Source organism: Scyliorhinus canicula, chromosome 3 (genome assembly GCF_902713615.1).
Source record: "Scyliorhinus canicula chromosome 3, sScyCan1.1, whole genome shotgun sequence".
Lineage (NCBI taxonomy): Eukaryota > Metazoa > Chordata > Chondrichthyes > Carcharhiniformes > Scyliorhinidae > Scyliorhinus > Scyliorhinus canicula.
In genome coordinates this window covers 212,798,762-212,870,850 of record NC_052148.1, presented here as the reverse complement: position 1 = coordinate 212,870,850, position 72,089 = coordinate 212,798,762, and positions in this window count along the sequence as shown.

Sequence of the window (72,089 nt, the reverse complement as noted above, 5' to 3'; positions counted from 1 at the left end):
GAACAGCCCCGTTATTGGGGAAATTCAAATCAATCGATTGGGAAGAGACCCAATCGATTGCAAGTTTATAGAGGATCCGCCCAGAAGGACGCGAAGCCCCTGGGACCTATAAAAGTCAGGTCCCAGGACTGATTAATTCTTCTTGACCAGCCGGCCCTCCCAGCAGAACACCTTTGCAGCAGAAGACCTTGAGAAGGAGAGGCCTAGTCAGCAGCCGCCATCAAGTAAGTGTCATACAACGCACGCTACGAGAGTAGACACTCCTGACCCCTTTAGTCCACACCAACTGAAAGCCTGCGGATCCAGGACAAAGCAAGAGGCCATTGTTCCCTGATCCGGCAGTTCCCTTATTTCAGATACGTATTGGCCTAAGTAGTGGTAGGAACAGTTTAGTCTTAGTTTATATGCATGAGTAGCAAATAACTATAATAATAAACGTGTCTTGTTTGAACTTACTAACTGGTGTATTGAGTCATTGATCTGAACTTGAACTTGAATCTTGTGGCGGTATCATAAGGATACCTGGCGACTCTAGAGCTAAGGAATAAAACAGCCAATTGAGTGTAAAACACACTCACCCAGAACGAGCAACACACTAAGTTTATAGTCACCGCACAAGCGAACTGTGGCATCTGGCTTCATTACAGGTACAATTGGTGCTGCCCAGTCAGCAAAACGGACGAGCCTGATGATACCCAAAGTCTCCAAACGAGTGAGCTCCCCTTCTACCTTCTCGAGCAAGGCGTAAGGCACCGGCCGCTCCCGGAAATAGCGCGGCGTGGCTCATGGTTTGACTTGGATACGGGCTACAGCCCCTTTTATTTTCCCCAAACCGGGCTGGAATACATGTAGGTATCATCCTAGCACCTCAGTCAACCCTCCAGAAACTGCTTGGAGGATGTGCTGCCACTGCAACCTCAAATGGCGCAACCAGTCCCGACCCAACAGGCTGGGCCCGTGGCCGCGCACCACGATAAGTGGGAAACGCCCCTCCTGGCGTCCATAAACAACAGGGGTCATCGTAGTTCCTGCAATGCCCAATGGTTCCCCCGTATAGGTGGCCAACCTGGCCTGTGTATCAGTTAACGTAAGGGTCTGTATACCCTGCTTGATGCGGTCGAATGTCCTCTGGGCGATTACGGACACCGCTGCGCCTGTGTCCAACTCCATCTCAAGTGGGTGACCACTGACCCGTACTGTCACTTTAATGGGGGCCACACGGGGAGCTGCCACACAATGCAGCTGCAGGCAGTCATCCTCCGTCTCCACGTCCTCGGGAGTAGTTGCCGCAGGTTCATCCAAATGAAAGGTACGGCCCCTCAGCTGGACCCAGTTTCGGTCGGAACGACAGCGCCTCTGGCGCCCCCAGGACCGGCGTCCGCGATGGGGTCAGCACCTGCAAGTCTGACACGGACATGGTTCCTCATCCATTGGTTCTGGAGAAGGCTTCCTTCGGGGAGGAATGTCTGACGGCCACTGGCGTCGATCCGGACGTCGTCATGCCCAAGGTACCGCAGGGGTACGGGGGGATGCTTTCGGACGGAAGGGGTTGTGCCCAAGGCATGCACCTCCATTCCCTGTAGCTCCTGCAGTCTCTCGGAACACTATCTGAATGGCCTGTTGAAAAGTCAATGTTGGCTCGGCTAACAACTTTCTCTGGGTGGCCGCATTGTTAATACCGCAAACCAAATGGTCGCGTAACATTTCTGACAACATCTCACCATATTCACAGTACTCCGCAATCCTGTGTATCCTGGATAGAAAGTCGGCAAGGGATTCTCCTGGGGTCCTCTCAGCGGTATTAAACCAGTAACGTTGGACTATCGTGGATGGGGTTGGGTTAAAATGTTGCCCCACTAAGTTCACAAGTTCGTCAAACGTTTTGGTATCTGGCGCAGCTGGGTACGTAAGGCTCCTAATCACCCCAAACGTATGTGGGCCGCAGGTGGTGAGCAATATGACCACCTGGCGCTCGTTTTCGGTGATGTTGTTTGCCCGGAAATAGTAACGCATCCTTTGTGTGTACTGGTTCCAGCTTTCCAGCGCAGCATCAAAAACATCCAAACATCCATACAGAGACATGGTGTAATAGAAAACAACTTCCAACCTGTGTCCAACAAAAATCCAGGGAGGTGGCTTCAGCAGCGTAGACAGCTATTCATTTTAACCCTCGTCGCCAGTTTTGTGAGGGCCTCGAAGAATCCGGCACGAGTTTTCAGGATACAAAGAAATAACATTTATTTACAAATTAACATATGTATATATACAACAGCAGCAACAACTTCTCTTGTTGCCAAACTCCTCTCTTCCCGGTTCCAAACTGGCCAGCTCTATTTATGCAGGGAGTCTGCTAATGATTTCTCCGCCCCCCTCGTTGGGGAAGCTCATACTCCCACAGGATTGTGGGATTGTCATTAGTCCCCAGCCAATGGTAAGCAGGCAGGTTATAACGTACTGATTCCAATGAAAAGTACCAGAGAATTCGGAAAGAGCAGAAGGAAGCCATTAGGCTCATCGGGTGTGCACCGACCCGCAGAAAGAGTGCCCCACCAAGGCCTATTCCCTAGCCCCGTAACCTGACCTAACCTGCACATCTTTGGACACTGAGGGGCAATTTAGCATGGCCAATCAACGTAACTGCACATGTTTGGACTGTGGGTGGAAACCGGAGCACACGGCAGAAACTCACACAAGCAAGGGCAGCATGGTGGCGCAGTGGGTTAGCCCCGCTGCCTCACGGCACCGAGGTCTCAGGTTCGATCCCGGCTCTGGATCACTTGTTGTGGGGTTTGCACATTCTCCCCGTGTTTGCGTGGGTTTCGCCCCCACAACCCAAAGATGTACAGGCTAGGCGGATTGGTCACACTAAATTGTCCATTAAATTTGGAAAAAAATTAATTAGGTACTCTACATTAAAAAAAACCCCCACAGGTATGTGGGGGAAGTGCAAACTCCACACAGTGACTTGTGACACGAGTAATGATTATTATTATAATAATATTATTACTATTATTTCACATGCATTGCTGGCTGTGATGCCTGCTGGGTGTTGCAGATTTGTCGCTGTTGTTTGGTGGCAGAGTCAGTCAGCTCTGGTCTGCTTCCCTCAGGGAAACTATACAAACCCACACCAAACCAAATATGCTCAGATTCGGCTTCCCTACAATAGCATTATCCTTCCATTGCATCTCCCACCCCTGAGCATAACTTAATCTGCCTTCTTGCCAATTCTAAGCATCTCTTGGAAACCCAATGAAAACAAACCATATCTGCTTTCCCCTTGGTCGACAGGCGAGGCTCCATCACAAAACAAATGAAATAACCGCCTCAATAGCTTGCTTTCCACACTTTGCATCAGTGTTCACCAAAGAAAAGGACTTTGTGGAAGATGATTTTTGGGTAGGGTGTGTGGACAGTCTGGGTCATTTTGACATCGAAAAGGAGAAGGTATTGGGTCTTTTAAAGTATATTAAGGTAGATAAGTCTCCTGGGCCGGAAGGGATTTGCTGGGGCTTTGACTGACATCTTTGTATCCTCATTGGCTACAGGTGAGATCCTAGAGGACTGGAGAATAGCTAATGTGGCACTTCTGTTTAAGAAAGGTAGCAGGGATAATCCTGGAAACAAAGGCCGGGAAGCCTCACATCGGTAGTAGGTAAATTATCGGAGTAAATTCTCAGGGACATGATTTATACCCATTTGGAAACAAATGGACTCATTAGCGATAGACAGCCTGGTTTTGTGAAGGGGAGTACGTGCCTCACTAACTTGATTGAGTTTTTTGAGGAGGTGACAAAGATGATTGATGAGGGGAGGCAGTGGATGTTGTTTACATGATGTGGAGATGCCGGCGTTGGACTGGGGTGAGCACAGTAAGAAGTCTTACAACACCAGGTTAAAGTCCAACAGGTTTGTTACAAACACGAGCTTTCGGAGCACGGCTCCTTCTTCAGGTGAATGGAAAGGCTTGTTCCAGAAATGTTTATATAGACACAGTCAGAGATGCCCCGGAATGCGAGCACCTGCAGGCAATCAAATCATCAAAGATGCAGAGAGAGAGGTAACTCCAGGTTAAAGAGGTGTGAATTGTCCCAAGCCAGTTCAGTCGGTAGGCCTCTGCAAGTCCAGGCTTGTTGGTGGGGCCGAATGTAATGCGACATGAATCCCAGATCCCGGTTGAGTCCGCATTCATGCGTGCGGAACTTAGCTATAAGTTTTTGCTCAGCAATTTTGCGTTGTCGCGTCTCCTGAAGGCCTCCTTGTAGAATGCTGACCCGGAGATCAGAGGCTGAATGTCCTTGACTGCTGAAGTGTTCCCCAACTGGAAGGGAACAGTCCTGCCTGTTGATAGTCGCACGATGCCCGTTTATTCGTTGTCGCAGTGTCTGCATGGTCTCGCCAATGTACCACGCTTCGGGACATCCTTTCCTGCAGCGTATGAGGTAGACTACATTGGTCGAGTCGCACGAGTATGCGCCGCGTACCTGGTGGGTGGTGTTTCCACGTGTAATGGTGGTGTCCATGTCGATGATCTGGCATGTCTTGCAGAGATTACCCTGGCAGGGTTTTGTGGTGTTGTGGTTGCTGTTCTGAAGGCTGGGTAATTTTCTGCAAACAATGGTTTGTTTGAGGTTGCGCGGTTGTTTGAAGGACAGTAGTGGGGGTGTGGGGATGACCTTGGCAAGATGTCCATCCTCGCTGATGATGTGTTGGAGGCTGCGAAGAAGATGTCGTAGTTTCTCCGCCCCAGGAAAGTACTGGACGACGAAGGGTACTCTGTCAGTGGTGTCCCGTGTTTGTCTTCTGAGGAGGTCGGTGCGGTTTTTTGCTGTGGCGCGGTGGAACTGTTGATCAATGAGTCGAGCGCCATATCCCGTTCGTACGAGGGCATCTTTCAGCATCTGTAGGTGTCTGTTGCGCTCCTCCTTGTCTGAGCAGATCCTGTGTATACGGAGGGCTTGTCCATAGGGGATGGCTTCTTTAATGTGTTTCGGGTGAAAGCTGGAGAAGTGGAGCATCGTGAGATTATCTGTGGGCTTGCGGTAAAGCGAGGTGCTGAGGTGACCGTCCTTGATGGAGACGAGTGTGTCCAAGAATGGAACTGAATTTGGAGAATAGTCCATGGTGAGTTTGATGGTGGGATGGAACTTATTGATGTCATCGTGTAGTCGTTTCAGTGATGTCTCGCCGTGGGTCTTACGTTGTTTACATGGACTTCAGTAAAGCATTTGGCAAGGTGCCTCATGGCAAACTGGTACACGGGATCAGAGGTGAGTTGGTAAGGTGGATACAGAACTGGCTCGGTCACAGAGGCAAAAGGTAGCAATAGAAGTGTGTGTTTTATGAATGGAAGGAACAACTAATGTTGTTCCGTAAGGATCTGTGCTGGGGCCTCTGTTGTTTGTAGTATACATAAACGATTTGGAGGAAAATGTAGCTGGTCTGATTAGTAATTTTGAGGGTGACACCAAGGCTGGTGGAGTGGCAGATGGCTTTGACGATTGTCAGAGAATACAGCAGGACATAGATAGGTTGGAGACTTGGGTAGAAAAATGGTAAATGAAGTTTAATCCAGACATATGTTAGGTAATGTATTTTGATAGGTCTAACACAGAGGGTATGCAAATGGCAAAACTCGTAGGAATATAGAAAGTCAGGGAGATCTGGGCATGCAAGTCCACAGACCTTTGAAAGTGGTAACACAAGTGGACAAGGTAGTCAAGAGAGCATATGGAATGCTTGCCTTCATTGGATGGGACATGGAGTATGAAAACTGGCAAGTCATGCTGCAGTTGTATAGGTAAGGCCACACTTGGAATATGGTGCCCAATTCTGGCCGCCACACTACCAGAAGGATGTGGAGGCTTTGGAGAGAGTGCTGTGGAGGTTTACCAGGATGTTGTCTGGTCTTCAGTGTGTTAGATATGCGGTGAGGCTGAATAGACTTGGGCTGTTTTCATTTGAACGATGGAGGTTGAGGGGTGACCTGATAGAGGTCGACAAGATTATGAGTGACATAGATAGAGTGAATGGGCAGGCACTCTTTCCCAGGGTGGAGGGGTAAGTCACCACGTGGCATAGGTTTAAGGTCCGTGAGGCAAAGTTTGGAGATGTGTGAGGCAGCTCTTTTACATAGAGGGTGCTGAGTGCCTGGAACGCGTTGCCAGCGGAGGTTGTGGAAGCAGATATATGACCAGCGTTCAAAAGACATCTTGACAAACACATGGATAGGATGGGTATAGAAGAATATGGCACAAGGAATTGCTGAGGGTTTTGGTCAAGGTTAATATCATAACCGTTGCTGGCTTGAAGGGCCGAAAGGCCTGTTCCCGTGCTGTATTGTTCTTTGTTCTTCTTTGTTCTGGTCCACGTGCAACTGTTCATTCCAACGTGATTGAGTCCAGAAGGGACTGGAAATGGAATTGTCAGAGGATTGGTTCGAGGCTGTGTGACGTGCTTGTTAAAAGTCTTGACTGAGGGAAGGAATTTCTCCACTCCTCAGTCAGACTGCTGCCAGTTTTTTCACTGACCAGTTGATAAACCGTTGTTAAAATTGTAAATCTGGATAACTGACGCCAAAAGGACTGAAGTGGACCTTGGTTCATGTACATCATATGTCATACAACAATATATAATCTTATATATATAAAATATAATTTTATATGTATAATTTCAGATGTAACATATATGTTGGGTTTCCTATCATCCAACAAAGGCTGTGGAAGTACGGGGTCCGACCTAAATCGTGGAAAGCTGGGAAATTGTTCTATGCTATCCAACTAATTTTCAGATAGAAACTTGTGTTATTGGGGGTCCATGGAATTTTTACACACGGAAGTGGAGAGAACACCAAGGAAGAATCTGTTTGAGAACCCCTGATTTAGTTGGAATGGAGATTGTGTTGTGAAGATGCCTGAGTGCTACACTTTGCGTCCTGTTAGGGATATATATGAGGGGGACAGACTAATAAGAAGTGGAAGTGACAATGAGCATTGTTGACAATCTAACCTAACTAAGGAGCATTGATTAAAAAATCCAATACTTAAAGGTTGGTACCTTGGCACTCAGATTTGGGCTCAACATTAGAATTTGATTCAAATGGCTGAGATTTCACACTTTCAAGCTTCAAAGCCTCATCTCTAATGAAAACTTAACTAGAGCACTCACCCAAAGTAAAGGCTAATTGTATCAGTTCTGACTTTGAGGCAGAGTACAGAGAGAGCTGATGCCTCAGAATTACCCTCTTTGCCGATTGAGAAAGGTTCTTGACAATTTTTGAATGTCGTAAGGTGATACACTGAAACACCTCCCACAATGTTCCGAGTTTCAAACACAATGTGGATATGCAGTAATTAGTTTGGCATCACTGTCATTGTCACACAATATGCTAGAGGACGGTATGTGTTTGGAACATCTTGCAGCCTTTGTTTTTTTCTCTCTGAAAGGTGAACAGGAGCCCATCATGGTACACAAAGTATAATGAAATGGATTCAATTTGTGCTAATTTGGTACCTGCAACATTAACTTTCTCTCCTTTTTAAGGAAATTCATTTTCATAGCAAACTTATTTTCCTCGTTCACATGTTGAAACACCAGTCATATTTACGTGTGATATATGTTACACAAAGCCAGAAATAATTAATGGTAATTACACACTTCAGCAGAGAAAGGTATTATTCATAGTCGCCTTCTTAATTTTCTCATAGTATGTGAAAGAATTCAATCTGGAAAAGGAAGACTATTAGTATGTAAATGACAATTATTTTGACTTTCATTTGCATGTACTTGCTTATAATTTACCAAAGTACTCTAAATTCAAAAGCTGTGTCTTCGAGTTGGTAAATGGCCAATGTAATTCCATTATTTAAAAATGGAGGGAGGGAGAAGCCAGGCAACGATAGACTTTCCGGTCTCACCTCAATTGACACAACATTATTAAAATCTATCTTGGGAGTCGAAAGTGCTGAGCACTTGGACAAGGGAGTCAATGTGAATTTGGAAAGGTTGGTCATGTCTGAGTAAGCAAATTGAATTTTTTGATGAGGTCGCTCGCATCGTGGATAGGGAAGTGTCCATGATTGCCATCTACATGGACCAGAAGATAATTGATAAGGTTCTGCACAAGCAATTATTAGCAACATTGAGAATGCATAGAACAAGTGGTGCCTTTGTGAAATATTGGCCACAATGTCGGCGACAGAGAATAGGTATAAAGGGTTCATTATTTAATTGGTATGGTGGAATTATGTGACATTAGGCTCTTCCCAGTGATCTTTAATGGTGTCTGAGGTTTTCACAGTATGCACTTAAGATTTAGATAAAGGAATCGGGCAGCATGGTGGCACAGTGGTTAGTACTGCTGCCTCACAGCTCCAGGATCCCAGGTTCAATTCCGGCCTTGGGTGATTGTGTGGAGTTTGCACTTTCTCCCTGTATCTGTGTGGATTTCCTCCGGGTGCTCTGGTTTCCTCCCACAGTCCAAAGATGTGCAGCTTAGGAGGACTGGCCATGCTAAATTGCTCCTTAGTACTCAAAAGGTTAGGTGGTGTTACTGGGTTACAGGGATAGGGTGGAGGGGTGGGCTTAAGTAGGGTGATCTTTCCCAGGGCTGGTGCAGACTCGATGGGCCAAATGACCTCCTTCTGCACTGTAAATCTTATGATTCTATGATAATAGAGAACTCTATATCCATGTTTCCAGATGGCACAAAATTAATAAATGCGGTTAGTTATGTGGATATGTCAGAAAGATAGAAAAGGGCGCAGACTAAGTGATTGAGCAAATTCTGGAGTTCAGTCTGACATCTGCATGTCATTTACTTTGGATTTGTGAAAGGCAAATCATCATCTTTTCTTACAAATTGTGGAGGAACTAAGGAATTTGGGTATTCATATGAATGCATCACTAAAAGCTAGCCTAACAGTAATCCAAAAGGTTAATGAAATGTTGTCCTTTATCTCAAATTGATCTAGAACATAGAACATAGAACAGTACATCACAGAACAGGCCCTTCTGCCCTCGATGTTGTGCTGAGCATTGTCCGAAACCAAGATCAAGCTATCCCACTCCCTGTTACTCTGGTGTGTTCCATGTGCCTATCTAATAACTGCTTGAAAGTTCCTAAAGTGTCCGACTCCACTATCACAGCAGGCTGTCCATTCCACACCCTAACCACTCTCTGAGTAAAGAACCTACCTCAGACATCCCTCCTATGTCTCCCACCCTGAATCTTATAGTTATGTCCCCTTGTAACAGCTACATCCACCCAACAAAATAGTCTCTGAATGTCCACTCTATCTATCCCCCTCATCATCTTATAATCCTCTATTAAGTCGCCTCTCATCCTCCTCAGCTCCAAAGAGAAAAGCCCTAGCTCCCTCAACCTTTCCTCATAAGACCTATCCTGCAAACCAGGCAGCATCCTGGTAAATCTCCTTTGTACCCTTTGCAATGCTTCCACATCCTTTCTATAATGAGGTGACCAGAACTGCACACAATACTCCAAATATGGTCTCACCAGGGTCATGTATAGTTGCAGCATAACCCCACGGCTCTTAAACTTAAGCCCCCTGTTAATAAACGCTAACACATTATAAGCCTTCTTCACGGCTCTGTCCACTTGAGTGGCAACCTTCAGAGATCTGTGGACATGAACCCCATGATCTCTCTGTTCCTCCAAATTCCTCAGAATCCTGCTGTTGACCCTGTAATCCGCATTCAAATTTTTTCTACCAAAATGAATCACCTCGCACTTATCAGGGTTAAACTCCATTTGGCATTTTTCTGCCCAGCTCTGCATCCTATCAATGTCTCTTTGCAGCCTACAACAGCCCTCCACCTCATCCACTACTCCACCAATCTTGGTGTCATCAGCAAATTTACTGACCCACCCTTCGGCCTCCATGTCATTGATAAAAATCACAAATAGCAGAGGACACAGCACTGATCCCTGTGGTCTCCTGGTAACTGGGCTCCAGTCTGAAAATTTTCCATCCGCCACCACCCTCTGTCTTCTATGTGATAGCCAGTTACTTATCCAATTGGCCAAATTTCCCTCTCTCCCACACCTCCTTACTTTCTTCATGATCCAACCATGGGGAACCTTATCAGACGCCTTACTGAAATCTATGTATACAACAACAACTGCTCTACCTTCATCTACACACTTAGTTACAGATCTTCGCTTAGATCTGAAATTAAATTTGAGGAATTGATGCTTCAGTTGTATGAAGTCTTGGTAGGACCATATGTGGAACACTGTGTATGGTTTTGGAAACTGAACAATAGGAAAGATATTAATCGGGATTCTTCCCTCCCCGGCCGGTCAGGGGGTTTCAGCACTGAGGAGTGGTGTGAACCACTCTGTCATCAGGCCACCACAAAGGTGCCGCACCTTCAGGGGTTAGGCCGGCCCCGGAGTGGTTTGCGTCACGCTGGCCGGCGGGGAAGGGGCTCGGCACCATGCCAACCGGCGTCGAAGGGCCTGTTGGTGCATGTGCGGGAGCGCCAACGTGTGCTGGCATCATCTTAGTGCATGCGCAGAGGGGTTCATCTCTGCACCGGCAATGGTGGATCGATACAGACACCGGTGCGGAAGAATAGAGTGCCCCCACGGCACAGGCCCGCCCGCGGATCGGTGGGCCCCAATTGCGGGCCAGGCCACCGTGGGGGCACCTCCCAGGGCCAGATCTCCCGCATCCTCCCGAAGACCCCGAAGGCCGCCCACGCTACCAGGTCCCGCCGGCAAATACCTGGTGTAACATACGCCGGCGGGACTGACCGAAAACGGGGCGGCCACTCGGCCCATTGCGGGCCAGAGAATTGCCGGGGGGGCCACTGCCAGCGTCCGCCAACTGGCGCGATTCCCGTCCCCGCCAAATCTTCGGCGCCGGAGAATTCGGCAGCCGGCGGGGACGCGACTCACGCCCCCCCCACCGCCGATTCTCCGACCCGGCGGGGGGTCGAAGAATCCCACCCATTGCCTTGGAGGGGGACAGCACAAATTATATTAGGTCTTAAAGAATCAAATGACAGATTGCATGATTCTGGATCATATTTTCCTTTAGTTTAGAAGGTTGAGGAGTGATTTTATCAATGTATTTAAAATGATGAGGAAATTTGATCAGGTAGTTTCTGAGAAACCGTTTCATTTGATGGGGAATTCACAACCAAGAGGTGTAATCCCATAAAGGGCAGTGGAAATTTGCTTCCTCAAAAAGCAAAAGATGTTGGAACAATTGAAAAGTTCAATCCTAAAACTAATATATTCTTTTGTGGCCAGGATATTAATGATGCATGGAACAAAGATGAGTAAATTGAGCTAAGGTACAGATCATCTATAAGCTAATTGAATGACAGAACAGGCTCAAGCAGTCAAATGAACTATTCCTGTCCTTGTGCGCTGTAGGTGATGAACTTTACTTCAGTGCAATGCATTTTTGTCTCATTTCTGTCTCCTTATGTAGATACATTTGGAGAAAAATAATGAAACCTCAATAAGAAAGTCAAATCATTTAAAATACACAATGATTGCATGTTTAAAGCTGATTTGGATAAAATGGTTAAATTGACCTGCCCCTGGGAAAAATTGTTTACTGTTTTGATTTATATGATGACATTAGTCATTTAAAATTTAATGTAAACATGTCAACAAACAACTCTCCTCTGTGTGATATCAACAACATTAATAGCTATCCTATAGTTAATATTACATGATTTGACTATTCTGAACAGTGGAGCTACAGATTAATCAGTTCAGTAAAGGCTTATCATCTAAGGGGTGGCATGATGGCACAGTGGTTAGCACTGCTGCCTGACAGCACCAGGGACCCAGGTTTTATTACGACCCTGGATGACTGGTTGTGTGGAGTTTGCGTGTTCTTCATCCTCCAGGTACACCAGTGTCCTCTAACAGTCCAAAGATGTGCAGATTAGGTGGATTGTTCATGCTAAAATTGTTCCTTAGTATCCAAAGGTTAGGTGGGGTTGCAGTGGGAGGGTGGGAGATTGGGTCTAGTAGGGTGCTCTTTTGGAGGGCCGGTGCAGACTCAATGGGCCGAATGGCCTCCTTCTGCACTGTAGGGATTCTATGATTCTATGGTCTGGGTGTAAATGGGGAACTTTCAGACAGTCAGAGGGCATCCACAGGGAAGACAAATACGCTTTGATTCTTTGAACTCTTCCTTTGGAGTCCTGACAAAGAGTTTGCACTCTCGAAACAATGAAGTTGTTTGTTCTCCACAAATTCTACCTGACTCACTGAGTGTTTCCAGCAGTTTCCATTTTTCTATTTCAGATCTGCTTGCTTTTTAGACTTAAATTGGATATCCCTTATCAACAGAGCTCAATAGAACTGCCTATCTGATGGGAAAATGGCTCATTTGAAAGCATATCTGACACAGGCAGAAATTCTTCTCTTTGTGTTGCTTTTGATAAAGTGATAACACCAGCTAAACACAGTGTGAAGCCTGATAACTGCTTCAGTTGTTAGTGTAAGGTGACTGAGTATGCACATGTCTGGTTACTGGCAGAGTAATGGAAAAATAGAACTGCCTGTGATTTTCACTGAAAGTGACATGCACAATTGTTTCCTCAAGGTACTTCTGTGCTGCATGTGTATATCAGGGTTTGTCTGCACCAGATAACACAAAGCCACAGACACATGAAAGAAGAAAACAGAAATTACCAAAGCCCATATTACATCCCTTTGTTATATAGAATGAAACAGAAATATATAAAGGCATTGTCTTATCTCAGTATAGCCATGTGGAATGAAAATTAAATTTGTGGGACAATGTGGATTGTTGCCTTTTTCCAACATTTATTATTGTCCAGAAGAATGTTGTTTCCAGATACTCCAGTCCTTTTAAGACTGATATGTTGATTGTCTGTGTGAAGCTTCACATTGTGTATATATGCACCTCTTATTTTAGTAGCCTTACCCTGGCAATTTCCTTAAGGTCTGCCGCATCTGTTGCTAACCCATGCGTGTTTTATTAATGGTTTGGACATTAGCTGCCATCTCCTCCCAGGCATGCTACCATACTCTCTCCTAATGCCAAGTTTCCACCCTCATTTTGCCATCTGTAAAATAGGTGAGGGGCATTCCATCAGATACACAGAAAGTTATTTTGCTGGATTAATTTCTGTTTCACCCCCCCCCCCCCCCCCCCCCCCCCCATACCCATATATTGCCACTGCAGTCCTTCACATAGGTCAGCAGCCCAGGAAGCCCTACCTTCCAACATGTGAGCTGCCAGAGACAGCCCGAACATTTTAAATTTTCATTGGATAATATTAGCATATGAGAGTTCCATCTTCCTATCCTAACATCGCTGTAAGTCAATGCACATTCCGCATTTCCATCTTCAGCCGTGACCACCTTGTAGTCTGTGTTAGGTAGGATAATCGGCTGGCATTCATTGCAAACCAAAAAGGATTTTGTAGTAATCCAGGAGACACGAAGGTAAAGGTTAAACTAAATTTATTTTAACTCAAAAGTGAAGCTGTACCCGCGACAACACCTGTGTCCCAGCCCGGGACTAACAGGAACTCCCAATCCGGGTCTGGGGCGGTATTTAAAAGACCTAATAACGAGTCCCAGCTGGATGGGCCTCCCCCTGTTACCATGGGAACCCCACAGGGAGGTCAATGTGTGATCCCTCGTGATCCTCGTGAGGGTTATCACCGATTTCATCTGCTGATCTGAAATACATGCATTTCTCCAATTCTGACCTCTTGTGTGTGACAACTCTTCATTGCTCCACCCGTGATTTTGGTGTCCTCAACTGTAAATGTTAATTTCTGGAATTCCCTCCATAAACCACTTTGTCTTTATACTGCTTTTTTCTTCTTCAAAATCGGCCTCGCTACCTGCCCTCATATCTCCTTATGTGACTCGGTGTCAAATTTTACTTGGTAATGTTCCCGTGAGGCACCTTGGGATGCTTTTACTACATTAATAGTGTTTTAGAAATGCAACTTGTTTCTATTGTTAAAGGACTGCAGCGATTTAAAGTGGAAAATGCTAAAATGGCCACAGAACTACCATCCGTAATATCTGCAGCTGAACATGCCTGCCAAAGGCACAGGAAGGAGAATGTTTTCCCATTTTGATATAAATGTTACTATAACTCAAGGAGAAAATGGAGCTTGTGCAAGATAACAGTCAAGTTAACAATGGGCCTGAGAGCTTGACAGCAGGTCACTGACTATCATCTGCACTGTTCAGAGGACATGGGTTCAGTGCTGGAAAGAATCCACTAAGTGGCAAGGTAGGGACTGTGTGACTACTTCATATTCATGTTTCACATCAATTGTTACTCACATGGACTCTACCCTTGCATCCACCAATGGCTGACTATGCCTGGATTTAACTCAAAACACATAATGAGTCAAGTGGGTGAAGGGGAAGGAGGTTGCACTTCCCAGCATAAATCCCTGGGATGTACCTGTGTGGGACTTCCACTAATATGGGTGTGGGAAGATTCTTGTTTCGCTCTTGTGACTCTTCACCAAACACATTTGTTGCAGCTGCCTCTCCCGACAGATCAGAGGGTGCAGTGCGATTTGCCACCTCTTTGGGACATTGGGTACCACTCCCTTCAGCAGATAACTTTGTATGGACAATGCAGTTAAATAAACAGAACAAAAATTCCCAAATTAATCTTCAGGGGTGCAGGCCCCAATCTCAGCCTCGACCCTCATGTAGAGCCCACCTCTGCCATTCAGTGGCTCAGTAAATCGTAACTCACCAGAGGGGCCAGTTACTGGTTCTACCATTGCCTGTTGAACTTGGACGTTCCTGCCTGGCCCTTTCCATGGTCTATGCTGATGGCCTTGTAAACCACTGGGAACCAACATATCTATTTTCGAAAGGGAACTGGGTTGAGAGTGCAAGATGGATTGCTGGTAGAGACTAAAAGTTGTCCAATCCATTGTGGCAACCAAGCGTCAACTGCAGATCAAGGTTTAACATGGGTTTGGTAAGACTTTCCCTCATTTTGTATGCGTTAAAAATACAAAATGACCCAAGTTTATATGTGTGTGACAGACATTACTGAATAGTACTGGCATCAGGAAGACAGAACATGTTTTTTTCCTCATAATGTCTTTTGCACCATGATAAATGGCACAACTATTGTTTCATGTAGTTGAATTAAGTATATCCCTATGGGATGTGGTTCTGTTACAGTATTTTGCTGCAGTGTTATTTAGTGTCTATCTGCCGTGGAGAAGATGGTTATAGTCAAATTAATTAGTCAGAAACTGCTGATGCAACTTTTAATTCTCAGTCAGTACAGCACCAGCATTGGTCTGACAGCTCAGGGAAGGTGTCCCTGTTTCTATCATAGTGAGGGCATTACACCCCCATTTTTCATGTTTATAGAATTTCCAATGGCACAGGAAACCTGAAAAGCAAATTAATCTTTTTTTCATTAATTTACCCAAATTTCAATAACACAAGATATCAGGGTCAAGGCACGAGGTGTAGTCGCTCCATGGGTGATTGTTTCTCTCTGGTGCTCAGTAATGGCTGCAATTCCCATTTGCACAGCCGGATGACATGAATGACTATGAACAATTCCTCAAGATAATTCAATGCCTTTACAGAAGGTCTGTAGTTAAAATGAGAAGGTGATTTCTGAATCTGAAGACGGGAATCTCGAGCCCCCAGGGAAGTTGTAATGGTTGCATTGTAACCTTTGTTTCTCACCTCTGTTTATTTTAAGTAGCAAATATATCATCCAGTGGAGGGTGAAGAATAGGAATATCTTCTGATCCCATCCCTGGATCCTGGTGACATTTTGCACATGCGCCAGTAGGGACGTTGCTGAGCTACCTCAAGGATTCTTGGCTTATACTGGGATTTACAGAACACAACAAAGATGTCAGCTGATCCCACAATAATTGATTATCCTTAGAAAAGGGCCCACAAGCTCTCTTGAAATCTAAAAAAAACCCTGTCAAACACAGTGAGAGCTTCGGCACCCACCTCAGAGGGGGCTAAGAGACCTGCGAGATTATGAGGCACAGCAAGGTATATATGCCCCTTATATACCTACGGGTGTGGATAGCCCACCTTGTCTCTATGACTTTCAGCTTGTGCTAAAGTGCAATGAAACAGCAAGGCCCACAAATCAAAAAGTTACCTTAACTCATAATTTTAAATGTAGAATGATTGACCAATTGGATTTTTGCTTTGGTGCAGGAAGAGCACATTTCTGACCATTCTGTGTCCTGACCCTTTGAGCTTTGCCCAAATCAGCCTCAGTTCCATTATGTGGAGGATTTGTCAGCACAGGTAGAAAGATTGTCCTGAAATCTGGTCCTCCTGCAGGACTTCAAGAGGGAGAGCAGCTTAAAGGAGGAGGCAGGGTGATTGTGTTGCATGGTTTGTTGCTAAATCTCCATTGGTGATAAATTAGAAAAGACTTCAGAGCTTAAAAGCTCTTATTTCACCCTTCTTAACTAACTTTTAACCATCAATCACATTATCACAAAGGTGGAGGCAATGATAGAGGAGCTTCTTGTGCTTCATTATTGATAGAAACATGCACCAATGTCAATCGATCAACTTCTTGAAAAGAAAATAAATGTTTGAATTTGAACACCTCATCAATAACAATGATAAAATCTGTATCACCAATAGGCTGAAACATCCCTTGGCCTCACACCACTCGTGTGGTCTTGGAAGCAATCATCAAATTATGGATCCATGGCCATCAAATTTTATGATATACTTCCTGCTACTTCTGTAGCTTGCCAGTGGGATATGGATTTGGAAAGTTTCCTATATCTGCCTAAGTGTGCGAATGTTGAATAGGGGTGAATGGGATGGGGATTGGGCTGGAGCAGCGGTGGATTGGGGGGGGGGGGGGAGATGTTTTGTAGGTGGTCTTACCCTCTGAGAAGCATTTGACTGCACGGGTAGGATTCTATGACTGGAATGCAAAACAGCGTTAAAATGTTTTCTCTCTCAGGAACCCCTCATTTTAACATTTAACAGCTGATCCTGGCAGCTCCTAACATGTAAAATACCCAAATACATTAGCGGGTTAATCCAGGAAAATTACATTCACATCGCCACTGGATGAGGAGTGGCCACATGTAAATGAGACCAGTGACAACCCTCTGCCAATATTGCAAAATGGTTAAGAATTGTGAAAGGAAATTTGCGTGAATATATTAAAAAAAAAAATCAATTCACAGGATGAGGGCATCGCTGATGAGGCAAGCATTTATTGCCTGTCCCTAATTTCCCTCGGGAAGGTGGTGGTGAGCTGCCTTCTTGAACCGCTGCAGTCTATGGGGTGTAGGTAGGGTGTAGGTACAGCCACAGTGCTGTTAGGGAAGGTGTTCCTGGATTTTGACCCAGTGACTGTGAAGGAATGACAAAATATTTCCAGGTCAGGATGGTGAGTGGTTTGGAGGGGAACGTCCAGGTGATGGTGTTCCCATGTATCAGTTGCTCTTGTTCTTCTAGCTGGTGGTGGTCATGGGTTTGGAAGGTGCTGTCTAAGGAGCCTTGATGAGTTCCTACAGTGCATCTTGTAGATGATGTACGCTGCTGCTACTGTGCGTCAGTGGCGGAGCGAGTGAACGTTTGTGGAAGGGGTGCTAATCAAGCGGACTGCTTTATCCTGGATAGTATTGAGCTTTTTGAATTTTCTTGGAGTTACGCTCATCCAGGCTATGGGAGAGTATTCCATCACACTCCGGACTTGTGCCTTGTAGATTGTTGAAAAGCTTGGGGGAGTCAGGAGGTGAGTTGCTGTCACCGGATTCCCTGCCTCTGACCTGCTCTTGTAGCCACAGTATTTATTTGGCTCATCCAGTTCTGTTTCTAGTCAATGGTAACCTGCAGAATGTTGAAAGTTGGGGATTCAGTGATGGTAATGCCATTGAATATGAAGGGGCTATGGTTGGACTCTCTTTTGTTGGAAACGGTCATTGTTTGGTACTTGTATGGTGCAAATGTTACTTGCCACTTGTCAGCCCAAGTCTCGATATTGTCCAGGTCTTTCTGCATTTGGACAATGACTGCTTCAGTATCTGGGGTGTCAAGAATAGCGCTGAACATTATGCAGTCATCTGCAAACATGCCCCCTTGATCTTATGATGGAAGGATGGTTATTTCCCTCACTGGGAGTATTTTTTATATTTTTCTAGTGTTGTTGATGTGCCAGAACAGTCAGGGAGTTCACACTCAGCCAATTTCTAATGGTTGCATGGTTTCGAAGAAGGAGACATACAGGCAGGCAGAAAGCAGTAGAAACCTCTTTGACCCAGCAGGCTGTTAGGCTGTGGAATGTATAGCCGGAGTTAGAGATTGAAGGGGAGATCATGCCAACATTAAAAGAATAGGTTGGTTAAATTGGTGAAGAAAATAGACATACACGGGGGATTAGAACAACTGATTTTACAGAGAATAAGCACCAGATAAACTGAATGGGATGTTTCTGTTTTGTAATTACTGCGTATTCGGTAGGTTGAGCATGCATAGAGTTGACAGTCTTTACCGTCTTTTCATATATAGTTATGTAAAGACGACTCTCAAAGTCTGCTTGCAATTTAAGTAACCTGGCAGGCTTAACAGGTCTCCAGTTTTGATTGCATGTGTACAATATTGCTGCAACAAATTCAATACTGACTTGCAGATAATTTACCTGCCTGATAGCAATGGAATTTTACATCTACTCCATTTTAGTGGCTGTCTCATTGACCTCTGCAGGAGCCATTGTTTATTATTTAATTTAATTTAAGGTAAATCTTGTCTGAACTGAATTCTGGCCTGCAATTAAATAGTTGTCCCCTAAAAAGATTTTCTCCTTTAAAAAGGAAATCTGTGAAATGATGATCATGCTGTACAATTTCGGGGTTTTTGAAAGACTTTGAACTTTGTCAGCAGTGGGGAATTAATTCAAAAGATTTAATTTTCAATCCTTCACACTCTCAGAGCAGCGTGGAGTCAAACGGCCCAAATTTATGTGATTTTGAAGAAAGCGCATTCTGTAAAGGTACAATAAGCATGGTTTTAAAGAATCTGGCAACAGAACTTGGCTTCTCTGTCAGTTTGACGCAGTTTCACCAACCTCGAAAGTCTATAGTTATTAGAAATTCTGAGAATCCTCATCTGCATTAGAAGCTGTCAATGCCGTGTCAACTGAGCTAAGCCTATTGCATATATTCTCCCTCTGTTCTATTTTGTGAAGGATTTCTATCGACAGAGCTGACTTACCAAAAGGCTGTTGCTAAGTATTAGATCTTTGCATTCCCTCATTGGGATCTTGAGCATCTGAAGTGTTTAGAAATTGAGTTGCCATATCCCCTGCACCTTTAACATCACAAGCGTTTTGGGATTCAAGTCAGCACAATTTGAGAAGCAAACACGTATTTGAACCTTCTTACTTTAAAAATGTTTCTGATATTGGCACAGCAGAAGCATGAGTTTACATTTCATTAACAAAGTCCTAATCAGAAAGAACAATGTTGTAGGGATTGTTGTGCAGCTGTAATGTTATGGTAATAAACTTTACTTTATATCGGGCTGGATTCTCCTACGTTTGGGAGACAATGGGCTGGATTCTCTGCCTCCTGATGCTGGTAACGCAAATCACGATCAGGGGAACAATCGGGTGTCATGCACAAATCAAGGATTGTGCCCGGCGCTGATTGCGGAGCCATGCTCTGATCCCTCCTTGGCGGCAAAAACGAGGTTTGCATGCTGCGCTGGCGGGGGCATGCAAAATCGGCATAGGCAAGCATTTAAATGCGCTTAGCGGGTGGGCACTTCATTCTCCACGCTGCCGCGATGTTCTGCCCCTCTCAGAGGGAAGTCTTGCAGGTGCAAATTACGACAAGGATTTACAAATGGGCACTGGGAGTCGTGGCTGCGGAGGGATGATGGGAAACTAACAAACACTTAAACTCCGTTGAAAACTGTCGGGCATGCAGCGGGGTGGTTACTCGTGTTGGGGACAGTTGTGAGGAGCGATTTGGTATCATGTTCGTGGATTCGGGGTAGCTCCTTCAGGGTCGGGGTGGCTTGGCTCAGATGGCCATTGCTGCAGTCTGTCTTTTAAACACACCTCTTTAGTGCTTCTTACAGGCTCCTGGTTGCTCACACTGCTAAGTGCTGCCTGTGTTCTTTGAGTGCTCAGGGAGGCTCTGCTCATCTGGAAGTCACCAGGCTGCCATTCTGGGCATTGTCATGCCTCAGCTGTGTTAGCAAGGGGATGGGCGTGGCCAGGTACCATCAGGGACCTATCAGAAACGCTACTCCAGTGCAGAGGAAGCAGGGAGTCAGCAGAGCTCACCCCAACCAGAGAACGTCCACACAGTGGCTTTTGGAACCCTTCCTGGTTCTAAGCCCCTCTCAGGGCAGGGGCCTCACAAGTGACTCCCACCCCTCCGGATCACCAGCTGTCTCCTCCAGGGGAGGCTGGGAGTGCTGAATGCCTCTGCCACCACTTGTCAGGCAGTTTTCAGGAGGCAGGCTTGAGTCTAAGGCCCAGCCTGGGGAAGAGGGCGTCCTTCCGCTCCTCACTGGTATGGAGCTGTGGGTCCACCTCAGACCTGGCGACCTCAGGGAGCTGTCATGTTCTGTAGACTGGCCGAAGTGAATGATGAACTACAGAACATGTAGTTTAAAATAATTTATTGTAGAACAGCTGCTTGAATAAATAAATGGGAAAAATCAAATAATGAATGACTAACACTAAACAACAATTGTGTAACTACTGCAAATACATCTATCTCCCAGCACAACCTGCTCCCAACTCCCAGATCACAGGGTCACTTGATGGATTTACAATGCCACCTAGTGGTTAGAGGTTGTGAATAGCATTCTGTACAAACTTGCCTTATGCATATCATCACATCTGCTTTCCTTTGTAAAAAAAATGCGATTTATAAGCATTAAATTACTTTTTACATATCACCATGATATGCATAACAATATACATGTTCAGATATCTTTTGTTTTACTTCACAGTCTGTTACAAGTTCAGTCTTTCTGGCTTGTGTCTTATTATTGTGTACCTTCTCAGTGTCTGCTGAACTGGCACAGGTTCTTCATGTTCTTTAATATTTGTTGTTTGCATTTGGTGTTGTTCATGTGTTGATGTATCATCATCTTGTGTTAGGTCCATATGTTCTTCAGATGTTTGAAGATTATTGTATGCTTCTTCTGGTGGTTGCATCATAAATGATTGCCATACTTTGATCAAAGCTCTTTGATTCTATTCCTTCTCAAGACACACCTTCATCCGTCATAACAATATTTGAGTTTCGACCTGCTAGCCACAGTACCTTTGCCTATTTAGACCATCCATTGCCTTTGGCGTCTTCTACTCTCACTGTATCCTTTGGCTGCAAAGGCTGATATCTTTTGGCAGACCTGTCATAGAATCCCTTCTGACTCCTTTTCTGAGAGGTCAATTGTTTGTTAACGAGTAGTTCACGGGCTCATTAGGAAAGTGAGGAACAATCGTACGGAGTTGCCTGTTCATTAACATTTGAGGAGTCGGGAGGCCATTGACTAGAGGTGCTGAACGATATCTGAGAAGTGCAAGATTGCATCCTCATGACTGTCTGGTGCTTTTTTTAGGATCTGTTTGACGATATGCACTCCCTTTTTAACCTTGCCATTTGACTGAGGGTAATGGGGGCTGGAAGTGACATGTTTGAAATCATACTGCCGCGCAAATTCTGTCCATTCATAGCAGTCAAAACAAGGACCATTATCGCTCATGACAACATCTGGAATGCCGTGTCGTGCAAAAATGTTTTTGACTTTTTTAATAACTCATCTTGCCATTGAATTCAACCACTGCGCTACCTCTGGGTAGTTCGAGAACTAGCGTATGACCAGAAGGTACTCCTTTCCATTGAAATGGAAAAGGTCCATGCCAACCTTCTGCCACGCAGTAGTGACTGTCTCACCCATTTGCATTGGTTCCTTGCTCTGCTTGCGGTGAAATTTTTGGCATGTTTCACAGTTCTCCATCATCAACTCAATGTCCCGGTTGATCCCAGGCCAATAGACGGCCTTAATGCCTCTCCTCTTGCATCTTTACATCCCAAGTGCCCTTCATGCAACTTGACGAGGATCATTGACCGTAGTGCCTATGGAATCACAATCCGCTGATTGCGCAGAAAAATCCATTTACGTGACTTAATTCTGCTCGAATATTGTAGAAACTCAAACATAAGCCTTTGGGCCATCCTTCATAGATGCAGTTTACCACTTTCTGCAGCATTGGTCCTTCTTAGTTTCTTCTCTAATGATCTTTGACTTGTTGTAAAAAAACTGGCAGAGACTCTGCCACCATTTTACATGGACCTGTACATCCTCATCCAACTGGAGTGGTTCCTCATTGCTCTGGAAAGCATGTCAACCACAATAAGATATTTACCCGGCATATACACCAACTCAAAATTGTAGCACTGCAACTTCATGAGCATTTGTTGCAGTCTTGCCGACATCTCACTAATGGCGGCCAATGGCCTGTGGTCAACCTCCACAATGAAGGTTGGAAGCCCATACATATAATCATGGAACTTTGTTAGCCCATTAATGAGCTCCAAATACTCTTTTTCGATTTGTGCGTATCGTCGTTCAGTGTCAGACATCGCCCTGGACGCATACGCTTCTGGCAGCCAGTCTCCTTCCAGATCCTGCAGGAGGAGGACCGCCCCCAAACCATCCTGTGATACATCAGTTGAGACTTTTGTGCTCCTGGTTGGGTCACAAAATGTGAGAACTGGTGCCATGGTAAGCGAAACCTGCAATGCCTGCCACTCCTGTTCATGGTTGCTGGCTCACTGGAATGTAACATCTTTCTTTATGGTCTCCCTCAGATGTGCTGTTTTGGCTGCCAAGTTGGGGATGAACTTGCATAGTATTTATCATGTCTAAAATTCTTAAACTGCCTTTGTTATCCGTAGGACGTGGCATCTGCAGAATCGCCCTTACCTTGTCTTGGTTGGGCTAAACCCCTTTTGCGGACAGCTTGTCTCCCAGGAAGATAATACTATGTACCCCGACTTGACATTTTGCTCTGCTTAAATTCAGACCATTTTTTCTGATACTCTTTAGGACCCTGAGCAGGCGCTTATCATGTCCTTCCCGAGCCGATCCCCAAATAATACTGTCATCCACATACACACGGACCCCCAGAATTCCCTCAACTATATGCTCCATGGCACAATGAAAGACCTCTGAAGCCAAAGGGTGTGTTGAATGTGCACATTTTTGTGCTTTCTTTATCCAGCTTCAATTGCCAGAAGATTGACACGTCCAATTTACTGAAACAGGTTGCTCCTGCCATTTCAGGTATTATCTCCTCCCTTTTTGTTATAGGGTAGTGTTCCCTTTTAATATTGAGATACAAATCCTCCAGATCCATGTAGATTCCTTTAAAAAAAAAAAAATTTTTAGAGTACCCAAGCATTTTTCCAATTAAGGGGCAATTTAGCGTGGCCAATCCACCTCCACTGCACATCTTTGGGTTGTGGAGGCGAAACCCACGCAGAGATGGGGAGAATGTGCAAACTCCACTCGGATAGTGATCCAGAGTCCCAGATCCATGCAGAATCCCCGGTCCCCATTGCGCTTGTTCACACAGAACATGGAGTTAATCCAGTCGGTAGGAGCTTCAATACGTTTAGTGCGCCCATGGCAGTCATTCTCTCTATCTCTGCTTTTAGTTTATCCCTTAATGGCGTCGGCACACGACTCGGCACATGAATCACAGGCTTTGCATCTTCCTTCAATTGAATCTTGTATGTGTATGATAACGTGCCAAAACCTTGGAAAATTTCAGGGAAATTATTCGGTATGGAGTGTCCTGAGGGATGAGGGCCTGTTGCAGTATTGTCTGCACTATAGACTTGGATGAGCTGTAGCTCCTCACGTGCTTCAACTCCAATTAAAGACTCGTGGTCCGCCGCTATCACGGAAAATCTCAACTTGTACCTTTTCTTTTTGACATCGATATCAAGTCCACATGCTCCCAACAACAAGATTTTGTTACCATTATAATCCCTCAATAATACCTTTCTGGTTACTATTTTTGGCTGAATTTGCAGCTTTTTTACATCAGAGAGGTTGATGAGGTTGGCCCTTGCACCAGTGTCAAGCTTGAATGTTATCACTGTGCCATTTATCTTTAATGGCACTGCCCATTTATTGTTATGATTATCTGCCTTCAATTCATTATTGCTGCAGATTTGAACAAGTACATTACAATTTGGTCTGACTCAAGTCTCCTTGTCTTCTCTGGAGAGGTCTACAAAGAATGTGTTCTCTAGGCACACCTCAACAATGATACTGATACTCTTTGTTTGTTCAGGCCTTTTCTTTGTATAACATTGGGTTGAACAATGATTCCTGCCATAAGAGACGGCACATGTTTTTCCAGAAGCGGGGCATTGCCTTGGCATATGCCGTTTGCCACATCGCGGACACTAAATGGAGAATCGGGTCGGCCGCTCAAAATGACCGCCTGCACTGGGAGCATGTTTCTTGTTCAGTTACGTCACCACACTAATGGGCCGGGATTCTCCCCTACCCGGCGGGGCGGGGGGTCCCGGCGTAGCAGAGTGACGCCAACCACTCCAGCGTCGGGCCTCCCCAAAGGTGCGGAGAATTCCGCACCTTTGGGGGCTAGGCCCGCACCGGAGTGGTTGGCACCACGCCAACTGGTGCCAAAACCGGCGCCAACGGCCTTTGACGCCCGCCGGCCGGCGTCGGGGCTGGCCGAAAGGCCTTCGCCGGTTCGCGCATGCGCCAGTGCGTCAGCTGCCACTGACGTCACCACCGGCACATGCGCGGGAGGGGGGTTCTCTTCCGCCGCCGCCACGGCCTCCACCATGCGCGTACCGGAAGAAAAAGAGTGCCCCCATGGCACTGGCCCGCTGGCCGATTGGTGGGCCCCGATCGCGGGCCTGGCCACCGTGGAGGCACCCCCCGGGGTCCGATCGCCCCCCCAGGACCCCGGGGGCCCACTCGCGCCGCCAATCCTGCCGCCACCAGAGGTGGTCCAAACGGGTTTGGCCTCTCAGCGGCAGGCCTTCGGCCCATCGCGGGCCGGAGAATCGCCGCAGGGGGCTCGGCGATCGGCGCGGAGGGCACGCCGATCTGGGCGTTGCGATTCCCGCCCCCGCCAATTCCCGGGTGGTGGAGAATTCCGGCCACGGCAGGGGTGGGAATTTTGCCGGCCCCGGGCGATTCTACGACCCTGCGGGGGTCGGAGAATTTTGCCCATGGTGTCTGCCACCTCTTCTGCCTTCGTGCCAAAACTACGGAGAGTCAATGGGTCAATCTGCTTTGCAGCAAGCTCACTAGCATGACATATTTGAATGCCAATTTCAAGTTGCAGGTCTGTTTCCCACAGCAGCCGCTTGCGCACTTTATTATTGGAGATTCCGAAGACTATCTGGTCTCGTATCATTGATGACAGGAGTGTGCTGAAGTTGCTCAACTGCGAGTTCAAGCGCTAGCCAGTGAGGAAGCTATCGAATGCCTCTCCTGCATTCTGGGTGCGTGTACGGAATTTATAGTGCTCAAAGGTTTTGTTTCTTCTCGGGGAGCAATGCTGATCAAATCATGTAAGCACTTCTTCAAAGCTATTGCTGTCAGCCTTGTTTTCAAATGCAGAAGTATTGAAGATTTCAGACCAAGGACTGCAACATAAAGTTCAAAATGCTGCTTAACCATCCTCCAATTTTCATTTACATTATTAGTAAACCGAAGCAGCTGAGGTCCCTTGATACCTTCCATTCCAGGCTTCCAAGTTTCACTGCACGTTGAGCACAAGATGCCAGTAGCTTGCAAGTTTTTTTTAAATTTAGATTACCCAATTATTTTTTCCAATTAAGGAGCAATTTACCGTGGCCAATCCACCTACTCTGCACATTTTTGGGTTGTGGGGGCGAAACCCACGCAGTCACGGGGAGAACGTGCGAACTCCACACAGACAGTGACCCAGAGCCGGGATCGAACCTGGGACCTCAGCGCCGTGAGGCGGTTGTGCTAACCACTAGGCCACCGTGCTGCCCTGCTTGCAAGGTTAGCTGCAAAGATTTGTTTCCGTTCTTATCCTGCAGAGTTATCTTTAGTGGTTCAGTTGTTTTACGTACAGAATGTTCAAGTTCTTGTTAAATCATCACTCTTGGTACCATGTCATGTTCTGTAGACTGGCCGAAGTGAATGATGAACGACAGAACATGTAGTTTAAAATAATTTATTGTGGAACAACTACGTGATTAAATAACTCGGAAAAATGAAATAATTAACGACACTAAATAACAATTGTGGAACCACTGCAAATACGTCTATCTCCCAGCACAATCTGCTCCCAACTCCGAGATGACAGGGTCACGTGTTGGCTTTACAATGCCACCTAGTGGTCGGAGGTCGTGCATAACATTATGTACAAAATTATTTTATGTAAATCATTACAGGGGCAAGTGAATGCGTGGTAAGTGAAGTGTTGACATTTAAGGTATATTATTCTACTGGTGAGGTTAACTCATTTATATAAATAACTTAGTGCTAGCACTAAAAGAATCAAGGACGGTCAGAGTCATGTTAAGGTGTAATTTGTTAATATTACTTACATTAATTTTTAAGCAACAATTGTTTTTTAAAAAATCAATGCGGCTAAAACAAAAATAATGGGGGGCAGAATAGCAAAATTGGATAACAAAATATATTTTCATCTTGTGTTTGAGTTCAGCCCAGGCTTCTGCAATGAATGCTTGTTCCCTGATGGTTGTTTGGATTCCAAGGTGAATGACTCGATGAATCTCCCAGAAGGACGACTCTTAATTCAAAATTACTTCATTTAAATTCGCCGAGATTTAACGTTCAGCACTAAATTACCATTTCCCTGTGTTATTTATGTAGCGCATTTCGATTTTTTGATAATCGCTTTTTAGTGGAAAAAAAAGTACTTTGAATTATTAAGATTAGACTGCAGACATAAATCGACAGGATGGAAATCTACATAATTCAGTGCAAATATCACCAGAACGTAAGGGCAGAGATCACAAATCCATCCAATTTACCCTGTTGTTTCGATAAGCAATTGGGATTTACACGAAACTTCTTTTATTCCTCTTCATTCCCATCCGAGCATCAAACTAATGTCTCTCCACTCAGCGCTGAATGAGAAACATTTGAATGCTTCAGCTAAATTACTATTCCCCATAAATCACATTCACTTTCACATATTAACAGTACTGAATGTGAAGAAGTGGGGCCTTAAATAATGTTAGGGTCACAGTTTCCACAATTTATAATTATGTGCCCTGAATCTTCTGGTTCCCCACTAAGAACCTATTAATATTTATCTTTTCTGATTTCTCGCAGAATTTATGCAAACAAAACTGCAAATGGACATACAACTAGCTTATTGAGAGATTGCAAAGACGTTTGATTTCTAAGAGGTAATGCTTTGATTTTATACTGCTAGTGGGGAGCTGGCTTGCTGGGGACACAAACTGTGAATTTAGGTGTGTGCAGAGTACAATTTTCCAATCACTAAGTTAAATGGCATAATACATCCTCAGTTACGTGTTCCCAGTGAGCTCTAGGAAGCGTGGAGCCATCAAATGACCCTTTTAAACTCATGTTGAGATTGTGACAAGTTTTGAAATGAGGATTGCTCCAAGTTTATTATAAACCTGAATACGGGGGAAAAAATATCACTAAGAGTGTGCATGTATGCATTAGTACGCATGCAATGAGCCTTCGCCTGCTTCTAAGAAACCAATTCAGAGCTGGGCAACATAAATCAGACTCAATAGGTTCGAATCAATTCTGGAACTACCAGACTGTGATCAGCAGATATAGCCATAAATTCAACCTTCGAGCCAAAGTGCCACATTTCCTCTTTAGCATTTGTTTACACATCTTTCAAAACAATGTTTGGATTAAAACATGAAAAAAATAATCACTGTCTACTGTAATCATTCCGTAAAACAATAAGCCATGATTTGAGGCTAGATCCATCTGGAGCCAAGATTCGTTGATGCATTTCCAGATTGTGTACAACATTGTGATTTCAAACTACCGGTGTGAGGTGCTTAGATTCCTAAGAGAACATGAAGATGCGAGCTAGACTTAGCTAGACGTAGCTGGAGTGAATTTACAAAAATAAATTGGAGGCTAAATGATAAAGCTGCTGAAAAGAGACGTGCAATTACTCTGTGCCCATTCAGCGTGAGATAGGCAGCAAGGCTGCTTGACCATTACCATGATTGTGAGATGCAGCTTGTACTGACAGCGCTGCTGAGTGACTGAGCAGCTTAGTTGGAGGCCCAAAATAGTGAGAGGCCAGCATCGGTTAAAGCTAACCTGTAATCCCTAAAACCAGCCTCTACCTCTTAAAAGGTAAGTGCGTTGTGGTTGGGACAGGAGGTGAAAACCCTTGCCCGAGCTGTTTGAATGTGCAAAAACATTGAATAGTGGCATAAAATGGCCTCACTGGAAAAGGTGAATAAAGGAGGGGAGGAGTGATGGTCAGCAGTGGAGGAGGGAGGGGAGGAGGAGTGGGGTTGCCACGATACCCTCCAGGCAAACACTCAGAAGGCAGTGAGAGCAGTTAACCACAGCAATCAACAGCTGGAATCAAATCGTGAGGACCTGGATGTAATGCTGTATAAAGTTCAAGGACTTCGCACAAATGGTCATGGTCAGTGGTTTTATCTTCATGTGACAGATCCCCACCAAATGCACTACAAAAGTCAGACACTGCTCAATGCACCGCACCTCCATCACTCACATACTGACAATCATATTACCCATCGTTCATAGCTGTATCGTTCCCAGATGGCATGGTGGCGCAGTATCACTTACATTGTTGCTATGGGGATTGGGGCCGGTCAGTATCACTCACATTGCTGCCATGGAGATTGGAGCCGGTCAGTATCACTCACATTGCTGCCATGGAGATTGGAGCCGGTCAGTATCACTCACATTGCTGCCATGGAGATTGGAGCCGGTCAGTATCACTCACATTGCTGACATGGTGATTGGAGCCGGTCAGTATCACTCACATTGCAGCCATGGAGATTGGAGCAGGTCAGTATCACTCACATTGCTGCCATGGAGAGTGGAACCGGTCAGTATCACTCCCATTGCTGCCATGGAGTGTGGAGCCGGTCAGTATCACTCACATTGCAGCCATGGAGTGTGGAGCTGGTCAGTATCACTCACATTACAGCCATGGAGAGTGGAGCCGGTCAGTATCACTCACATTACAGCCATGGAGAGCAGAGCCGGTCAGTACCACACACATTGCTGCCATGGAGAGTGGAACCGGTCAGTATCACTCCCATTGCTGCCATGGAGTGTGGAGCTGGTCAGTATCACTCACATTACAGCCATGGAAAGTGGAGCCGGTCAGTATCACTCACACTACAGCCATGGAGATTGGAGCCAGTCAGTATCATTCACATTGCTGCCATGGAGATTGGAGCTGGTCAGTATCCCTCACATTGCTGCCACGGAGAGTGGAGCCGGTCAGTATCACTCATATTGCTGCCGTGGAGATTGAGCCGGTCAGTATCACTCACATTGCAGCCATGGAGTGTGGAGCTGGTCAGTATCACTCACATTACAGCCATGGAGAGTGGAGCCGGTCAGTATCACTCACATTACAGCCATGGAGAGCAGAGCCGGTCAGTACCACACACATTGCAGCCATGGAAAGTGGAGCTGGTCAGTATCACTCACACTACAGCCATGGAGATTGGAGCCGGTCAGTATCACTCATATTGCTGCCGTGGAGATTGAGCCGGTCAGTATCACTCACGTTGCTGCCATGGAGAGTGGAGCCGGTCAGTATCACACACATTGCTGCCATGGAGATTGGAGCCGGTCAGTATCACTCACATTGCAGCCATGGAGAGTGGAGCCAGTCAGTATCGCACACATTGCAGCCATGGAGAGTGGAGCCGGTCAGTATCACTCACGTTGCTGCCATGGAGAGTGGAGCAGGTCAGTATCACTCACATTGCAGCCATGGAAATTGGAGCCGGTCAGTATCACTCACATTACAGCCATGGAGAGTGGAGCCGGTCAATATCACTCACATTACAGCCATGGAGAGTGGAGCCGGTCAGTATCACTCATATTGCTGCCATGGAGAGTGGAACCGGTCAGTATCACTCCCATTGCTGCCATGGAGTGTGGAGCTGGTCAGTATCACTCACATTACAGCCATGGAGAGTGGAGCCGGTCAGTATCACTCACATTACAGCCATGGAAAGTGGAGCCGGTCAGTATCACACACTACAGCCATGGAGATTTGAGCCAGTCAGTATCACGCACATTGCTGCCATGGAGATTGGAGCTGGTCAGTATCCCTCACATTGCTGTCACGGAGAGTGGAGCCGGTCAGTATCACTCACATTACAGCCATGGAGAGTGGAGCCGGTCAGTATCACTCACATTGCAGCCATGGAGATTGGAGCAGGTCAGCATCACTCACATTGCTGCCATGGAGAGTGGAACAGGTCAGTATCACTCACATTGCTGCCATGGAGTGTGGAGCCGGTCAGTATCACTCACATTGCAACCATGGAGTGTGGAGCTGGTCAGTATCACTCACATTACAGCCATGGAGAGTGCAGCCGGTCAGTATCACTCACATTACAGCCATGGAGAGTGGAGCCGGTCAGTATCACACACATTGCAGCCATGGAGTGTGGAGCAGGTCAGTATCACTCACATTACAGCCATGGAGTGTGGAGCAGGTCAGTATCACTCACATTACAGCCATTGAGATTGGAGCCGGACAGTATCACACACATTGCTGCCGTGGAGAATGGAGCAGGTCAGTATTATTCACAATGCTGCCATGGAGATTGGAGCCGGTCAGTATCACTCACATTGCTGCCATGGAGAGTGGAGCAGGTCAGTATCACTCACATTACAGCCATGGAGATTTGAGCCGGTCAGTATCACACACATTGCTGCCATGGAGAGTGGAGCCGGTCAGTATCACTCACGTTGCTGCCATGGAGAGTGGAGCTGGTCAGTATCACTCACATTACAGCCATTGAGAGTGGAGCCGGTCAGTATCACTCGCATTGCTGACATGGAGATTGGAGTCGGTCAGTATCACTCACATTAGAGCCATGGAGAGTGGAGCCGGTCAGTATCATTCACATTGCTGACATGGAGATGGGAGTCGGTCAGTATCACTCACATTAGAGCCATGGAGAGTGGAGCCGGTCAGTATCACTCACATTAGAGCCATAGAGAGTGGAGCCGGTCAGTATCACACACATTGCTGCAATGGGGATTGGAGCCGGTCAGTATCATTCACATTGCTGGTATGGAGAGTGGAGCCGGTCAGTATCATTCACATTGCTGCCATGGAGAGTGGAGTCGGTCAGTATCACTCACATTAGAGCTATGGAGAGTGGAGCCGGTCAGTATCATTCACATTGCTGACATGGAGATTGGAGCCGGTCAGTATCACACACATTGCTGCCATTGAGAGTGGAGCTGGTCAGTGTGGTGATATGATCTGCATACTCGTCTGCCATTTGGCCAGAACGTCGGCTTACCATTGGCCCTGGTCGGTCATGTGCCTCTCGACCAATTGGCCGAGAGGCTGAGTTAACCACGCCTCTATTAACGAGGTATAAATGCTCAGACGCCTGACGATCGTCCCTTTCCACTGTAGACGATCGCAGAGCTGTGTTCTAGTCAATTAAAGCTAGACTTTGGTAAATCACTCGCCTCGCGTACAATCGATGGTACATCAATTTAATTGACTACGACTTTGAAGATGGAATTCCGCATCAAGCCCGAATGCCTCCGCATCAGCCCGCAAACCCCGAACTCTGCAGAACTTTTCCAACTCTGGCTGACTTGCCTCGAAGGGTTCCTAGCATCTACAACCACCCCCCCCCCCCTCCCCCCCCACCGGGGCACAGAAGCTGCACGTCCTCCACTCCAGCGTGGGTATTGACGCTTACGCAATAATTAAAGAGGAAACGGATTATGATGACGCTATACAAAAGCTAAAAGGACAATTCATCAAACCGGTCAACAGGGTATTCGCTCGACATCTGCTGGCCACCAGAAAGCAGGTCCCCGGTGAGTCTCTAGACCAATACGCTCGGGCCCTCTATGCCCTGGGGAGAGGTTGCGCCTGTGTAGCAGTGTCCGCTACAGAGCACATGGAGCTACTCATCAGAGACGCTTACGTGGCTGGGATGCTGTCTCCCGTGATGCTGGAAAGAGACGAACTCAGTTTAACTGAGACGCTGACTCTCTCCGCCTCCCTGGAGGTCGCAGATCTAAGCGCTCGCACCTATGACCCTGGCCAGGCTTCCTCCTGGCACGCTTCCCACCCGCCACCCGCCGCTCCCGGCCTCCCTCAGGCTTGTGCCGTGGGGCGCCCCGATAAATCCGCGGGGCCCCGCTGCTCCTTTTGCGGGTACGCTAAACACCCTCGCTCGCGCTGCCCAGCCCGCTCCGCCCTCTGTAAGAGCTGCGGGAAGAAGGGCCACTACTCCACGGTCTGCCAGGCCAAAACGCTGGCTGCAGCGCTTCTGGATGCTGCACAGCACTCTCCCCCCCCCGCCCCCAGGCCTCTGCGAACGGCCTGTGTGCCTCTTTCTCTCCCCCAGGGCTGACGGAAGGGGTCATCGAGGCCAGCAACAGCCCCTGGCGAGCCCAAGTGCTGGTGGTCTGGACGGGGGAGAAAAACCGGATGGTCAACGATTATAGCCAAACCATCAATCGGTTTACGCAAATGGACGCGTATCCTCTCCCCCGTATTTCTACCATGGTAAACGAGATCGCGACATAAAAGGTCTTCTCCACTGTGGACCTTAAGTCCGCTTACCACCAGCTCCCCATCCGCGCGAGTGACCGACTGTACACCGCATTCGAGGCTGATGGGCGCCTCTACCACTTCCTTAGGGTTCCGTTTGGTGTCACAAATGGGGTCTCGGTCTTCCAACGGGAGATGGACCGAATGGTCGACAAGTACGGATTACAGGCTACCTTCCCGTATCTTGATAATGTCACCATCTGCGGCCACGACCAGCAGGACCATGACGCCAACCTCCAGAAATTCCTCCAAACCGCAAAACTCCTTAACCTCACGTACAATAAGGATAAATGCGTGTTTAGCACTGACCGCCTAGCCATCCTCGGCTACGTAGTGCGTAACGGAGTGATAGGCCCCGACCCCGAACGCATGCGCCCCCTGATGGAACTCCCTCTCCCCAATACCCCCAAATCCCTCAAACGCTGCCTGGGGTTCTTCGCATACTACGCCCAATGGGTTCCCGATTACGCTGACCTGGCCCATCCCCTCATGCAAACCACGACCTTCCCGCCGTCGACGGAGGCCTGCCAGGCCTTTAGCCGCATCAAAGCGGACATCACAAAGGCCACGATGCGCGCCATCGACGAGGCCCTCCCCTTCCAGGTCGAGAGCGACGCATCAGAAGTAGCTCTGGCGGCCACCCTGAACCAAGCGGGCAGACCCGTGGCCTTCTTCTCCAGAACTCTCCAGGCTTCCGAACTCCGCCACCCCTCTGTGGAAAAGGAAGCCCAGGCCATAGTCGAAGCCGTGCGACATTGGAGGCACTATTTGGCCGGCAGGAGGTTTACCCTCCTCACAGACCAACGGTCAGTAGCCTTCATGTTTGATAATGCACAAAGGGGCAAGATCAAAAATGACAAGATTTTACGGTGGCGGATCGAGTTGTCCACGTACAACTATGATATCTTGTATCGTCCTGGGAAGCTCAATGAGCCTCCTGATGCCCTGTTCCGCGGTACCTGCGCCAGCGCGCAGACAGACCGCCTCCGCTCCCTCCATGCAGACCTCTGCCATCCAGGGGTGACCCGCCTACACCATTTCATTAAGGCCCGCAACCTGCCCTACTCCATCGAGGAAGTCAGGTCAGTAACCCGTGACTGCCACATCTGCGCCGAGTGCAAACCGCACTTCTACCACCCCGAGCGCGCACACCTGATCAAAGCATCCCGCCCCGTCTTAGCATCGACTTCAAGGGGCCCCTTCCCTCTAACCCGCAGTACGCGTATGTGGAGTACCCCGACGGTCGGCAGGACACTCCCTCCGGGACCTGGCACCCGCCGGCGTGCGGCCCCCCCCACCACAGACCCCCCCTCCCCTTTTTCACCCCAGCACCCCACTCAGCTTCCCCATCCCTCATCCATGGCGTCTCCGCGGCCAGCTCAGGTGACGGAGACTACTCGAAGTCTATCGCTCCCGGACTCCAGGACATCAGCAGGACCATCAGCCGATCCGACGACAACTCCTCCACTGCGGCGCTCGGCCAGGACGTCAAGGACCACCAAAAGACTGATCGAATCCTTCTAGAGTTCAACAGCCCCATGGACTTTCTTTTTGTAAATATCGTTATGTCTGGGCCAGTGGGAAGCCCCCAAATTCGATAAGGGTACGGAGAGAAAATTATTCTCCCGACGGCTACTCATATCACCAGTTCTCCCCCGCCCCCCCCCACCCCACCCTGGGTCTCGTTCACACCCCCCCCCGCCTTCCTTCTCCGTAAGGGGCGAATGTGGTGATATGATCTGCATACTCGTCTGCCATTGGGCCAGAACGTCGGCTTACCATTGGCCCTGGTCGGTCATGTGCCTCTCGACTGATTGGCCGAGAGGCTGAGTTAACCACGCCTCTATTAACGAGGTATAAATGCTCAGACGCCTGACGATCGTCCCTTTCCACTGTAGACGATCGCAGAGCTGTGTTCTAGTCAATTAAAGCCAGACTTTGGTAAATCACTCGCCTCGCGTATAATCGATGGTACATCAATCAGTATCACTCACATTGCTGCCATGGAGAGTGGAGCCGGTCAGTATCACTCACATTGCTGCCATGGAGAGTGGAGCAGGTCAGTATCACTCACATTGCTGACATGCTGATTGGAGCCGGTCAGTATCACACACATTGCTTCCATTGATAGTGGAGCAGGTCAGTATCACTCACATTGCAGCCATGGAAATTGGAGCCGGTCAGTATCACTCACTTTGCAGCCATTGAGAGTGGAGCTGGTGAGTATCACTCACATTGTGCCATGGGGATTGGAGCCGGTCAGTATCACTCACTTTGCAGCCATTGAGAGTGGAGCTGGTGAGTATCACTCACATTGTGCCATGGTGATTGAGCCGGTCAGTATCACACACATTGCTGCCATGGAGAGTGGAGCCGGTCAGTATCACTCACATTACAGCTATGGAGATTGGAGCCGGTCAGTATCACTCACATTACTGCCATGGTGATTGCAGCCGGTCAGTATCACACACATTGCAGCTATGGAGATTGGAGCCAGTCAGTATCACTCACATTGCTGCCATGGTGATTGGAGCCGATCAGTATCACACACATTGCAGCTATGGAGATTGGAGCCGGTCAGTATCACTCACATTGCTGACATGGTGATTGGGGCCGGTCAGTATCACTCACATTACTGCCATGGAGATTGGAGCCGGTCAGTATCACTAACATTGCTGCCATGGAGATTGGAGCCGGTCAGTATCACACACATTGCAGCCAATGAGATTGGAGCCGGTCAGTATCACACACATTGCAGCCAATGAGATTGGAGCCAGTCAGTATCACTCACATTACTGCCATGGTGATTGGAGCCGGTCAGTATCACACACATTGCTGCAATGTAGGGTGGAGAAAGTTGGTAATATCAGAGAGGAATACCAAGGTGCACAAAATTATGTGGTCGATTTTGAGCCTGCGTTAGCCGTCAGTGAGAACGGCGCCCCCTGCAATCTGGAGAGAATTGGAAAACACGATTTTCTCTGGCGAGGTTACAATTTCCGACTTCCAACCCCGTTCGCTGGTGGAATAATGTGAAACATGCCACGGCAGCCTGGGAACCACTATTTTGATACATTTACATGTCATTAGTGAGCGCTCCAGTACTTTCCCCCTCATTGACTATTCAGCGGGCACTGCTGTGATGTCACGCCGACGCCATTTACAATAGGTTTACAGAAGCGTGAACATCGTAGCCTCAACTCCAAGGCGGACAGTATCTATTTGGCTTGAGGAGAGGAATAAAAACATGCAATTGAATTGTTTGCTGTAATCTAAATGCCACCAAGAAGTGGGAAGATCTAAAGGAAAAAAATTTAAAGAAAATTACAGAAAGGTGTAAAAATTATAAAGTTGTCCTAATTGATGACTTTTATTATCCGAATATAATCTTGGATAGTAGTAGCCTAAAGGATAGAGAGGGGCAGGTGTTCCTGGTTTGTTTTCTGGAAAATTTTTACAGTGGTATGTTTCCAGTCCAATGAGAATGTAGGCACTGCTAGATCTTGTCTTGAGCAGAAGGTGGGTCAAGTGGATAATTACAGTAGTGGTATATTTAGGCAACAGTGATCATCATATCATAATCATAGAATTTACAGTGCAGAAGGAGGCCATTCGGCCCATCGAGTCTGCACCGGCCTTTGGAAAGAGCACCCTACCCAAGGTCAACACCTCCACCCTATCCCCAGTAACCCCACCCAACACTCAGGGCAATTTCGGACGCTAAGGGCAATTTATCATGGACAATCCACCTAACCTGCACATCTTTGGACTGTGGGAGGAAACCGGAGCACCCGGAGGAAACCCACGCACACACGGGGAGGATGTGCAGACTCCGCACAGACAGTGACCCAAGCCGGGAATCGAACCTGGGACCCTGGAGCTGTGAAGCAATTGTGCTATCCACAATGCTACCGTGCTGCTCAAAGATTTAGGTTTAGGTTGGCTATGGGAAAAGAGCAATGAATACGCCAGAGGAAGAATAATTAATTGGAGGAAAGCCAACTTCAATGGGGTAAGAATGGCCAGGTAAATTGAAGTTAAAGATTCACAGACAAAATGTGAACTGAGCAATGGGCTGCCTTTAAAGAGAAGGCAATATGGGCACAATCAAGGCATATTCCCACGTAGGGGAAAGGCAGAGAAAACAAATTCAGAACTGTCAGAGTGATGAAAGAGAAAGAGATTAAATGAAGAAAAAAGTCTGCTTATGCTAGATGTCAGTTATATAATACTTCTGAGATCCAGGCTGAATACAGGAGGTTCAGAGGAAGTAAAAAAAAAAATGAGAAAAGCAAAGAGAGAGTATGAAAGTAAACTGGCAGCTCACATAAAAGGGAATCCCAAAGTCTTGTATAGGCATATAAATAGTAAATTGGTGGTAAAAGGAGGAGTGGGGGTCAGTTAGGGACTACATATTGTATCATGCATTGGAGGAAGGGAGTATAGCTGAGGTATTAAATGAAGGATGGGATTTTCTGTCCCTTGCCGCCAACAGGATCTTCCAGTCCTGCCTAAGCCAACCCCACCCTGGGTTCCCCGGTGGCGGGATGGGTGAGCCATGTAAATTGCCATTGACATCCCGCTGATGGATCATGGCGAGCTGCCTCCAACGGGGAAGGGTGGAGGGAAGGCTGGAAAATTCCAGCCAAATACCTTCCACCTGTCTCTACCAAGGAAAATATGGTGTGCAGGTCACAATGAAAGAGGAGGTAGGTCAGATGCTTGAAGGATATAAAATTGATATGAAGGTGAAATTGGATAACGTACTTAAAGTTGATAAGGCGCCAGGACCAGATGAGATGCATCAAGGATACTACAGAAAGTGAGAGTGGAAATTTCCAGTCTTCCCTAGAGGTTGGGGGTGATGCCAGAGGACTGGAGATTTGAAAATGTTACATCGTTGTTCATAAAAGAATGTAAAGTTAAGTCCAGCAAATACACGCGAGTCAGTTTAACCTCGGTGGTGTGGAAGCTTCTAGAAACGATATTTCAGGACAAAATTAATAGTCACTTGGGTGAATGCGGCGGGTTCATTAAGAAAAGCCAACATGGGCAGCACAGTGGCGCAGTGGGTAGCACTGCTGTCTCACGGCGCCGAGGTCCCAGGTTCGATCCCGGCTCTGGGTCACTGTCCATGTGGAGTTTGCACATTCTCCCCGTGCTTGCGTGAGTTTCGCCCCCACAACCCAAAGATGTGCAAGGTAGGTGGATTGGACACGCTAAAATTGCTCCTTCATTGGAAAAAAAGAATTGGATACTCTAAATTTAAAAAAAAAAGAAAAGCCAGCATGGATTTGTTAAGGGGAAATTGTGTTTAACTAAACTTGCTGGAGTCTTTTGCTGAGGTAATGGAACGGGTTGATGAGAGTAATGCTGTTGAATTTTGTAGACTGATTTTGGAAAATGTTTATCCCTCTTCACAGTGTCCATCCTCCATTCTAGCTGAATTTTGAAAACTACTTTATTACTAGTTTTAATAATGGTTTAATGGAGGGTGTTTGGCTAAAATGTTAACCGGTCTAATCTCCTTTCTGGTGATAATGTACCTTCTGTGTACTTCAATCATTTGCTATATTTAATTGCAGATTCTCAGCAAAGGACATTTTTATTTCGTCTCATTTTTGATAAATAATTTCAAAATTGATTGCAGTAGGTTGGATTCTGATTCAATATATTGCTCTGAATGGTTGTGTTATGAAGTAATATACCTGGGGAAAACCAACTTCAATATCTGTTATTAAATTAATCACCTTAATCTAAATATCATTCTTCTCAGGGCAGGTTGACATATTTTAACTTGAAGAAATGAGAAGATTGGATTATGCAATATGGAGCCAACTATATGTCAATATTTGGGATGTGTCTGGATTTTCTTTTACCCACCATGAGGTTAGTTGGAGAAGAATTAAGAGGATTTGACTTGGCATAGCTTTTTATAGGACCTGCACAGAATGTTCCTGTTTTTGTACCCAGTCAACATCTGATGTTCTCAGCTCAGACACAGTTCATGACTGATCGGCAGTATAATTTCCTTAATGCTGCCTCAACAAGGTGCCTTAATCCCAACTCAACTCAACGTGCTTGCTCCACATGAATGACTTTGAATATTGACCATGCATTCTACTGAGCATTTGGTGCTTCTGACATTGTGATAGTTTGTGCTGTCTAGCCAGCAGTTATAGAGTTGGATTATTCCCACACTGAAAGTTAGTGCAGGGTAGGACTTCCGCCAGCCCAAATGATTCTACCGCTAGATTTCATCCCAAGGCCCTTGTTATCACTCCATGCAGACCTTAACTGGGCTGCAGCCACCGGGAGCATGGAAAAGAGAGTACAGTTGCTGCCTTTAAAAGGCAGTAGCTAATTAAGGAGGTGATTAGTTTTTCAACATATGTTGTTTCATACAGTCCCACAGTGATCGACACTTCAAACTTGCCTTATTGGCTGGAAAGCACTTTAGGACATCTTGAGCTTGTGAAAGATGCTGCAAAATGCAGGTTTTTCATTCTTTGGGCTTAATTTTGTCCGAAGGGTAAAGTTCACAATAGAAGAAGAAATGGATGCTATTTCTGTGTTGTCGTTAAAGGACCAGCCAGATGCAGCTGTTGCTGGATTTTGGAGTGTGAGGCGAGGGGTAGTTCATGCCTGAGCCTGAAGCAGGAACGCAGAAGATCAGGTCGACAACAGGCAATGCCATGAAAATTGCTGGCACCCTGTTGGGTTGGCACTTCTGTGTCAACAACGTGCTATTGTGTCACCATCAGAAGGTTTACGGTCACCCTAGAAGCCATCTAGCTACTGCCACAGCCACCCTGCCATTCCTGCCTTGAGTCATTATGCTACTCCATCTTGTGTTCTCCTACTACTGTTGTCTTCAGGCATCCTTCCATTGCTGCCTTCAGTTATCCTGCCATTAATGCTGTTACCTTCACTGAGGACTCAGACTCACCATGGGGCTCACCAGGAGGCTACAGCAACAATGGCAGAAGGAAGACCCCAGGGGGCCCTAGAGCTGAGTGATATCTAACGTCCCCTCTAGATTGCAAAGACAGGAGGCCCTCTTCCCCAGCTAGAACAGGAGGAAGCAACCAAGCAAGCTAGATAAAGATCATAGAGGAGATCAGCATCCACGGGGGTTACATATAAACCTGGATTCAATGCTGCAAGCACATCGATGACCTTATTCAGTATGCCAAGGTGAGTGTTCCAAACCCCTTTCCCCTTTGGGCCTTTGGTGTTGCACTGTGAGAGGTCCGCTTTGCGAAGAAGTAATGATCACCCAGTCGGTAAAGAATGGGGCCAGGCTTCTGTTCAGGCATCTCAGTCAGGAGCATCTGTGATTGCTGACCCTCACAAGTCCCTCAAGAGTGGTCATAGGCATTCAAATGCTTCCATGATGGACCACGGGGTCTTCACCAGCATCAGTAATCTGCGTTTCTCCCTGGGAAAGCTGACGGTCTTCCTCTTTGTGCTAGCAGGAGAAGAAGACGCACAATGCTAAAGTGAAGGCCAAGACTTGCAGAAGGGTGCCATACCCTCATATTCCCAGCCCTGTGGAGTTAGCAGGCCTCAAGGATGACCATGAAACTTCTGATGGTGACACAGAAGTGCCAGCCCAAAAGGGTGAGAAAGCAAATGCACAAAGATGCATCTGGTACACACAAGGCAGAGTGCTCATGTGACCAAGGTTGCACACATGGAAGCATAGATGGGCTGCGCAAAAAGGAAGCCTATAACCCAGAAATGTTTATGTTCTCTCATGCTGCCGGTATCGAGAGTTTGAGAGATCAGGGGCCAGCCATTCACCTCCGAGGAGGAGGAAGGATCCTCAGGGGGTGCAGGGTCACATCATTCATCCACACTCACTACCAGCGCAGGTGCTTTCACATCAATAGTATGAACTTGTAGTTTAATTCAGGGTCGCAAGCTGGTGAGCACATCGCAGGCCAGTCCGAGTAGCTGATGGAGTCTGAGATGGCTGGGGCCACAGACAATTGGAGTACCGTAGTAGGATCCTGCTGAGCCCCAGGCAAATGCCAGGCCTCTGGAGTCATGTCAACAAAGTAAATGTTGTAGCCAGAGTAAAAGGTAAGGGAACAGTCGGAGGCAATGTACACGCATGCACGGGGAATGGTGACATATGTGCTGCTGGGACTCTAGCATGTGTATGCAGGACTTGTTCTGGGGAGAGATTGGTGCAATCATAGAAAGCCAGATCCAGGATAGCAAGGAGACACAAGTGTGCCTTGTAAGGGAGGAGAAGCAGCAGTCTTCTGCTTCTGGGGTTCCTCCTCCAAACGTCCTGTGTAGAACACAGCTCCTTGCTCCTCTATCAGGGACACTAGCATCTCAAGAAGCTGCAATGACAGAGCCAGCACCTGTAACTGTGCAGAAAGCCCTCTGCCATCAGGACACTGCAAGGCTCAGGCAGGGGGCAGCCACCAACATCATCCCAAGCCATGGGGCATGAAGATCAGCAGCTTGCCTTCATCATTGCTGCAGATGCAGGTGTGACATCTCATAGGAACACTCATAAGAGAGTTAAAGAGTGCACTGAGCTGCATTTGGGTTCATGGGTGATTATCATCGTTAAAGTTCTACAGTGCAGAAGGAGGCCAATTGGCCCATCAAGTCTGTGCTAACCCTCAGAGAGAGCACCTGACCTTGGCCCACTCCCCCGCCCTACCCTTGTAACCTGATAGCCTCACCTAACCTGCCCACCTTTGGATACTAAGGGGCAATTTAGCACAGCCAATCCACCTAACCTACACCCAGGGTGGCACGGTGACACAGTGGTTAGCAGTGTTATTTCACAGCTCCAGGGTCCCAGATTCGATTCCTGGCTTGGGTCACTGCCTGTGTGGAGTCTGCACGTTCTCCCCGTGTCTGTGGGATTACTCCGGGTGCTCCGGTTTCCACCCACAGTCCAAAGATGTGCAGGTTAGGTGGATTGGCCATGCTAAATTGACCCTGAGTGTCCAAAAAGGTTAGGTTAAGGTCACTGGGTTATGGAGATAGGGTGGAGGTGCGACCTTAAGTAGGGTGCTCTTTCCAAGGGCTGGTGCAGATCCGATGGGCTGAATGGCCCACTTCTGCACTGTAAATTCTATGATTTTATGTTGGACTGTGGAAGGAAACCGGAGCACCGGTGTTTGAACAGTCCCACATAGGAGATTAGCTTGTAAAAGTAAGGCACATGGGATTAAGGGTTGTGTATTGAGATGGATGGAAAACTGGGGGGCACACAGGAAACAAAGAGTAGGAATTAATGGGTCTTTTTCCAAATGGGAGGCAGTGATGAGTAGGGTACCGCGGGGATAGGTGCTGGGGCCCCAGCAATTCACAATATATATTAATGATTTAGATGAGGGAACAAAATATCATGCGCTGGATTCTCCGCTGTTGGGATTCTCTGTTGCGCCGGAAAAACTGTTGCCGGCCCTGGACTGATTCAGTGACCATTAAGGGGCTAGCACCGGTGCCACATTGAACACAATCAATTTCAATGAAAAAAGGTGCGGGATTCGCTGGTTTCACGATTGACACTCGGGAGGCTCACAAGCAGCAGCCACATATACACACTGCACTCCTAACCCACATCATCCCAGCCAACAACATGGCAGTGAGGAGAGTGGCACCACATTGCATCGACGCTGAGCTGGTGACCCCCCTGAGGCTGTTGAACCTGTACCCCGGCCGGGGAAGGAGGCTGCCAACCGCCGTGCCTGCGCGCAGGTGGGAGAGGCGGAGATCTCCGTCAGCAAAACTGTCCAGACAGCCAGCAGTGCTGGAAGAAACTGCTTAATCTCCTCAGGACAGCCAGGGTGAGTAGGCAGCATTGTGCCCCTTGTCCTAACCCCATCCCACATACCTGTAACCCTAACCCCCCCGAACAACCCGGAGGGCGGCCAGACCCCCACCTTACACCACATGCCGACACCCATACCGGCCATCATGGCCGGGTGCCCTGGCCACTGAGGCCACCAGGTACCCACCCCCTGGGCTGCATGCGCCAGATCAGTCTAACACTCTGATTTTCCGTTTGCCCTCTCCCCAGGAGAAGGCCGCCCACAATCACCAGGAACGAGAGAACACTGGATGGCGACCGCCGGACCTGCGGCCCCTCACCATGGCAGAGTAGAGAGCCCTGGACGTGGTCAGCGGTCCAGAAGAAAGGGAGGTCACCGGCGCGCAGTTTGGCCTCGGGCGAGGAAGTGAGTCTTTACTGAGTTGCGGATCTCCGTGACACGTGTGTCAACATTCGACCCCAACACCACTCCCACCCCAAACTTACCCTCACCCCCACTCCCACCCCATGCTCCCCCCCTCGCCGCTCGCACCTTCACCCTCAACATTACCTCACCCCCACCCTCACCGCCACCCTCACCTCCACACCACCCACAACCACCCTCACCACCCCTTCCCCCCCATCCTCATCCTCATACTCACCACCCCCTCACCCCCACCCTCAACCTCACCAGCCCCTCACCCCCACCCTCACCTCCACACCACCCGGACCCTCACCACCCACTCACCCGCACCCTCACCACCCCCTCACCCCCACCCTCACCGCCACCCTCACCTCCACACCACCCCCACCACCCCCTCATCCCCACCCTCACTGCCACCCTCATACCCACCCTCACCCTCACTACCCCCAATCCCTTCTTGCTCGCGGTCTAATCATGCGTCTTGTATTGTGTCTTGTAGGACCTGCTGGAGATGGTCCGGGTCCATCCTGTGTCCCCCACCCCCCAGCCAGTGCCACAGCTGGAGCCCTCCCCATGAGCTGAGAAGTGAAGGCAAGAGCAGGTCGGAGGGCAGCCCTCGATCAAGACTCAGGACACCCCGGAGTTCGAATCTGAGGATGACACTGATTTCCCGTCACAGCTGTCTCCAACACCCTCCCCCATCCCAGAGACACTCACCTCGGTTGGGCACTTTAGTGAAGAGGCTCCTGAACACTAAAGGGTTTTGGGCCTCTGGAACGGACAGTCCCATCGATTGTGGAGATGCAGTCGCAGAGCCAGGGACTACATGAGGGGTTGCCGGCAAGAATCAGGTGTAGTTGCAGGTGTCCAACCGTGAGCAGGAGCAGGAGGAGGTGCCGACCATGCGTGCCACCCAGTTCAACACCGCATGGTGGCATGCGTGGTCGACAATCCTGGGCTGGAGGCATCGGGTGCAACAGTGTTGGCTATGGATCAGCATGTCCAAGGCCAGGGGCATTCTGTGCAGGCGCTTGCCGAGGCTCGGGACAAGTTGCCGCTCACAGGCAGTCATGTGCCAGAACCACATGGACATCGCAGCTGAGCCTAGCCCAGTCACAGCAGGCCATGGTTGGGAATGTCGGCGGCATTGCCCAGGCGCTGACTGACATGGAGTAGACACAGAGGGAGGTGGCCCAGTCCCAGAGGGAGATGGCGCAGTCGTTGACAGATGTGACACAGACCCAGAAGGTGGTGGCACAGTCAATGGGTGATGTGGGGCAGCCCCACCTGGTTGCCAGCATGCAGACCCTGGCCAAGCCAGCAGCAGGCCTCCAGGACTGGCAGCACGAGGTGGCGGTGGAGACTCAGGGGAAAGCTCCACTCACACCCCTGTCCCATGGAGTAGCACGAGCCACTGGGCACCCTGAGGGAGGAGGATGTGATGGGGCCCGCAGGGGAGGTGCTGGAACTACAGCATCTCCAACGCCCCCCCCCCCCCCTCCTCCATCCCATGGATCAGACCAATTGTTACTGTCAACCTGGGACCCTTAACCCGTAATGCGGCAGGTATGTATCATGGAGGGATATTCAAACTAGAGTCGGGGTGTGGTTGGGCAGGGGGGTGAGATGGGGTGTCTGTGTCCATGGCCACAACCCCCACCCAATCAGTGAACCTGGAGGCAATTAGAGCATCCTGTGCACGTTGGCCCTGGCGCACACATTGTGCGGCCTCCATACTTGCCCGGGCCCCATGTCCTGCCCATCCTCGCTGTTCCCTGCATCCTCCTCGTGGGACGAAGACTGGTGCTCATCCTCCTCCAGCACATGTTGTGGATGATGCAGAAGGCCGGCATGAAGAGGGTGACCTTCCAGCGCCATACTGGAGGGCCCTCCAGAGCGATTCAGGCGCTTGAACTGCATCTTCAGGATGTGAAAGCACCACTCGATCACTCCCTGGTTGCTGCATGGGCATCGTTGTAGCAGTCTCTGCATCAGCCCGTGACCTTCGTATAGGTGACTTCAACCACCACCGCAGTGGATAACCCCTGTCACCCAGGAGCCAACCCCCCCAGCAGGACATGCACCTCTAAAAGGCCCGGAATCATCAAGTGTGCCAGGATGAAGTGTCATGCACACTGCCCGGGTATCAGTCGTACATGATGCGTAACTGAGGGTCACACACCAGCTGCACATTCATCGATTAGAACCCCTTTCAGTTTGTGTCGAGCGGCCTGCCACCTGCAGGTTCTCGTAGAGCGACATACATCCCCTTGATCACCCCCTGGACCAGGAGCATCTTGACAATGGCGGTGAATCCCCCTGCCCGGGCATCTTGGTGGGTTTTGGTCCACATTGAAATGGATGCATTGTGCTGACTGGGCATTTGTGGCTTCCATGACAGTGTGGATGCACGTCTGCACTGAGCTCTGTGAGATCATGATCAGGTCCCCACTTGGCACCTGGAAGCACCCGTGGTGTAAAGGTTCAGGGTGGCCGTCAAGAAACGGGTGTCCTCCCCATTCCTCCCGCTATGCCAGGTGCGCCATGATCTGGAAGATTTGTCGCACTGTTCCCCTGCTCAGCTGGAGTCTTCAACGGCATGCCCGATCCGGCAGGTCCTTGAATAACAGGCGCTTCTGGTACATAAGAGGCTTCATGCAGCGCCTCCTTTGCTCCTCCTCCTCCGCCCCGGCCTGTTAAGTGGCTGAATATCCATCCTCATCGGTTGCCTCCTGTTCCTCTGGAACACAATCTGCTGCTGCAGCTTCCTCCTCCTCAAGCTGCGCCAGCCCATACAGCAACCCCTAGGGTTCAGGCAACTGGGAGGAAGGTCACAATTGCTGATTGTGTTCCAATATGTGTCGGGGGTGAAAGGCCGACATGTTAGCATGGTGCGTACCCCTGTGCCCAACCAGCATGGTGTGTACCCTTGGTGGCCCCGGTTGGCACTGCAGACATTGCCCCCACATGTCCCCCTCCTCCCCTCCTCCTCTCCACACCCCTGGCCCGGTCGGTGGCTGCCACCCATGGTGGCCTCTGGCACTCGCGCCCATCCCTGCTGCCAGTAGTACTGCCGGCTGGCGATGCCATTGCCAGCAGTATCCTCCACGGCCGTTGTCTGGTGTCCCCCCTGTAGCGGCAGCTTTGGGCATTACCCTGGGTGGGCTGCGTGACGCAGGGGGGCGGGATTGGTGTGACGGAGTGTGGAATGAGGGGGTGGTGGTGTGGAGGGTGGGGGCTGGGGTGCACAGGGTGGGGTGTTGGGGGCACCTATATGGCCAATAGCACTCTGCACAACCAGGGGCCAACGTGTGCAGTAGGATGGCTGCCTTGCAGACTACAGAAATGGCAGTCCGTAACTGAACACTGCCCCAGTCCTGTGGGGGGTCACCACAGGCCCATGGTATGCAATCCCCCCCCCCCCCCCCCCCCCCCCAGCTTTGGAAGTACCCACACTAACCTGGCCAGTTTCAGGACTGGCAGACCACAGTCGCGCCTCACCATGTCCTACCTCCTCTCTCCCTCATCAGCCACAGCGCCAGTTTCCCGCCATCGGGAATTCACCCCGGCGGAGGTAGAAAATCGTGGAGACCCCCTTCTGGGTGCCCAATCGCATTTCCTGATTTTGGCGTAGGCTGCCGGAGAATCCTGCCTTGGATATTAGAATGAATCAGGTATTTTTATATGCTTCTAAATTCTTATTGTGTGAGCTGGTGGAATTATCTGGTCTTTTACATATGAAGGCCTTCCGGCTTACCTCAGTCCCCACGCTAGCCATACACTGTGAGTCACTTCAGCAGAGTTAATTAATTGCAGTTACATTAACTTCCACCATAAATCTTTTTAAGTCCAGCACTGGTCGATAGGTCCTGCAACAAAATTCAATATTCAAATATACACGCAACTGCCTTTCATCCAACACCTTCTCCTGAGAATAATATTGCTGTTGCCTCACCTGCTGAAATATGATTAACACGGGAAGTACACCATTGTATTGGCAGCATTGGCACTGTCACTTTGATATTCCTTTCACATGTTTTTCCACAACAGGCACCAATGTTATCATTCCTTTTTAAGGGCCTTTTTAAAGGAGATGGGTCTGTTGAGTTGGGAAGTTTCCCAATTCGACCTCCCTGCCTCTTCCACGAAAATCCAGCTCAATCTGTTTATTTTTTCCAATGTCAATCAAATGCTGGTGGTCTGTAATTTACTTTTATGGCACAATGAAAGTTCAGGCACGTTAGCAATAAGAATTCACAGGTTGTTACATCTTAGTTATGTGCTGAGACGTGTCCAGACCGGACATCGGCTGCTGGCCCAGTCTAAGTTTACAGGTTCAATGGATGTCTCTTCATTTGAGTATCAATGGAGATACTTCCTTTACCAGAGATGCACTTAGAATAAACACCATTCCAGATGCCCATAAAGTCTGGTGGAGAAGTTAATGCCAGATTTTGGTCTTCACCACCATTCTCCCTCCCCAACTTCTCACTACTCCACAGAGGTCATTTGCTTTCTCCTTTCCAAAGGATGCTCAAAAAGACGCAATGGGTAGCACTGTTGCTTCACAGCACCAGGGTGTGGTAGTCAGTATTAGAGGTATTAGAGGTACTGTAAGATCATTGGTGTGGGAGGTACATGAGACAGTAAGATCATTGGTGAAGCTGGCCTGCTGGTTCCGCCCAGTAAGGCGGAGTATAAGAGTCTGTGTCTCCCTCACTGCTGCATTCTGTACCTGCGCTGCTGGGGGAAACATCTAGTCCAATAAAGCCTTCAATTGTCATCCAATCTTGCTTCTGGAGTCATTGATTGAGCATCAATTTATTGGACCAGATTTTGAAGCATTGAGCTCCGCATCAAGCCAGAGTGTCTGCAACTTAGCCCCCACGCGGCAACCTTAGCGGCAACTTTCAAACACTGGCTGGCGTGCTTCAACGGCTGCCTCAGGATGGCCATGACTACACCCACGGAGGACCAGAGATCTACACGCTCATCGAGGATGCGGACGATTTCAAGGCCGCGATGGCCCTGTTGAAAGGACACTACATTCACCCAGTAAATCAGGTTTACGCCCGACATCTGCTAGCGACAAGGCGACAAATCCCGGGGGAATCACTAGACGAATTATGCCATGCACTTCTGGTACTAGGTAGGAACTGTGACTGTCTGCAAGTTTCAGCCAGCGACCACACAGAACTTTTAATCCGGGACGCATTCGTTGCAGGTCTGCTGTCCTCCCAAATCCGTCACCGGCTGCTGGAAAAAGAGACACAAGGCCTCAAGGCGGCACGGGCCCTCGCTAGCTCCCTAGATGTGGCCTCCCGCAATGCCCGCTCGTACGTCACCGACCGCGCAGCAGCCCCTTGGGCAGCGTGGAACCCATCCGCGGCCGACCCCGATGCATCCCCCAACCCCCCCAAACCTGTGCCGCGCGGCTGCCAGGCAACTCCGGAGGGCCCCGCTACTATTTCTGCAGGCAAGCTAAGCACCCCTGGAAACGCTGCCCGGCCCACTCCTCCATTTGCAAAGGATGTGGCAAAAAGGGGCATTTTGTGGCGGTATACCAGGCCCGGGCGGTCGCCGCTGTCTCCGGGGGTGTACTGGGGCCGCCGCCACAACTCTCTCTGCAGGCCACGTGCGGCCCGTGGGCGCCGCAATCTTCAATTTCCTGAGCCACCTGCAGGCCCCGGGGGCCGCCATTTTGTTCCCCAGGGACCGCGTGCGATGCGTGGGCACCGCCATCTTGCCCACCCCCAGCCATGTGCGACACGTGGGCACCGCCATCTTGGCTGAGGTCTCAGGACCACGATTCGGATGACCGGACACCGCCCAAGGAAAATCTTCAGCTTCTACCACGACTTGCCTCGGTGACCCTGGACCAGTCTTGGCCCTGAACTCTGTCGACCGCGACGACGACCGTGCTTATCAAGGGACACAAAACATCCTGCCTGATTGACTCTGGGAGCACAGAGAGCTTCACACACCCCAACACGGTAAGGCGCTATTCTCTTCCCATACACCCAGTTAAACGAAGAATCTACCTGGCCTCAGGGTCTCACTCTGTAGAGATCAAGGGGTTCTGTGTAGCTAACCTCACGGTCCAGGGAAGAGAATTGAAGAATTTCCGACTCTACGTCCTCCCTCACCTCTGCACTGCCACACTCCTGGGATTGGACTTCCAATGCAACCTCCAGAGCTCAACCTTTAAATTCGGCGGCCCTCACTGTCTGCAGTCTCGCGACCTTCAAAGTCAACCCACCTTCCCTTTTTGCGAACCTCATCCCGGATTACAAACCCGTCGCCACCAGGAGCAGATGGTACAGTGCCCAGAACCGGACTTTCATTAGGTCAGAAGTCCAGTGGTTACTGAAAGAAGGTATTATCGAGGCGAGCAACAGCCCCTGGAGAGCTCAAGTAGTGGTTGTAAAGACCGGGGAGAAGCCCAGGATGGTCATTGATTATAGTCAGACCATCAACAGGTACGGGTCCCAGGTCCGATTCCTGACTTGGGTCACTGCCTGTGCGGAGTCTGCATGTTCTCCCTGTGTCTGCGTGGGTTTCCTCCGGTTGCTCTGGTTTCCTCCCACAAGTCCCGAAAGGCGTGCCTGTTAGGTGAATTGGACACTCTGAATTCTCCCTCCGTGTACCCAAACAGGGGCCGAAGTGTGACGTCTATGTTATTCTCTAAGTCTGAATAAAGATTGCAGACTTCCAGTTAACACAAATACTTTATTCAGTAGGTTTGTTCTGTCTCCAGAGTTCAACCAGACATTATACACTCAAGAGGCAAAACAAGAAAAGCTAAGGTAAGCTGCCTGTGCTGAGCTACCTCTGTATGCTGCTGCTCACTAGCTCTGTGCTTCTAAAAGAGGCGGATCCTCCCTTGGGTCGGACCCTTTATACCCTCATCTGGTGCTGCCCTCTAGTGATGCTGTGGCTGCTCCATCTGTGCTGTGGTCCCTGGTGTATGTGGAGATGTACAGATTACTCCAGCGTCTCGGGGATTTTCACAGTGACTTCATTGCAGTGTTAATGTAAGCCTACTTGTGACAATAAAGATTATTAAAAAAGTAAAAAATAAGTAAAATGACTGACAAAGTTTAAGCAGCACATGATATCAGTCTAGACCCCAGACAGGCCCACATCCACTCCTCAGTTAGCCAGTAGCCTTTGTCTCTTGTGACAACTGAATATTGATTTCCAATAAAGGTTTCAGATACAGATACTCAAATGTTCAAAATTCCAATCTCCAGCTCTACTCTACCTCACATCAATGTCTATATCCATGCATGACATATAGATCTGTTATTGTATATTCCCTGTTCTGTCATGCTCCTGCTAAAGTTATGATGGAGACATGCCAGAGCGATGTGAATTTGGTAGGTATTTAAGTCTGAGTGATGGTGACGGATGTGGTAATATTGCAACATGCAGTTGTAACACAGATAAACCTGACTATTCCTGCTGGATATTCAGTGGTCAATTTTTATCATCAAACGAAGGCTGTGACATTAGAGTCTGGAAAAAAAAGGTGTGGGAGAGATACAAGCATCTCTGAACAGTCGAGGCAGGAAAGGGTTGTAGCAGTCTGTGTCGAACAGATTGTGTTGGCTATCTTGTTTCTCCGCAGGTTTACAAATCCACGATTTAAAACCAGTGGGGAAGTTAATTCGTAAGGTACCTGGAGTTTGCAGTATGATGATAAAGCCGTTTGCAAGAGATGTTTTTCTAATGTTGGGAGCACTGTTTTTTGAGGGTTCTGGTGAAAACAAAGAATTTGTAATCTGAGGATACCTTACAACGTCGCTTTGAAACATCCTAAAGCACGTTATATACTCAGAATTACTTTCAAGGCAGCACGGTGGCGCAGTGGGTTAACGAAGTCCCAGGTTCGATCACGGCCCTGGGTCACTGTCCGTGTGGAGTTTGCACATTCTCCCCATGTCTGCGTGGGTTTCGCCTCCACAACCCAAAGATATGCAGGCTAGGTGGATTGGCCACGCTAAATTGCCCCTTAATTGGAAAAATGAATTGGGTACTCTAAATTTATTTTAAAAAAAGAATTACTTTCAGAAAGATATTGCCCTTGCTACGATGCACCCAAACACAACAAACACTTTGCACAAACAAGGATGGATAAATGCTAATTATATGAACATAGGAATTAGGAGCAGAAGTAGGCAATTCAGCCCTTTGAGCCTGCTCCGCCATTCAATCAGATCATGGCTGATCTCTTCCTGGTCTCAAAGCCACCTCCCTACCTGTTCCCCATATCCCTTTAGCCCATTTAAAAAAAATCAGAAATATATCTATCTCCCTCTTGAAACCATTTAATGAATCAGACACCACCACACTATGTGACAGAGATCCAGAAATTTATCACCCTCTGCGAGGAGTAGTGCCTCCTCATCTCAGTTTTAAATCTACCGCCTCTGAACCTATATCTGTGACCTCTCATTCCAGATTGCCCCTCAAGGGGAACATTTGGTCTACATTTATTTTATCAATCCCTTTTAGTATTTTATATACCTCATCCTTCTAAACTCCAGCGAGCATAAGCCCAAATTGTTTAATCTCTTCTCATACGTCAACTCCTTCATCCGTAAAATCAACCCGATGAATCTCCTCTGAACTGCCTTCAATGCCAGATCATCAGTGCGCATGCGGAAAACAATGTGCATGTGCGCTGATGATCGGGAACGCATGCGCAGTGTGGCCGTTTTTTTTTTAAACGGTCGCAGCTTTTTGTTTTACAAGTTCCAGGGTGTTTTATTCATTTTATTCATTCATTTTATTTTTATTCTTTTTATTTATTTTATCCATTTTTTTTTTTACAAGTTCGGGGGGGTTTTATTTGATAGCATTTTGCAGGAAAAAAAATGCAGAACTTTGGACAGATGGAGGCTCCATACTTTCCAACACTGGAAGGCTTCACCTTCATCCAACAGCTTCCATTGGAGGAGCGTATACGAGGGCCAAAGGGACCCAAAACCATTTCCTCCATTTTTGTCAGCAGCAAACTAGGTAAGAGAAAATGGTGGGTCTCGCAGGTCAGCCGGCGTAGGCCGCGAAGGTCGGCTGCCGTGGGTCGCAAGGAATGGCCGGCGTGGGCTGGGAAGGCCGGCCGGCGTGGGTCGCGATTGTCGGCCAGCGTGGGTCGCGAAGGTCGGCCGGGTTGGGTTCCAAAGGTTGGCCGGTTGGTAAAAATGGGTCCCCGGAAAAGAAAATTGAAAAACACTGCCCCATACAATTGCAACAATACTTCTCTATTTTTATACTCCAGTCCTTTTGCAATAAATGCTAACATTCCATTTGCCTTTCTTATTACATTGTGTACCCGCAAAGATTTTCCGCAATTCATGAACAAAGACCCCAGATCCATTTGCCCAGACGGATTTTGAATCTGCTCAATATTTAGATGATAATTTGCCTGGCTATCTTTTTGCTAGTTACAGTTCGCCAGCCAGAGAAGGACCCATTTAACCCGAACTTCTGCTTTCTGTCAGTCGGCCAATCCTCAATATAGTCTAATATTCTCCCTCCAGCCCCCTGCGATCTCACCTTTGGATCAATCTTTTATGCATTATGTCAAATGCCTTCTGGAAGTCTAGATATACCAATCACATCCTCAGGTCCCCCCTTATCCACCTTGCTGATTAGATCCTCAAAGAACTCAAGGACATTTGTCAGGCATGACTTACCCTTCATAAAATCATGCTGACAATGGTGGATTGAGAGTTGTCTTTCAAAATGTTCAGTCATCTTCTCCTTAATGATTGACTCCAGCAACTTCCCCACCACAGAGGTCAAGCTAACCGGTCTATAGTTTCCAACTTTTTCCCTCTCTTCCTTTTTGAATAGGGGAGTTACAATCCACCAGGACCTTTCCAGAATCCAGCGTATTTTGAAATATCATAACCAATGCGTCCACTATCTCTGCTTAGTATCAGTGTTTATGTTTTTTGCTAGTTTGATTGTTTGGTTCTTATTGTTGGTTGGTAAAACTGCTTCCTCTTTGTTCTGTGCAATGGGAACCTCCAATTTCAACCTGAAACAGCCTATCTGGCCTCTGTTTAATGTCTCTTTCAAAGGACAGCACATTCGACAATGTATTGCTCTCTCAGTGCTACCTTGAAGTGTTAGCCTAGATTATTTTTATTCTTTCATGGGACATGGACATCACTGGTGACGCCAATGCTTTTATTGCCCAGCCTTAATTTACATAGATTTTGCATAGAATTTACAGTGCAGCAGGAGGCCATTCGGCCCATCATGTCTGCACCGGCCCTTGGAAAGATCACCCCACTTAAGCCTTCACCTCCACCTTGAGAAGGTGATGGTGAGCTGCCTTCTTGAACTGCTGCAGCCCACCTGATGTAGGTACATCCATAGTGCTCTGAGGAAGGGAGCTACAGGATTTTGACACACCTTGCCTTTGGAATGAAATGGTATACAGCTGATCTGGTAGTGAATTGGAAGCAACTCAGCCAATAGCTAAAGTTAATCATCTTTTCGTAACCTCAGAAGCTCATTGATTTCCATCTGAGTTCCTTCATTGATGACAATGATGACACCAGAACGACTGACAAGACATGGTGCCAGCCCTGGTTTCTTGATGCTGATATATTAACTGTGATTGAAGGATCGCCAGTGTCCCCACATTAACCTCTCGAGTGTGCCATTACATTCATTGAGTTTGGAAGGTTATGGATTTTCTTTTCTTGTTCAGAGATCGTTGAAGGATGATAATGGAATTCCAATGCATTGGTTTGGTTGAAAACTAAATAATTATGTGAAGCATTAAATAGCATGGTAGTTGCAAAGCAATTCAGTGCCAGACAAACTGTTTTGCCGAGCTATTGAAATGTTAGTCCTAAGGATTTTGTTATCGAAAGATGTGATAGTTGTGTTGAACGGATGCTTGGCAGTAAATCAGCCCCTTTGTAAGTTACCAGGCGCTAAGCAAACAAACTTAAGTTCACAGAAAAAGGTGATCAAAGGTCTTAAAAAACGACCTTAGCTCAATAAATTATGCAGCTGCCCGATCACCATTACATTTCAGACTAACTGGTAATGGAATGAAAGCTAGCTTAAATACTGGAGACTCAAAATCACTGCAGATGCTCATACAAACAGAACCTTTCTCCAGTCAGGTAGTAACAGCAAAACTCCCAGAAAAATATGGATTGGCAAAATTAATGATGCAAGTCACTTACTCTGTGTTCCCTCTTTGTGCCATTGGAAGGTCCAATAATGTAGGTGCACCATTAAAATAGCTTAAGCCCCCTGAGCCAATGTCTGGGTGACGTCTATAACTCGAAAGACATGGTAAGCCCTAGCAATACTGCAGTAGACCTTTTCTTGTGCCCATTTTAAATTAATTAAATTGAAGCATGATTGTCGAAGCATTAGTCATGCAAGAGAAGTATTCATTCTTAATTCCAGAGCGGGGTTGCAAAGCCATGATTTCTCTGAAGTAGAATGTCAATTTTGAGAAGCGGATTTTTAATAAACCATATTGTATCCAGTAAAGCTTGAATCACATTTAATGACAAAGCCAGTGCACTTGAAACATCATTAGAAATTGCAAAATAGGTAGAGAAGCTGAGAGATATATTGGGAAATAAGCTTTTGTGTACACCGAGATGAGCCTTGCCTATGAAATTCAATGAATTGTTAATTGATTTCTTCTTTTTTCCCTTTACACCAGCAATAAAACAATTTATGCAGTCCCATAATATCATCGGAGAACATCAGGTTTCATAGATTTATTTTAACCTTCACAAAGAATTATTTTGTTTGACCATTAAATAATTTAAGTCATTGCAATGTACAGACATATTAGGGATTTTAATCCAGCCTGCTCGCATTTCTAGCTCTCCCTTCTGTGCTGGGAGCAAGTAACCATGGATTCAGTCCTCATATTGAGTTGTTTCTAATACCTTAGGTAGAAAATCAATGCAGTTAAAGGGGCTGAATCGCAAAATGGACAAGAAATATAGGGTGTGAATCTCATCTCTGTAGTGTCACTGGAGATGGTGCTATGAAGTCCCAGCAACATTTTTGTGGAAAATGCCACAATGACAGTTTACTTCTACCGTGATTCTTATGCAACCCCACTGTCGCATCCCGAGAATGAGCTCTATCCTGATACCATATGGGATAGTTTTCCAGCTGTTCTCAGTGGCGGGATTTTCGGGTCCCACTGATGGCGAACCCCTGTCGTGCGTTTCCCGGTTATGGAGGGTGGAATCAGTGGGAGATCCCATTGAGTGTGGTGGGACCTGAAGATCCCGGTGTCGGCCAGTGGCATGCCTCCTTCCACCATGTGAAACATGCCACTGGGCATGTGGAATATGCTCCCCTATACATCTATACAACATCACATCAAATTGGGACAATACAGGTCAAAGGTCTCCAGTCCTGGCTGCCACATCTAGTCTCAAACATGACAGGAATTAAAAAAACTAAATGAAGGAGGAATATTCCGAGCACAGCAGATCAGAGGAAAAGGCAGGCTGACGTATTTTCAGCCATCTTCAGCCAGACGTGCCGAATGGATGACCCATCTTGCCTTGCTCTTGAGGTGCCCCTCACAGATGCCAGTTTTCAGTCAATTTGATTCACCCTTACCTGGTAAAAAGCATCTGGAAGTACACTGAACTGTTTTTGGTGGTGTTGTGATGAGTTCCTGGATTTCCCAACCAGAGTTGTTCCACTCCACATGGGGAATCATGAGTTCAGTTACTCACATAGAGACTGGAAATTCAGGATTTCTGACGGCTGTTATGCTTCACGAGATCTAGAAATCTTAGAAATCATAGAATCCCTACAGTGGAGAAGAGGTCCATTCAGCCATTGAGTCTGCATTGACCCTCTGAAAGAGCCCCCTACCCAGGCAACCACCCTATCTTAATCCACCTAACCTTTTGGACACTAAGGGGCAATCTTAGCATGGCCATTCTACCTATCCTGCACATCATTGGACAATGGGCGGGACCCAGTCTCCCATGATTAAGTGAATTTAAAAACGCACTTAGCTGTGCTGATACTGGACCGAATGGCCACCTGGCATCTATCGACCGCGCAAGGAGACCTTGGCTGAGTGCTGATTAGTGCTGGTCCCCAGAAACGGGGGCCAGGCACACTGGCACTTGGTGGGGTCTCCCAAGTGACCAGAGCCCCCCCACCCCGGGTGGTCGGCCTCTGGCCAGGCTGGCATTGCTGGTGCCACCTGGGCATCTTGGCACTGCCAGCTTGGCATCATGGCACTGCCACCTCGGCACCCTAGCAGTGCTACATGGGTGCCAACCTGGCACTGCCAGTGTCCCCGGATGGTACTGCCAGGCTGGCAAGGGCACTGATGGGTGCCAAGCTGGCAGTGCCAATGTGCCCAGCTGGCATTTTGCCAGTGCCAGTGATCTGACCAAGTAGTGACCTGTCAGTATGTGGTGGGGTGTGGGGCGGGGATGAAAGACCCCTCCAGCAGGTGAGTTGGGCCTTTTAGGGGGGAGGGGTTAAGGGGTCGCGAGATTGGCGCATCATTTTCAAATGATACCCAAACTGTTTCAGATATACGGCTCAGTGTGGCCTTGGTAGGTGTTCCCCATTGGGGGCAGACCGATCCTTCAATGCACGGTAGCATTGTGGATAGCACAATCGCTTCACAGCTCCAGGGTCCCAGGTTCGATTCCGGCTTGGGTCACTGTCTGTGCGGAGTCTGCACATCCTCCCCGTGTGTGCGTGGGTTTCCTCCGGGTGCTCCGGTTTCCTCCCACAGTCCAAAGATGTGCAGGTTAGGTGGATTGGCCATGATAAATTGCCCTTAGAGTCCAAAATTGCCCTTAGTGTTGGGTGGGGTTACTGGGTTATGGGGTTATGGGGATAGGGTGGAGTTGTTGACCTTGGGTAGGGTGCTCTTTCCAAGAGCCGGTGCAGACTCGATGGGATGAATGGCCTCCTTCTGCACTGTAAATTCTACGATTCAATCCCAATGAGAACTGACTTTGCTTTACTGAAATTGCACCCAGAATTTCCAGCCTCTGACCTACTCTTCTAGCCACAGTGTTTATGTGACAAATCCAGTTAAGTTAAAGTTAATCCTCCCAAAATGTTGATGGTGAGGGATTCAACAATAGAATTCAATGAATGCTGTGAATCTCAGGGAGAGATTCTGTCTTGGGGAGCGGTCACTGTCTGGCACTTGTGTAGCATGAATATTATTCTGTGGAACTCTCTTTTTCCCATACTGCTTGATTTCAGAGGGGAGTGTGTCAAGTTTAAAATATAAATCTGTCTGATACCATACTGGAAATGACTGCCAAAGATGTTAGTGAACAAATGCTGAATATGTTAATCTAACATTCTGCGAGTCATTATTTTAACAAGGCGATAATCAATATTAGTTCATTAAGATTTGCTTTATAACTATGATGGTCCTCTGTAATTATGTTAATGGTTATATTGTAACCCTTTAATTTAAAGCATGTTAATGCTTCTGTCAAAATTGAATAGGAGTGCCACATATAATATAAACAGCAAGGATTTCTCACCTGTTCTCTTCATGAAAGCACGTTGAGAAAATCTATATTTTAGTTTGGGGAGCAAGAACATCAAAAGGAGTCATGCAACATTTACCTCAAAATGATGCTCCTTTAAATGAGCTAATAATACATTTGGATGTGATTTCTACCACTGCAGACTATTGGTAAACAGCCAAGAAAAAATGGTTTTCTATTTTTTTTCCATGGTTGATGCTGCCTGCCTCATTAAGATTTGTAGTGTTGGGATGTGTAGGATGAGAAAGGGTCTTTAGAAACAATTTTGAACCACAATTCTGTCTGGTAGTGTCTGGGCAGAATCATGAGCTTAAAAGGAGCGAAAGGAGTCGTGAGTTTAAATAGAGCGAGAGGAGTCAGGAATGTCAACAGGGAGAGTCGAGCTGGGAGTTTAGCAGAGTGATAGGAGCTGGGACTTTAAACAGAGTGAGAGGAGCCGGGTGTTTAAACAGAGTGAGAGGAGATGGGACTTTAAACAGAGCGAGAGGAGCCGGGTGTTTAACCAAAGCGAAAGGAGCCGGGAGTTTAAACAGAGTGAGAGGAGCTGGGAGTTTAAACAGAGTGAGAGGAGCTGGGTGTTTAAACAGAGTGAGAGGAGATGGGACTTTAAACAGAGCGAGAGGAGCCGGGTGTTTAACCAAAGCGAAAGGAGCCGGGAGTTTAAACAGAGAGAGAGGAGCTGGGAGTTCAAACAGAGCGAGAGGAGCTGGGAGTTTAAACAGAGCGAGAGGAGCTGGGAGTTTAAACAGAGCAAGAGGAGCTGGGAGTTTAAACAAAGCGAGAGAGGAATCGAGAGTTTAAACAGAGCGAGAGGAGTCGGGAGTTTAAACAGAGCGAGAGGGGCCGAGAGTTTAAACAGAGCGAGAGGAGCTGGGAGTTTAAACAGAGAGAGAGGAGCCGGGAGTTTAAACAGAGCGAGAGGAGCCGGGAGTTTAAACAGAGCGAGAGGGGAATCGGGAGTTTAAACAGAGCGAGGGGAGCCGGGAGTTTAAACAGAGCCAGAGGAGCTGGGAGTTTAAACAGAGCGAGTGGAGCTGGGAGTTTAAACAGAGCGAGAGGAGCTGGGAGTTTAAACAGAGCGAGGGGAGCCGGGAGTTTAAACAGAGCCAGAGGAGCTGGGAGTTTAAACAGAGTGAGAGGAGCTGGGAGTTTAAACAGAGCGAGAGGGGCCGAGAGTTTAAACAGAGCGAGAGGGGAATCGGGAGTTTAAACAGAGCAAGGGGAGCCGGGAGTTTAAACAGAGCCAGAGGAGCTGGGAGTTTAAACAGAGCCAGAGGAGCTGGGAGTTTAAACAGAGCCAGAGGAGCTGGGAGTTTAAACAGAGCGAGAGGAGCTGGGAGTTTAAACAGAGAGAGAGGAGTCGGGTGTTTAAGCAAAGCGAAAGGAGCTGAGAGTTTAAACAGAATGAGCGGAGCTGGGAGTTTAAACAGAGCAAGAGGAGCTGAGAGTTTAAACAGAGCGAGTGGAGCTGGGAGTTTAAACAGAGAGAGAGGAGCTGGGAGTTTAAACAGAGCGAGAGGAGTCGGGAGTTTAAACAGAGCGAGAGGAGCCGGGTGTTTAAGCAAAGCGAAAGGAGCTGAGAGTTTAAACGGAGTGAGCGGAGCTGGGAGTTTAAACAGAGCCAGAGGAGCCGGTAGTTTAAACAGAGCCAGAGGAGCCAGGAGTTTAAACAGAGCAAGAGGAGCCGGGGGTTTAAACAGAGAGAGAGTAGCCAGGAGTTTAAACAGAGCCAGAGGAGCCGGGAGTTTAAACAGAGAGAGAGTAGCCAGGAGTTTAAACAGAGCCAGAGGAGCCGGGAGTTTAAACAGAATGAGAGGAACTGGGTGTTTAAACAGAGCGAAAGAGGACCCAGGAATTTAAAAAGAGTGACAGGAGCTGGGATTTTAAGCAGAGGGAGAGTAGTCGGCTGTTTAAACAGAATGAGAGGAGCTGGGGGTTTGAACAGAGCGAGAAGAGCTGGGAGTTTAAAAGAGTGAGAGAGGAGCCGGAAGTTTAAAACAGCGAGAGGAGCTGGGAGTTTATAAAGAGCGAGAGAGGGGTTGGGAGTTTTAAAAGAGTGAGAGAGGAGCTGGGAGATAGCAGATGCTCTCAGGATGATTATCCAATCTTCACGAGACACAGGGGGGGTACCGGAGGCCTGGAGAAATGCAAAAGTACTTCCATTGTTCACAAAGGGATAGAAGGAAATACCAAGCACTCATAGTCCAATTAGTCTTATGTCAGTGGTGTGCAGGCTAGTAAAATCAATCCTGAGAGATAGGATTAACTGTCACATGGAAAAGCATGGACTAGTCAGGATAGTCAGCATGGATTTGTTAAAGGAAGGTCTTCCCTCACATATTTGATTGAGTTCTTTGAGGAAGTGACAAGAAGATTTAATGAAGGTAGTGGAGTGGATGTGGTGTACATGGATTTTAGCAAGGCGTTTGACAAAGTACCACATGGCAGATTGATCAAGAAAGTGAAAGCCCATGGGATACAGGGCAATGTGACAAAGTGGATAAATAGTTGGCTTCGTAACAGGAAACAAAGGGTCATGGTTGATAGCTATTCTTGCAATTGGAAAGTTGTTTCAGTGGTGTTCCACAAGCCTCAGTGTTGGCACCCTTACTGTTTGTGTTATATATTAACGATTTGGACTTGCCTGTGGGAAACATGATTGGGAAATTTGCAGATGACACAAAGATTGGCCAACTGGTGCATAGTGTAGAGGATAGCTATAATCTCCAAAATGATATAGATCGATTGGTGGAATGGGCAACACGGTGGCAGATTAAATTTAACACAGAGCAGTGTAAGGTTCTGCATTTAGGAAGGTCAAACAGTTATAGGGAGTGCACAATAAATGGGAATATACTAAGAGGGGTAGATGAAGTGAGAGATCTTGGTGTACAAGTACACAGATCCCTAAAGGCAGCAGTTCAAATAGACAAGGTGGTAAAGAAAGCATATGGAATGTTCTCCTTCATTGGCAGAGGTATAGAATATAAAAGTAAGGACATAATATTGGAATTGTATAAAACACTGGTGAGGCCACTACTGGAGTATTGTGTGCAGTTCTGGTCACCACATTACAGGAAGGACGTAATTGCTCTGGAGAGAGTGCAGAGGAGGTTTGCAAGAATGTTGCCAGGGCTAGAAAAGTGTAGCTACGAGGGGAGATTGGATAGGTTGGGGTTAATTCCTTGGAACAAAGAAGGCTGAGGGGTGACTTGATTGAGATGTACAAAATTATGAGGGGAAGAAATAGAGTGGACAGAATAAAATTGTTTCCCTTGGTGAAGAATTCTAGAACTAGGGGATATAGATTCAAGATAAGTGGCAGAAGGTGTAAAGGGCTCATGAGGAAGAACTTTTTTGTGCAGAGGGTAGAAGGAGCCTGGAATTTGCTGTCTGAGTTGGTGGTGGAGGCAGAGACCCTAATCTCTTTTAAAAAGAACCTGGCTCTGCACCTTAAATGCTGTAAGATACAGGGCTATGGGCCGGGTGAAGGAAGGTGGGATCAGAATGGGCACCTGGGTGTCTTGGGCTGGCATGGATAAGATGGGCCGAATGGCCTCTTTCTGTGCTGTAACATTTCTATGATCCTATGCAAAATTGATATTATCTGTAGGTGATACAGACAATCGGGATACATTTTAGGTCCCTTAAATGCACCAAACCTGGTTTGAAACAAATAATGAACTTTTTAAATTTATTAAACACCAATTTCAAGTATAATCATGTACATGCAAAGTATTATGGTCTGTAGGATTGTAATGATCATGATGCCAAAGAGAAGGGTATGGTGATTGTCCCTTTAAGGGAAACACAGCAGAGTAAAGTTACCTGACCTGTGTGACCAATTCGGACTCAAGAGTAGGGGAATCACGCCAATAATTCTCTTAGGCATAGGTATTTTAAAGCTAGCTGCAAACGTGCTGCTTCTTTTGGAGATCACTATATAAATCCCTTTTTGTTCAATCTCCGAGATTGCATCTTTACATCTTGCGATGAGGATAATTATCCTTACAATGCCTCTGACCCGACACTTATGAGTATTCTGTTTTAATTGAAGTCTGAGAAAAAAAAATATATTCATCAGAATCTCACTCTTTGGTGAATAGATCCATTTGACCCCTCCACGGAGGACTAGACACAATATATCAAGTGCCTTTGGTATTATTTCCCAGCAAACAAAATAGGGGAGGAGGTGAAATGCAAAGCAATTCTTCTAAGTGTTTCTGGAACTCAGACCTATATCCTTATTTGCAATCTTACAGACCAATGTGCTCCTGAGTCCAAATCATTTTGTGAGCTTGTGGATTTAGTGACAGCTCAATTGAAAATTCAGCCATCAGTCATAAAATTTAATTTGTGGATGAGAACCCTGATGCACCATCAATTGGACACGAGGCGAAGATGTGATCCAACAAAAGGCTTTAATGCACAAGATGTGTGCCCGGCAGTAGACGTACAGAAGAAATGGCCAACTGCCGGGGAACACGGGTTCTTATATCCCGCCCTGTAGGCGGAGCTACCTACCTCTCAGCCAATCGGCTGAGAGGCACATGACTTACCCGGGCCAATGGGCAGCGAGTCCTCTGCACCAATGGCAGCTCACCTCTGAGGTACCGTAATACCCCTAGTCATACTACCACAAACCCCAAATTAATCGATTGCGACTTACATTGCTAAACTGAAGCATTTATCTGAAGCAAATGTATTGGGATTTTGGAGCACCTTATTGACATGTTATGGGAGAGGTTAGTTTGTGGCGTGAGCAATGATGCAATTCAACCCAGATTTCTTGCAGAGGTCGACATAAATTTAAATGAGCAATGGAGATACCGCTGACAATGGAAGTGCTGAGAAAAGTGGACAAGAGCTACAGAGTGCACAAAATGGCGCCGTTTACCAATTAGGGTGGGGACCAGCAGACAGCTGTGGTACCAAAATCACCGAAGCAGCCGCAAAATGGGGCAATCACCACAAAGGCCTATTGTTAAGCAGGTTGACTTGAAACTTGGATGAGAGATCCATTTAAAAAAAAAGAAGAGTTCTGTTTAACAGGTTTGACATTAATATTTTTTATGGTTCTTCCAAGAAAAGTACACTCACTTAAAATTGAAGCAGCAATTGAGAAAGGTCTTAGGTATTGCACAATTTTGATACACGTTTCTCTTTTATTTCATGCCAATTTTACTGCACTGAAGGAAATTTTGAAAGAAAATGAAGGCATGAAGTTTGGATTAACATGCTGTTAGAGATGGCACTATGGAAGTTGGAGGCCCTCCAAATGTGGCGTGCTGCGCCTCCAGCCACTTTTAGCATGGCCTGCATGGAACCTCACACTAGGGGAAAGATAGTATTGCATGAATCCCCTGCATGAATTGGAAGCCTCCCAACTGGTGCTGATTATGTCACCCAGCTCTACTGATGGATTTGCAAACTTGAACAGTACAGATGCGTTCAACCTATTTGTTCGTCACTCGCCAAACAACATGTGTTCAGCTGTAAGAGGGACGCAGAACCAACATTATTTAAAGGGCCAGGCAGCAACCTGCCTGTTAGGTATTTTTGACTTACTTCTGCTTAGTCTGAAATTGTGGAAGCAGTATGCTACATGTTTTTGGAGGTGTTTACTTAAAGCTAGTGCTTCAAATCAGAGAGGACAAAGGAATTGCTGAGATGTAAGGCGGTTGCGTTTGCAGCGTCTCTTGTCTGCAATGTAATTATGAGATGGAGCAGAAACAGAAGGGTTTGGAGGCAGCATGGTAGCACAGTGGTTAGCACAGTTCCTTCACAGCTCCAAGGGTCCCAGGTTCGATTCCCGGCTTGGACCACTATCTGTGCGGAGTCTGCACGTTCTCCCCGTCACTGCGTGGATTTCCTCCGGGTGCTCCGGTTTCCTCCCACAGTCCAAAGATGTGCAGGTTAGGTGGATTGGCAATGCCAAATTGCCCTTAGTGTCCAAAAAGGTTAGGTGGGTTTACTGGGTTACGAGGATAGGTTAGAAGTGTGAGCTTAAATGGGGTGCTCTTTCCAAGAGCCGGTGCAGGCTCGATGGGCCGAATGGCCCCTTTCTGCACTTTAAATTCTATGATTCTACTATTCTAGGCTCTGTGAAGGGAAAGGAAGAGGAGGTTCAGAAAAAGCAGTAAAACTTTGAAATTACCAATGCTGGTCTGAATTGGAGTTCCATTTTCAGGCATACAACTTCACTTCGGACCATTGCCAATCTTTTCCCAAGTTTTACTGTTTATCCTTCTGGATACACAGAAAGTCCTACCCACCAGATATTCTTCCGTCGCACTTTATCTATCTGACTCAGGAGCAAAGTCTAAGACAACTCTGGTTCGACAAGGAAGTGGTCACTGAACTTACAGGATACTGAGAGGCCTAGATAGAGTGGACGCGGAAATGATGTTTCCACTTGTCACCTCCTACAAACTAAACTCGAGCCTCACACCAGGCTATGAAGGCAACAGGCTTATTGAACTTTGATGTGCCATTATAGGCAGCAGCAGGAAATATCTCCACCATTCAAAATCACAAGGGAGCTGGTCCATCAGACCATAAGACTTAGGAGCAGAATTAGGCCATTTGGCCCATCGAGTCTGCTCCACCATTCAATCATGGCTGATAAGTTTCTCATCCCCATTCTCCTGCCTTCTCCCCATCATCCCATGTCTCCTTATTAATCAAGAACTTATCGATCTCTGTCTTAAACACATTCAGTGATTTGGCCTCCACAGTCTTCTGCGGCAAAGAGTTCCACAGATTCACCACCCTCTGGCTGAAGAAATTCTTCCTCATCTCAGTTTTAAAGGATCGTCCTTTCAGTCTGAAGCTGTGCTCTCGGGATCTAATTTTTCCTACAAGTGGAAACATCATCTCTGCGTCCACTCTATCAAGGCCTCTCAGTATCCTGTAAGTTTCAATAAGATTCCCCTCAGCCTTCTAAATTCCAAAGACTCCAGACCCAATATCTTCAACCGCCCCTCATATGACAAGCTCTTCATTCCAGGGATCATTCTTGTGAACCTCCTCTGAGCCCTTTCCAAGGTCAGCACATCTTTCCTTAGATACGGGGCCCAAAACTGCTCACAATACTCCAAATGGGGTCTGACCAGAGCTTTATACAGCCTCAGAAGTACATCCCTGCTCTTATATTCTAGCCCTCTCAACATGAATGGGGCTGGTTTAGCTCACTGGGCTAAATCGCTGGCTTTTAAAGCAGACCAAGCAGGCTAGCAGCACGGTTCGATTCCCGTACCAGCCTCCCCGGACAGGCGCCGGAACGTGGCGACTAGGGGCTTTTCACAGTAACTTCACTGAAGCCTACTCGTGACAATAAGCGATTTTCATTTCATGAATGGTAACATTTCATTTGCCTTCCGAACTGCCGACTGAACCTGCATGTTAACCTTAAGAGAATCTTGAACAAAGACTCCTAAGTCTCTTTGTGCTTCTGATTTCCTAAACATTTTCCCATTTAGAATGCCTCTATTCATCCTACCAAAGTGCATAACCTCACACTTTTGTACATTGTATTCCATCTGCCACTTCTTTGCCCACTGTCCTAGCCTGTACAAGTCTTTCTGCAGCCCCCCCTGCTTCCTCAACATTACCTTCACTCTACATATCTTTGTGTCATCTGTAAACCTAGCTACAGTGCTCTCAATTCCTTCTTCCAGGTCGTTAATGTATATTGTGAAAAGTTGTGGTCTCAACACCGACCCCTGAGGCACACCACTAGTCACTGACTAGTGACGGTAGGCAAATGAAATGTTACCAGTCATGCCATCCTGAAAAAGACCCCTTTATCCCCACTCTCTGCTTTCTGTCAGTCAGCCAATCCTCTACCTATGCCAGTCTCTTACCCTTAACACCATGGGCTCTTAACTTATTTAACAGCTTCCTGTAGGCATCTTGTGAAAGGCCTTCTGGAAATCTAAATGCATCACATCCACTGGTTCTCCTTAGTCAAGCCTGCTTGTTACCCCCTCAAGGAATTCTAACAGAGCAGATTGGGAAAAACTGTTCCCGCCATAAAAGGATCAAGAGCGAGAGATTTAAAGGGCGGGATTTATCATGCAACCCGCCATGTGTTTCGCAGTAGCTGGAGGTGTCCCGCCATTGGCCGGTGGGATCTTCCAGTCCTGCTGTTGACAGCAGGGTTTCCCGTTGAATGCACCCCTCACCGTTGGGAAACCCATGGAAGGGGTGCGCTGTCGGTGGGACTGGAAGATCCCATCAGCATGAACGGCCCGAAGTAGTTAGGAGTATAGCTCCCCCTTGACAGCGGGCAGCTGCTGGGCGCAGTCTGGGCGAATAAGCTTGTGGGACAGCCTGCTTGGCATGGAGCCCACAGTGGACCATTTCTGGCACTAAGTGCCGTTCAATACCGGCAGCGGTCTTGCCTGCTCAGCCATTGGGAAGCACCCGGAAAGTCCCTCCCGCAATGACACTTAGAACTTCCCCCGCTAAATCAGAACCTTATTTTATATTTATGGCATAAACAAGTGAAATCAAGAGTTTCTCAACATGCTTTCCACCAAACATTAATAACTTTTCAGTTTACAGTGGGCAATTATATTCCAAGCGGAGAGACGTATGGTCCTATGGGAGCCAGCAGGCAGCCAGAGGGGCTAATTAATGGCCAATTAATAGCTTCTTCCTGCTGCCGCTGATGTTGTTTATCAGATATGGGGGGATATCCTTGCCACGTGGCGATGCCATTAGATGAAAGCTGAGGGCTGAGGTGTTGGTGGGCGTCCATCCAATTTGGGCATTCTTGTGCTGATTGGAGAACCCCAATGGTAACCTCTCCCCTCCACCCCACTGCGTGTTCCCCTCGCACTCCCCTCTCCACCTCACGCCCCACCTACCTCTCAAACCCTGTCTTCCATCCCCTTGCCAGAGGCCAGCCAAACTGGAAAAGCCTGAGTTCGGGCAGCACGGTAGCACAGTGGTTAGCACTCTTGCTTCACAGCGCCAGGGTCCCAGGTTCGATTCCAGGCTTGGGTCACTGTCTGTGCGGAGTCTGCACGTTCTCCCCGTGACTGCGGGGGTTTCCTCCGGGTGCCCTGGTTTCCTCCCACAAGTCCTGAAAGACGTGCTCTTTGGTAATCTGGACATTCTGAATTCTCCCTCTGTGTACCCGAACAGGCGCCGAAATGTGGCGACTGGGGGAATTTCACAGTAACTTCATCGCAGTGTTATTGTAAGTCAACTTGTGACAATAAAGATTATTATTGTTATCCTTCTCATCCAGCCCCAACCATAGTTGCCATTAGAGACCTGCTGCAGTCCCAGCAGCCACCACTTCTCCAGGTGATGCTGTTGGAACTAAAGAAACGCCAGGCCTTTGTTTGGCTGGCAGCTTCCAGATAGGAGCAGAAATCTCACCCTGAGCCAATTAATAGCAATTAAATCAGCTCGAGGTGACTTTGCTCATTGCCAACTTTTCAGCCGAGGCCAGTGCCACCATTTCCGTGTAAAATTCAGCCCGAAGATTCAACTGAGCTTTTTTTGTGTAAAGTTCCCCAGTAAAATTGGGGAAACAAGAATACAGGTCCAAACTCTTTTTTTCTCCAATGGGTGCTGTAGGTAGTCTATCTACAATGTTAATAAAGCTGGAGTTGGTTGCTAAGTCAATTGTCTTACTTCTGCTGAGTTTTTCTGAAGCTCTTCATTAAACTGGCGAGAACTCAGAAGTATTATCTTTCTGAGCTTTGAATGTGTGTCAAGCTTAGTCACAACCTTCTCAAGGGCAATTAGGAATGGGCAACTACTGCTGGCTTTGTCAGTGATGCTCATATCCAATGAAAGATTTAAAAAAGCATTGTGAATATGTTGAAGCAATCGCTTTTTCCAGCCATCTGGCAAGCTCTTCATCAGATAGTTAAGGACAGCTAAGGTGGAGCCCTCACCCAAAATAAATAATATCCCAAGGGATGCAAAAATGAGTAGTAATGTCCAGTCAAGTGTGGAGGAACATTGGATTAAAACATCAACTGAACCCAAGTTATTCTTGGCACAAGTTTACAGAATCTGCTATATTCTCCTGAGAGAGATAATTCTGGAGTTGCCTGGGGACAATGACAAAGGAAGAGCAGATGGAGGTTGATATATAATCAGACCAAAACAAGAATAAAACTATTGTAAGGAACTTTCAAAGAAAGTGAAGATGTGGACATGCCGCCGCTGGACTGGGGTGGGCACAATAAGAAGTCTTACAGCACCAGGTTAAAGTCCAGCAGGTTTGTTTCAAATCACTAGCTTTCGGAGGGCAGCTCCATCAGGTGAAGCCATCTATTGTTACAAACAAATTCAGTTTAAGTTTATATCTAGAGACATATTAATGGCTATTGTCCCTAAGCTTATGCTTTGTGCTTATTATTTGAAATGTTGAAATTTGCACGAAAAGTGTTTAATTAATTCGACGAAAAAAATCATGGCCGGGATTCTCCGTTAGCTGACGCTGAAATCAGGAAAGGCAATTGGGCGGAGAATTGGTTTTGATGCCAAGATCGCGGCAGGCGCCGATTTGAAGTCAAATCGCATCGCTCCAGCACCTTGACAACGGCATCAATGCGGTCCGGAATGCACATACAGTAAACACCGTTTGCATATCATTAGCGGGCCCGACCCGGTATTCTCCGGGGCCTCCGCAATGCTCCTCCACTGTTGGGCTGAGTTCCGGACGGAGCGGTTTGCTTGTGCTTTCAAATATCATGAAACTGGCGTGGTGGCTGATGAAGGAGAGGGAGGAGGTAGGACCCAAAGAGGAGTGACTGCAGGCTGCCGGACCAGACACTAGTCATGCAGGCTGGGGTGGGGGTGAGGTCCCTGCCAGAGTCGAGGGAGGGGTGGACGAACAGGGGGAACAGGCCGAATGACGGGGTGACCACTAATGGAACTGGGGTAGTGTCCAGGCATGGGACGCCAATACCCCAGCCTGCAAGGCGGCTATCTTGCTGTGCACCCCACTGAACACCCACCCTGGACCCTGGTTCTGCAGAATACCACTGACCGTATGGATGCCCCCACCCCCACACCCCGCCCCCTCGCGACACCCCACTCAGCCACCACCTGCCGATGGCCCACTGAGGGCAACACGGTGCCAGCCACATACTGGGTGAGGGGTGAGGTGATAGAGGGGGAGGGACATGCTGGGGTGGAGCCCGCAGTACCACCAACCAGGGCCACCTTGTAGCCCGGTGGACCTTGTTGGGCACGGGGGGTACGCACCATGCTAACAGGTCGGCTTTCATCCACTGCAGACAATGGATATTAGAATTCAACCAGCAATGGTGGCCTTCCTCGTTGTTGCTGCAGCCCTGGGGGATGCCCTGTGACTGGATGAGCTGGAACTGCTCAAGGAGGAGGAAGAAGCCGTATCAGCAGAGCTTGCTGCAGTGGAGCGGGCAGCAGCGGAGTGTGCTGCAGCGGAACACGAGGCAGCCGCCCAGGATGGAGAGCAGGCCACCCGACAGACGAGGAGGAAGAGATGGCAAGGAGGCGCCGCATGAAGCACCGTGGGTACTGTCATTTGAGGACCTGCCGGACCGGGCATGCCGTCGAAGACTCCGGATGAGCAGAGAGACAGTGTGTCATATCTACCACATGGTGGCACACCTGGCACTGCGGACATATAGGGGAGGACACCCGCACCCAGTGGCCGTCAGAGTGAGGGCCTTTTATGCTAAGGGGTCCTTCCAGGCACCGAGCCCAGACCAGTACATCGCTCTCACCCATCAGACAGAACACCGAGGGAGGTTGCAATGGTGGCAACATTTGTTTAATGAGAATTAATATATACAGAGTTATGCCCTAGTCCCGATAACTAAATAGTGCCCCACACCGGGGCCAAGTTAACGGGTGTCTAACTTCCTGGACTTACGTTCCCTAACACTACACCTAGACGGTGCAGCAGGAGTGGAGGCGGCTTGCTGTGATTCCTGCCCTGCGACCTGAGTCCCGATTGGAGAGCGTCTTTGGTGGCGACCAGGCGTGAATGGGCTGCTACTCAGTCTCCCATGTGGTGTGGTGTCGCCCCGTTCTGCCCGCTGCCTGCCAGAAGATCCTGGGTCAGGTGGGGGGGAGTCCAAGGTGCAGCAGTGTCCTGGCACCTCCCCTGTAGGAGTCACCGGCACAGGTCCCATCACCTCCTCCTCCCTCGGAGTGTGCGATCGACCCCGGGCTACTCTATGGGACAGGGGTGCGAGGAGCGCTATCCCCCGAGGCTTCCCCACCATCTGGCACTGCCTGCTCTGGTCTCGACCAGGTTTCGTATACTTGTGGCCTTGAAGCTCAGGGAGTGAACCATTTCTGTCTGGGACTGCACCACATCATGCTGCGACTGCGCCACCCAGTTCCTGGTTTGATCACACCAGCCAGTGATTGGGCCACCTCCCTCTGTGTCTGCGCCACCTTGGCCAGTGCCTGGGCAATGCCACCGCCGTTCCCAGCCATGGTCTGCTGTGACTGGGCCATGCTTAGGGCCACCGCTGCTATTTGGTTGGCACACGTGTCACGGGGAATCACAACTAAGCGGGGTCTCACTTCCTCTCCCATGGCCGAGCTCCACCTCAGTGACCTCCCGTTCCTCCAGGCCGCCGACCATGTCTAGGGGCCTCTGCTCAGTCACAGTGAGGGGCCGCAGGTCCGGCGGTGCACTTCCTGTCTTCTCCCCATCCCGGCTGGTGTGCTTGGCCTTCCCCTGGGGAGGGGACAGGAGACAACAGTATTAAACAGTCCGACTCATGCAGCCCAAGGGGTTTCTGGTGGGCTCAGTGGCCAAGGCACCCAGTCATGGCGGCTGGTATGGGTACCGGCATGTGGTGCAGGATGGGAGTTTGGCCATCCTCCTAGTGGAAGGGGGGGGTAGGGTCACATGTGTGTGGGACGTGTGTTACTGCCAGGGGCACAGTGCTGTCTACTCATCCTGGCCACCCTGAGGAGGTCATGCAGGTTTTTCCGGCACTGCTGGCCGGTCCAGACGGTGTTGCCCATGGCGCTCACAGCCTCTGCCATTTGCGCCCAAGCACAGCGAACAGCGGCAACTAGCAGCCTCCATCCCGGGCTGGGGTGCAGGGTCATCCTCCTCTCCTTCATTGCATTCAAGAGGGTCTCCGGCTCGGCATCTGTAAATCGGGGGGCTGCTCTCCTCGCTGCTGTCTTGTTGGCTGGGATGGTGTGTGTGGGGAGTGAAGTGGGTACATGCAGCTGCATCCTGGCAGCCTCCTGAGCGTCAATCGTGAAACCGACAAATCCGGCACCGTTTCTCATTGGAATCGATTGCGTTCCCCATGGCACTGGTGCTAGCCTCTTAACAGCAATGGAATCGGTCCAGGTGTGACGCCAGCTTTACTGTTGTGAAAGTCCACGAATTCTGCATTTGCATCAACTCCTAGTCTCCGAAATGGAGAATCCTGCCCCATTGCTTTAAACCTCACCTGGGCAATACACCTGCTGGCTCAGGCAGAGGAAGTTGTTCCTGACAATTCCTGGAAAGGGAAAATCAGTAAGCTGTGTTTAAACCCTCTCAGATCTTTGATCTGCCAGCCTTTAATTCAGATCTCTGTGAAATTTGCTTGAACTAGGCTGTGATTGACAGCTTCCACACACACCCAGCTGTTTCCATTATTTAATTCATCTCCCTTCCAGCTTGAGTGACTTTCAAGTAGTCAGCTGTGAAACTGACCAGTTAAATGCTTGAAGTGCTCTCACTTTCTCTTTTTCTCTGCAGAAAACACTGAACTGTATTTGATGTGGTTCAGGTGCTGTCAATCATAGGTAGATGTTTATATATATTGGTTAGTTTCCCATGAATGAGTAAAAGGGGAAAATGAGAATTGTTACATTTAGTCATTGTTTTGTTTTGCTTTTGGGTGGTAGCTGTTGGTAATTATGGTAGCATGGCCCCTTTAAGGAGGCGAGCTCCACTAACCACATGACTGGCTCAGGGTCAATCGCACTGAAGCAAATGAACCCTGGCCAATGGGGAATTTGCCTGGGGGCAGGAACCCAGGCAGAATGAACCCAGGAGCTGAAGCGTAAAGTCTGTGAATCGTGTTCTGTGCTGCTTTTGCCTTTCATCTATAAACCACTTTTCTTTACTATTGGAAGCCTCCAATGTATGTCATGAGCCACCACATTGGCGTTGAGGAAAACAACTTTCCATCACAGCCAACAGTCATCGTGAATTGAGTGGGGAAAGAACGAACGGTTGAGAAAAGATGGAAGGTCGAGCTAGAGTCGGAATCATTTAAACCATGAGTGGAAATGCCTGTCATTGGGAACCTAGACTCATTTGCCAAAGGATTGAGTCACAGAGTCAGATCGGCTCCAGTTCTTCTTATCGCAAACGAGATCACAAGCAGAAGGTGATACTTCTGACCGTTTGTGTGCCCCAGACTTACAACTTGATTGGAACCTCATGTCCCCAGAGGAACCTGACTCGAAGA